Source organism: Euphorbia lathyris, chromosome 2 (assembly GCF_963576675.1).
Source record: "Euphorbia lathyris chromosome 2, ddEupLath1.1, whole genome shotgun sequence".
Taxonomy (NCBI): domain Eukaryota; kingdom Viridiplantae; phylum Streptophyta; class Magnoliopsida; order Malpighiales; family Euphorbiaceae; genus Euphorbia; species Euphorbia lathyris.
Window position 1 is genome coordinate 39,716,828 of NC_088911.1, and position 72,089 is coordinate 39,788,916.

Below are 72,089 nucleotides of genomic sequence, written 5' to 3' on the forward strand. Positions count from 1 at the left end.
TGCCACTTCTTTAATTCCAAAAATCTTGCATCCATAACGCGATTTTCATCTTTACAATCCAAATACTCAAATCGCGATCCAATCCTTTACTCTCATCTCCTTTCATACTGGAGCAGAAATGAAAATCACGTTTTCGGGTAATGGTTTTGGAATTAAAGAACTCACGTGCTTTACATGTGCTCCCTTTTAGGGTTGTGTTATGTCATGTGGATTGCGTAAAACTATAACATAGCGTCTAGGTGTGAAGGAGTTAATTTTTTGTAGAACTATAACAATGCGTCAATTTTTTTTAGACATTTAATTCTGTCATTTGATGAATGTTGGGATTGAAACTGTATTTTTTTTTTTTTTGTATGTAAGGCCTAAATTAGCTCTTCTCCAAAAACTTTAAAGCTATTTTGGTACTTTATCTCTAATTTTTTTAGACTTTAGTTGGATGAGGTGCTTGGAAAATTATTAAAGGAAGATAAAAGGGTTTTGATGAAGTTTTAAATTTCTCTTAACACTCCAATTTGAAATATTAAGCTTTAGAACAAAATTATCATCTAATCAAACCTTATTAATCTTTTCAAACATAAATTTATCAGCAAAACTTACTGATGTCTTTAATTACGAACAACACTCACAATCAATCTTGAAAAGACCTAAATCAATAACAAACAGTTAGTGAAGGACCGGAACCTGGCGTCCCCTCTCCGATGTTTAAGTCAGTAGTATACTTAAAGAAAAGTAATAACTTGAAAGCAATATGTAACTGAGAGAATGAATATGTATGTACCTTGTGACGTATGTTTGAGGCTATTTATAGAGATTTGTTTACATATCTGAAGTGTTTAGTACCTTTCCATGTGTAAGCTTTTGATTGGATTTGGTCCCCTTCCCTTTTCACCATTCCGTAATATATGGTGTGTTCGAGGGAATAGAAGCGTATCTTTGAAATTTGAACTGCCCATTGATCCACATGACCAATTGGTTAAGCTTTCTGCTAAAGCTTCCATTGCAACACATGTTAGAGCTTATTAGCTTGATTCGATGTAGGTCCATAATGCAGGCCCATTCATTTATTTCATACTATGCCATTTAATTTATTAACCTTCTCAAACTCTCCTCTGAAACAAAGTGTTAATGGTCTTTTACTAGAGAAATTTAGAGGTGGTTGGTTGTTGAAATCACCCATTCTTGGAGTTTTCAATTGGTTGAGAGATTAATAGTCTCTTGATGTGGAGAAATATTAAGAAGAATTCATGGGACAGGGTTTGTGATTGTAATCTCATGTAATAAAAAAGAAAATGAGTCAAAAGAGGGACTAAGAATCGAGGATCTCACTTTGATATCTAAGTTAGTAGAGTTCGAGAGGATGAAGATGAAGAATAAGAGAATTATAGGTTTTTGTGACGAAGTACCTTAATTGGGGAGTCATTTTTTTCTATTTATAAGATGTTGAGTGGCAATTTAGGGAGATACTGATTTTGTGCGCTAGTTGATTCCACGGACGGAAGTAAAGGATGTTGTTTTAGATAATTACAGTGAAAGTTTTTCCTTTAATACCACATTAACTAATATCGTATCAGTCGGTTAGCCAAAAAAAGGTTTACTAGGTAGTTTAAGTAAAGTTGAATACCATCTTATGAATCGTGTCTTACGGAGAAAATGTGTAGAAAACCAATTGAAAATGCTACAAAAGCATAATTCCCTTTACAATTAATTCATTCAAATGTCTATAGTCCTATGAACATAAGGGCAGTGCATACTATTTCATCACTTTTATAGATGACTATACATGTATAGTCATGTGTACTTAATGTCTCACAAGTCTAAAGCTTTAAGCTATTTTGAAAAATTTATGAACCTTGCTCAAAACCAGTTAGACAGAAAGATAAAAGCTTTGAGAAGCGACCGTGGTCGGGAGTATATCTCTCAGATGAGTTTAAAGCTTTATGTGATGAAAAGGGAATAGAACATCAATTGTCTGTTCCATAAACTCCATAATAGAACGATGTTCCCGATATGAGAAATCATACTCTTCTCGGTATGGTAAGGTTTATGATGGCTGAAGCAAATCTACCCATCTCTTATTGGGGAGATGTTTTGCTCACAACTACATATGTCATGTAACGAGTGCCCTCCAAATCTGTCACATCGACTCCATATAAGTTTTGAAGAGGTCGCAAACCCGATTTAAGCATGATTAAACTGTGGGGTTGCACCGCTTTCGCCAAACATACCTCGAGTAAGTTTGGAAAACTAGGCCTAAGAGATTAGAAATGTATCTTTATAAGATACCCTAATGTGTCAAAAGGATATGTTCTAGTGGGAGAAAATAAGGAAGACCATGTGACGTAAATTGATTCACAAAACGTTGTCTTTTTAGAGAACAAGTTTCCTAAAGTAGGGCAAGTAGACCATGGTCTAGCTTTATATAAGGAACTTGATCAAACAGACCTTTCCATTCGAGTATGAGGTATTTTGAGGAATGAGGACTTAGACCCAGTTATTCAAGACCTTGATCAAGTACAAGAACTTGATCTTGAACCTCAAAACATTTCAAATGAGATAGATCCTAATTTAAGTGGGAGCATGATTCCTGACTCAAATGAGAATACGGAACAAAGTCTAAGAGGAAGGATTCCAGGTTACCATGAATATATGAGATATGTTTATCATGACTCAGAGCTGCATCATACTAAATGGCAAAAAGTTGAATGCCTACGATTCAGTATCTGTATTCACTCTAAATGATGACGTAGAGCCAAAAAAGTCAAAGAGGCTCTCTCTTGCGTAGAAAAGACTAATGGATTAAAGCAATACAAGAAGATATGGAATCTATAAGATCTAACCAAGTTTTGGAATTGGTTGATCTGCGAGAGGGGACAAAAGCTATTGGGAGGAGGTGGATTCTCAAAGTGAAGCGAAAAGCTGACAACAATATTGAAAGGTACAAAGCTTGCCTTATCGCTAAAAGCTATACGCAATAGGAAGAGATAGAATTTGAGGAGGCCTTTTTTCATGTTGTAAGGTTTATATCTATCAGGTTAAAGTGGAACTCAACTATCTTCTTCAACCTTATATCTTCATTCTTATTTTTTTCTACCCTTCATTTTTTTAAGCATCTCATCTCTCTCTCATAAAAAAAATGAAGGAGAGAAAAAATAATGATGAAAATATAAGGTTGAAAAAGATGGATGAGTCTCACTTTTCTTAAAAAAAATGAGTTAAAAATTGATAATGTGATAGGTTGACTCGTGTTGACCTATTATAATTCTCGACTGTACACTTTAGTGACACCCACAAAATGAGGTAGTTTTTTTGTGTAAAAAAAGGTTGCACAATACAATGTGAAATTTATCCATTTTATTCTATTGAAATCTCAAATTTTTATTTCATTACATTAACTAGTCTTCAAATTGATATTAAAAGGAATATTGAATATGATGTACATTAAGCTCTCATATTTTTTTAAACATCTTTTGGAATTTAAAGAATCACTAGTAACAATTTTATTAGGGTAAAGTCTACAAAAACCATGTGCTTTCATTTTTTTTATTAAACAGGTACCTATAGATTTTTTTTCCCAAACAGGGTTTGAGGTTTTTCGTTTTACTAAAAATGAAAATCGTTTAATTTGACACTATAAAAATGACTGTTAACAACCTCAAAATGGAACATTCCCATAATTAAAGTTATTTAATATCACATTTACTATGGAACCATATTTTTTATATTTCAAAATAATAATTTTCAGAGTTTTCTCTCTCCTAACATTCACTTTATCTCCCATCACTCAACACCTAAATTAGACTTGGAAATTATCGTTCGAGTCATTTTCGTGTTGTGTCATTTTTCCGGTTCATGTTAAAAAGGGTAAACCGAACCCAACCTAAAAACTTTCATGTCACAATTGTGTTAACCTGTTCGGGTTAGTGTCGATTTCGGATTGCATGTAATTTTGTTATGCATATATATTAATGATAAATTTTTAAAACATAAAAAGATATGATACTATTTTTAAATATTTTATGTCATTTTTAGATTAGTATGTTACTCTAACCATCAAAAAGTCCTCTAATATCATGTTAGGAAGTCATGTAATGTGTTTACAACAATTTAGGAGGTTCTAATCATATTTGCAAGTAATAATTATAATTTTATTATCTTTATCAATAAAGTGACATATAAACACACGAGAGAATGTAACAATAATTTTAAATATTCGTATCATTTTCGGGTTAGCATCAACCCTAACCCAACCCAAAGATTACGTCTCAACCAAAAAATGACACATTACCTATCAACCTAAACACAAACACTAAAATTGTGTGTCGATTTCGTGGCGTGTAATCAGGTCGTGTGTACTTTTACCACCTCTAACCTAAATAACCTTAAAATTAAAAAGTTGAAGAATGTTGCTTAGAATATAATCAAGTCTTTGATCCTATTTGGTAAAAAGCTTTTTAGGGTAAAATTAGAGGTTTGAGCCACTTTGAAAGTTTTGACTAATCAAACATCTAATAGTGGCGTTTGGTGAATAGATGTTTGAAAGAGCTTATTGAGTCCAAAAAGCTGATTTTGAAAATGTTGGTTTTGAAGGATTTGAAGCGGAAGCATGTTGGTATTTAGGAAACGAATTTCAAAAAATTTTCCTAAACAAATAATCAATGTGATCCAATCACTCTGATAAACAGTCAAACATCTGATGTCTGACATCAAATCCTTAACCAAGATCATTAAGTTCTTCAATAATCAAATTGATATTTATACTACGAGATTGAAAAATACCTCTTGTAGATTCCAATCGGATATTAAAGCTTCTCTAGCGGTGAAGCCTCTAGTCAGTCCACTAAGTCGATTAGATCAAGCCTTGAAGAAATCGACTGTTCTTGCTCAAAATCGAAAACTGATTCCGAATATGATTTTTTTGAACCGAAAAAATCGTGTCGTTATATTTTTATATCACACTATATATATATATATATATGATATATATATGTATACTTTTGTTTCAATCCATTCCTGGATTGAAACAAAAGCATGCACTAGGACACATGTCCTAGTGCATGTTATATATATATATATATATATATATATAAATAATAATAAAAATAATAATATTAATTAATTATTATTATTTTTTTTGGTAAGAAGGGAAGAAAAAAAAACAAACAAACAAAAACCTAACCCGGGATCAGTCTAGGAAGACTGACCCCAATTCTATCCTCAAGAAGAGAAGGTAACAGAAAAGAAGGAAGAACGGAAAGGGTAGAAACACCTAACATCCCCCCATGCCCAGCAGCTGCCAAGCGATCCGCCACGCGGTTTTGCTCCCTATAAATATGGGAGAAGGTAAGAGAATCGAAGGCAGGACGAAGCCTCAAGATGGCTTTAATGAGATTCTGACTCTTAAGACAAACAGCATGTCTATCCGAAATCCTGTTAATATATAATAATTAATTATATTATTATTATTTTAATATAATAATAAGTAATTAACAACTTAATTAATTATTATTATATCTTTTATTCCAACAGTCAACACTTGACTATTGTATTTGGAAAAAGCCATCGATTTAAATTGAGCAAGAATAATAATTTATAATTTCTTCAATTGAATATCAAACAGTGTTAGAATGTTTTGTCAATCTCATTGACATATTCAATTGTGTCAATCAATTAATTAAAACACTTTTAATTAATCAATTTAACTAAAGCTTGATACAAACAACTTGTATATGTGTGACTTTCTAGGTTCATCTTTAACTAGCATTAGAGGCATAATAATAACACTTATTAATTATGTTAGGAATCTCATTCCTTGTACTACAAGTGTATCCTATATAAGCTTAGCTGATATATACTTATAATCCTCTAAAGGTCATGATCTCCAGCTAACACATTGCGCCATGACGTCCCAATTAAAGAATAAAGTTACATGAAGTAAACTTATAATTAAACTAATTATTAACCATCGATCATAATGTCCATGCACTAAAGTCCTTTCATTAAAAATCCCGATCTTGACTAGAGTCACAAAGTGTCAAGCTCTAATTGTCAAGATACTAAGAAATATTGATTAAGTCTTTGATAAAATAAGACTCTTATCAAAGAACCATTCTTTGATACTTATCTCATCAGATGAGTCTTATTGTCCTGGCCAGAAACTCATTCCATCAAAAAACCAATCAATAACTATATTAGGATTTATCTCTATTTACTTAGAGTAATGAATCCTCTATTAGCAAACTCTTGTTACACTACACAACTAACTATAGCGATTCACTGCCGGATTACCAGAATTAAGATCCCAGTACAAAGCAGGAACAAACTATAATTACCTGCGCAAGAACAACTAAATTTCCTCAAGTCAAAGGACTATATGCACTATTATGACCTAGATAATAATTATGTTGACTATGAGTAAACCTTTGTGCAATTATTATCTAACGTCACAGTTCGACCATTCACCTCTTTGAATGTCCACATATTTATTCTGATATCAACATATCAAACAGAATGAGATTTTCTGTTTCTGATTAATATCTCATACTAATCAAGAAAATAAACAGAGGTGATAGTCTAAGGATAGATGAGTGTCCAATTCATTATCCACCGACTATGAACATTTAAGATTATTATTTTACCAAAGAAATATATCTCATTATTATTAACTCTTAATAATATTATCTCTTTGTAAATAATCTTTGGACTAATATATATTCATTAAGTAATTAAACAATACAAATAATTACACATGAATACATATTTTATTAACTGCCATTTGGATACAAAATTCACACTGTATAATATACAAAAGGAATGGCCTAGGGCATACAACACTTACAATCTCCCACTAGCACTAGAGCCATTCAGTACAATATTTAAGACCTATCTTCTCAAGATGATGGTCTAACTGTGACTGAGTCATTAGCTTAGTAAATGGATCAGCTGGATTATCAACTGATGCTATTTTCTGCACCGAGATATCTCCTCGTCCAACAATCTCTCTGATTAAGTGATACCGCCTAAGCACGTGTTTGAAGTTCTTGTGAGACCTTGGTTCCTTGGATTGTGCAATCGCTCCATTGTTATCACAATACAAAGGGATTGGACTAACAATAGAAGGAACCACACTAAGTTCGGTGATAAAGTTCTTCAACCACACTGCTTCTTTAGCGGCACTTGAGGCGGCAATATATTCAGCCTCAGTAGTGGAATCAGCTACATTATCTTGTTTAGAACTTTTCCAAACAACTGCAGCTCCATTACATGTAAACACATATCCTGAAGTGGATATAAGTTTATCCTTATCTGATTGAAAGCTAGAATCTGTAAAGCCTTTAATTAACAGATCACCTCCTCCATATGTTAAGATCATATCTTTAGTTCTTCTCAAGTACTTAAAGATAGCCTTAACAGCAATCCAGTGAGCCATACCTGGATTTGATTGATATCTGCTTGTTAGACTGACAGCAAATGCAATGTCTGGCCTTGTACACAACATAGCATACATTAGACTTCCTATAGCAGAAGCATAAGGAATCTTAGCCATTTCTGCTCTCTCCGCTGGAGTCTTAGGTGATTGCTCCGTGGAGAGTTGCAAGCCATGTCTAACAGGTATCAATCCTCTTTTGGAATGGATTGAAACAAAAGTATACATATATATATCAAAGATATATATATGTATACGGTGTGATATAAAAATATAGTGACACGATTTTTTCGGTTCAAAGAAATCATATTCGGAATCAGTTTTCGATTTTGAGCAAGAACAATCGATTTCTTCGAGGCTTGATCTAATCGACTTAGTGGACTGACTAGAGGCTTCACCGCTAGAGAAGCTTTAATATCCGATTGGAATCTACAAGAGGTATTTTTCAATCTCGTAGTATAAATATCAATTTGATTATTGAAGAACTTAATGATCTTGGTTAAGGATTTGATGTCAGACATCAGATGTTTGACTGTTTATCAGAGTGATTGGATCACACTGATGCTTCCGCTTTAAATCCACCGACTATGAACATTTAAGATTATTATTTTACTAAAGAAATATATCTCATTATTATTAACTCTTAATAAGATTATCTCTTTGTAAATAATCTTTGGACTAATATATATTCATTAAGTAATTAAACAATACAAATAATTACACATGAATACATATTTTATTAACTGCCATTTGGATACAAAATTCACACTGTATAATATACAAAAGGAATGATCTAGGGCATACAACACTTACAGGTTTTAGAAGCCTTTTCAATTAACTTATTAATTCATCTCTTTCAAATGACATTTTACCTCCTAATTACTACCATTAACCCCCAAATAAAGACTTTATCATGTCCTTATTTATCATTTTATACAAATAACTATTAGTGCTAAGTTTTACCAAACAAGTTTATATAATCAGCTAACCAAAGAGGTAATCGGTTAACAGCTAATATAATCAACTAACAGCTAACAACTATGGCCTTTGAATTTTTCAATTTTGAACTCATTGCTTTTACAGGTGCTAATTTGATAAAAAAAAATGAAAGCACATTTGTTTTTTTTTTAACTTTATCTATATTATTATTTTAATAATAACGCTTAATTATTAGTATTATTATTATTATTATAACAAAAAGAACACATTGAACATAAATGGACTAAAATAATTATACAATAACTTATTATAGCAAAATAAAAATTAAAAGACAGCAAAAGTATAAAAACTATTAAAGGTTAATAATGTTTACGATTATATATATATTATTAGAAAGTCATCACAGATTTGTTAATAGAAGCTTCTAGCAAATAATTTTTTTTTTTGATTCTAGACTAATCTATAAAATACTTCTAAATATCTAGGATTTTCTTGACAATAATACGTGGTTGTTACTTAACTAGTGACCAGGCATATTTTTATATAAATAAGCCACCTAGCAATTGTTTCATGTAAGTGAGTGAAATAGAATGAGAGGTAAGAGAAAGGTATTGGTGAGTTAAAACAATAAAGTGTAAATGAGTGTATGGTGTGTGTCAAGTTATATTAAGGTGTGTGGTGTGTAAAATTATATTAATAAAATATATTTTTTCTATTAAGTCCTCAAATTTCTTAAGAAGTAGTATCAGAGCGGACGGTTAAGGACCGGTAAGTGGTCGAGTGCAAGCAGACGGTCACGGACTAGGAGTCAGGTGCTTGGAAAGTTCACGATCTGGGACCGTGAACTTTTGAGATATTATTAGTGTGCAGTATGGGAATCCGAAAATTATTGGTATGAAACCAAAAATACTTGGTTGATTAAAAGAGATAATCAAGTATCATGGTTGACATGTCTATCTTGGTAAGCACTCTGGAAAAACTCAATAATAATAATATAATTATAGTACTTGGAGTACTCGTATGCAAGTTTATCTGCTCGGCCAAGATTTATGAGAGACTGTTGGAGGTAATGAAACAACGTCTCCGACGAAACAAAATGACCTTAAATAGTGGAAGGCCAAGTGTGGTAAAGTAATGTATGCTTTATCAATTTTGGTGGAGGATGATTTGTTGCAACACATTAAGGATGCCAAACCCCATAAAGAAGCATGAGACACTTTTGTTGGATTATTTGAAAGAACGAACAATGCCAAGCTCCAACAACTCGAGAATGAGTTATTATTGATCTCGCAACAAGATATTACGATGAGTGAATATTTAACTAAAATTAAAACTTTATGTAAAGAAATTTCAAAATTGGATCCTAAAAAAATCACTGAAACAAGGATTAGAAGAGTATAGTCCATGGATTGCATCCCGAATTTAACGCGCTTGTCACAGTAACTCGTGGATGGGCTTAAGAGCCAAATTTAAATAAATTAGAAAATATTTTAGCTAATCAAGAGACTCTAGATAAGCAAATGTCTAAAGTCTCAGTCAAGGATGAATATAAAGCTTTTTTTAGTAGTAAAAAGAGCAATGATCCAAAAACCGCGAGATCGAGAAATGACGGAAGATCTAAACAAGGATGACAGAAAAAACAAGAAGGAGGGAGTAGCAATAAGGGGGAACTCACTGTTGAAACACCTTTCCAACATGATTTTGATTTGACAAAATTATTTAAGTTAATCCATGATTAAGACAATTAAATTTAAGTGCTTTGATTTAATTGTACTAATGCGTTTGTTCAATGTTGAGTATAAAAATACTTATAAGACAGAACATAGTCAGCATGACAACATAGCGCGGGCTGAGTAAAGAATAACTCAGTACGAAAGAAGGAAAGTCTTCTTCAGAACCAAAGCTTACAAATGAAGCTGATCACAGAAGCTGAGTGAAAAGCAACTCAGCATGAAAGAAGAGAAGTCTTCTTCAGAACTATATCTTGCAGAACGAAGCTGACCGTGGAAGCTGAGTGAAAGGCAACTCAGTATCGGAATTGGCAACAATCAAAGACAACGGCTATCGAAGTCATGCTGAATGATTTTAAGACAGCACGAATGATCTGTTTGCTAAAAGACAAGATCCGACAACTGTCTGCACCAATAATAGAGACCTCGGAATTACTCACAGAGTCAATTTCGAGATGCATGGGTCAACTGTCCGTTAGCTAAAAGACGAACTGGCACTACAAGACAAACCTGCGAGAAGAAGACAAGCCTGGCGCCTGAGAAATTCAGACGACAGGATTGGCCTGCAAATCTGAAGCTGACCAGAACATGTCGCAAGAAAAAAGCCGTTTGAATCCAACGGATAATTTCGGATTCAAATGATTGTGTCTTCAGACCTCAACTATAAAAGGACAAGTGCAGTTCTTGGATCCTTGGCCGATTGTAAAAACAAAAAGAGAACAAAAGTATACATACAAAAGCACACCAAAACAAGAAAAAGATCTTACACCAAATTTCCATTTCTGTGTAAAAGCTAGAGTGATTTTTGTAATTATCTAAAGTGTTCTTTGTCTGAAAAAGAACAATTATGTATCAATTGTAAAATTGAGAGAGCGGTGCTGAGTACTCGGTTTTAAGTACTCAACGGTAGAGAAATCTAGGTGTTCGGTTATAGCACTTAGTAGGAGTTGAGTAGACGAATAGAGGACGGTACTCTTGCATATTCAACTGCCTTGTAAACGGTTTGTGCTCTACCTTTAAAGAGCTCAGTATTGGATTGAAAAAGCCCGGAGGAATTCTAGGGACTGGACGTAGGCGGAGAGGCCGAACCAGGATAAGTCGTGCTGAGTAATTTCTATCTCTCTCTCAATATATATCTGTATGTGTTGCTTGCTATATTTACTCAGTATTTAAATTGTTCAAGCTGACACCGAGTAGATCAGAGTGTTGAGTTGGAAGCTGACTATAAAAGTGTCATTTCCCAACTCTCAAGTAAAACAGTTCTAGTCAGTATCTGACTAAAGCCGTCTTACGTATCACTCGGCCGTGGTGACCAAAACTGAGTTGTGAAACTCAAAGATTTATATTAAGTCAGCATAATTAAAACGAAAAAGTTATATTAGTTCCTAACCCCCCCCCCTTTGGAACTAATCACACGGGATCAACAAGTGGTATCAGAGCACTTAATAGCTCACTACTCAAAGATATAACTATCTTGAGCTGATCCCGATAAATGGCTGAGAACAGCACTCGTTTCCTTCCAAGGAACCAAACAACACAGATACTCCCTGAAGGATTATCAATTAGTCGGCCTCCCCTATTCTTTGGATCTAATTATACATTCTGGAAGAATAGGATGAAGAACTTTATTCAAGCCACAAACATGAGTGCATGGCTGGCAATAGTTCAAGGCCCATATGTACCTTATAAAACTGTTAACGATGAGAAAGTTATTAAGAGTGAAACTGAGTGGTCAGAAGATGACCTTAAGAAATTACAAAATAACGCTTCGGCTATCAATATGCTTCACTGTGCTCTAGATGCTACAGAGTACAATAAGATTTCAGGTTGCGAGTCAGCACATGAGATATGGAAGAAGCTGGAGGTGACCTATGAAGGCACGGGCAAAGTCAAGGAATTTAAGGTAAACCAGCACATGAGACTCTACGAGCTGTTCGAGATGAACGAAAACGAAGACATCTCGGAGATGAACTCAAGATTCACAAATATCATAAATGAGCTCAAGAGGCTCGGGAAGAATTTCACCGAAGAGGAACAGGTGAAGAAAATCTTGAGAAGTCTACCCAAGAGCTGGCAAGCTAAGAAAACGGCTGTGGAGGAAGCCCAAGACTTGACCATATATAAGTATGACGAGCTGATCGGATCTCTGCTGACTCATGAGATCTCTATGAAAAACTTCGAAGCAAAAGAAAAGTCAGAGGATAAGAAGCAGAAATCTCTTGTCATGAAAGCTGACTCAACCGAAGCTGACTCATCAGATGATGAGGAGATGGCCATGTTTACAAGAAAAATGAAGAAGTTGTTCAGAAAGAACGACATGAACAGCAAGAGGCCATACAAAAGAAGCGACAGGTACAAAGCTGAGTCCAGTGACAGCAGATATAAAAAGGACAGCTCTAAGCCTGTCACATGCTTCGAGTGCCATCAAACTGGGCACATTAAGTCAAGCTGTCCCAACTTAAAGAAAGAAAAGAAGGGAAGCAAAAAGGCAATGGTGGCCACATGGAGTGACAGCGATGAGTCAACATCATCTGAAGCTGATTCACCGAGTCAGCAAACATATGCTTCATGGCCGATGATGCTGCTGACCACACTCAATCTGAGCAAGCTGACCTCTCAGAAGAATCTGAATAAGAGGAACACTCAAATGAGGTAACTTCTTTACTCTTGCTTAGAAATGAAATGGTCAACGCCCTGAGTGATCTATATACACTAACTAAAAAGTGTAACAAGAAAATAAAAGCACTCAGCAGCAGGCGATGTGACGAGATTGAAGAGGTCAAACTGAGTGACCTTCGATATCTTCTCCAAGACAACTCAACTTTGCATAACAACATGGAAATTATGCACAAGTTTGTCTCGGAAGTCCAATCAGATTAAAGAAATTGAGAAAGGATGTCACAACCCTACAGAACCAAATAAAAGGTTCAACTAAAATTAAACCCCACGCTGAGTACTCAGGTACAGGTCAGCGCAGACAGTTCACTCAGTGTGACTGTTGTGGGAAAAGAGGACACACAATAGATGTGTGTTGGTACAATAAGCGGACTGTCCAATGTGACTTCTGCGGAAAGAAAGGTCATACCACTAAGGTATGTTGGCATGCTCAGCACAATGGTGCTGACCAAAGACAAAGTCACCCAAAAAGGGTAACTCATTGTGACTTCTGTGGTAAATAAGGCCACACCATAAATGTATGCCGTCACAAGTTAAAACGTGATATAGCACCTGTTTATGCTAACCAACGAGGACCCAAAAAGAATTGGGTACCTAAAGATGAATAGTTTAAAATGCAGGTGAGCCTGAGATGCGTGGAAAAATCAAAACTGTGGTACATTGACAGCGCATGCTCGAGGCATATGACTGGTGATGAAACTCAATTCATCACACTTGAACGTAAACGAGGTGGAAACGTAAGCTTTGGAGACAATAAAAAGGGTAAGATAGTAGGTTCATGTACTATCGGAGGTAACCCCACTATTGAGTCAGTCTCCTTAGTTAAGGGTCTCAAATATAACCTATTGAGCATAGCTCAGCTGGGTGACAGTGGTAGACAGGTTATATTTGATGCTACTCAGTGTCGGATACTCGAAGGAAAAACAAATGCTTTGATTTTAACTGCCCCTCGTGTTGACAATGTATATATGTTGAGTTTAGAAAAACAGTTTTCCAAAAATATATGCTTAGTATCTAAAGAGGATAACTCCTGGCTATGGCATAGGAGACTTGGTCATGTAAGCATGGACCTCCTTGCCAAATTAGCTAGAAAGCAACTGGTTGAGGGACTGCCCAAATTGAAATTTGAAAAAGATCAATTATGTAATGCTTGTCAGCAAGGTAAACAAACGAAAAAGTCCTTTCAAAGTAAAAACATTGTCTCAACCAAGAGACCATTGGAATTACTATATTTGGACCTTTTCGGACCTGTCTAGCCACTCAGTTTGGGCGGTAAGAAATTTTCCTTAGTCATTGTAGACGATTTCTCTCGGTATACTTGGATCATCTTGTTGAGTAGCAAGGATGAAACATTTAAGATGTTCACAACATTGATTAAAAAGCTTGAAAATGACAAAGACCTAAGAGTAGCTCATGTTAGAAGCGACAATGGCGGAGAATTCAAAAACCAACAGTTTGACAAATTCTGTGAAGTCAGTGGTATTGACCACAATTTCTCTTCTCCTAGAACACCTCAACAAAATGGGGTTGTTGAAAGGAAGAACAGAATAATTGTCGAAATTGCTAGGACAATGCTGAGCGAAAATAGGCTTCCAAAGTATTTTTGGGGTGAAGTTGTCCACACAGCATGCTATATACTCAATAGGGCTTTAGTTAGACCTATTCTTAAGAAAACCCCATATGAACTTTGGAAAGGACGGAAGCCCAATATTGGATACTTTCGTGCCTTTGGGTGTAAATGCTTTATACTCAACACAAAAGATAACCTTGCTAAATTTGATGCTAAAGCTGACGAAGCAATCTTTCTTGGGTACTCAACTAACAGTAAAGCATATAGGGTGTATAACAAATGAACTCAAGTTGTAGAAGAGTCTGTCCATATCGAGTTCGATGAAACTGACCCTGCAGGAAAGACAACTCAGTCCGCTGAAGATGAACCAAGCTCAGCTTCCGCTGATCAAAATAGAGCCTCTGAGACATCAGTACAAGGGCTGACCAAAGGTAAGCACGAAATCGAAATTACCTTTGCTGACCAGTCTACTCCTGCAGACATTGTAGAAACACCTATTCTAGACAACTCAACATTACCCAAAGAAATCAAAATTCCAAGAGGACATTCGGAGAAGTCCATTCTTGATGCTGCTGACAACAAGCTGATGACGAGAGATCAACTTAGAAAGTATCTCAGCAATGTTGCATTCGTCTCAGTTCATGAGCCAAAGAGTTTCGCTGATGCTGAGCACGACGAACACTGGATCAATGCTATGCAAGAGGAGCTTGATCAGTTCAAAAAAAATGAGGTATGGGATTTAGTACCAAAACCTAGGAACCAAAAGACCATAGGAACTAAGTGGGTCTTTAGGAATAAACTAGATGAGCAAGGCAACATAGTCAGAAACAAAGCCCGGCTTGTAGCCCAGGTCTATAGTCAGCAAGAGGGCATTGACTATGGTGAGACCTTTGCACCTGTAGCTAGGTTAGAGGCTATACGTATTTTATGTGCTTATGCTAGTTACATGAATTTCAAACTATATCAAATGGATGTCAAGAGTGCATTTCTTAATGGCTTTATAAATGTAGAGGTATATGTTAGTCAGCCTCCTGGGTTTGAAGATCCAAAGTTCCCAAACCACGTTTATAAACTCAAGAAGGCATTGTACGGCCTGAAACAAGCACCTCGTGCTTGGTATGAGAGGTTGACCAATTTCCTGCTGACCAGGAACTATGTCAGAGGCAAAGCTGACACAACCTTATTCATTAAGAAGAAGGGTAAAAATACCCTGCTGGCACAAATTTACGTAGATGATATAATATTTGGTGCTACTGACGAATCTATGTGCAAAGAATTTAGTAAACAGATGCAAACTGAGTTCGAAATGTCTATGATGGGCGAACTCAACTTCTTCCTTGGACTTCAAATCAAGCAAGGGAAGAATGGCATCTTCATTAGTCAGTCTAAGTACGCCAAAGAAAGGTTAAAGAAATTCGATATGGAAGACTGTAAGCCCATATCAACCCCAATGGGTACTGACACTGTCCTGTGCATGGATGAGAAAGGTAAGTCAGTAGACAGTAAGTTATATCGAGGTATGATACCTGATATTCAGTACTCAGTATGCTATTGCGCTAGATACCAAGCTGACCCTAGATAATCACACCTTATAGCTGTGAAAAGAATTCTTAGATATTTGCAGAGCTCAGTTAATGCAGGTTTGTGGTATCCAAACTCAAATGACTTCACACTCATTAGATACACTGATGCTGACTACAGACGGGACAAGCTAGAGTGTAAGAGTACCTCTGGAGGATGTCATTTCCTTGGAAGCTGTCTAGTGTCTTGGTTCAGCAAGAAGCAGTCATCAGTTGCCCTGTCTACAACTGAAGCTGAGTACATTACTGCTGGAAGCTGTGTGACCCAAGTCCTATGGATTAAGCAACAACTTGGGGATTACGGAGTCAAAACAGAAACAATTGAAGTCAAGTGCGATAACAAGAGCGCTATTGATCTATCCAAAAATCCAATCCAACACAGCAGGATGAAGCATGTCAACATAAGGCATCACTTCATCAGAGACCATGTACTCAAGGGTGAGATCAAGCTGACCTACGTACCAACAGATGAACAGCTTGCGGATATCTTCACTAAGCCTCTGGCTCGTGAGCAATTCAGCATACTCAGGGAAGCTATTGGTATGTGTAATCCCATTCAATAAATTCTTGATCAATATTGACTGATTATACTATATGCCGAGTAGCTATTGCATGCTAAGTAACTTACTTAAACTGAGCTAATATGAATATCATAAAATCATTTTATGCTGACTAGACATACATGCTAAGTGATTACTATAGGCGGAGTTACTTTGTATGAAAATTTCTTCTACGTAAAACTAAACACTTAGTATCTCAAACGTTTGGAATTCTAAATGCCGAGTAACATTTACTTGGACATTAAATAGCACACATGCATTAAATAGCCACTTAGGATGACGTAAGCGCAATAATTAGAAAACAACTGCGCCGAACGTGTCATAAATGCCAGATTATTGTCGTTTGATCATCTCGAGGTAAAACGGCTACTCCAACGTTCCAGATCAACTCGACCCTCTATAAATAGTGGATGAATTCCCACTCACATCTCTTTACACTTTGAAATCTCTGGCAAATTGATTTCTATCTAAACCCCTAATCTTCAAATACTCTCAAAAGAATCCTTAAAAATCATTTCGGATTCCCAAAACATCTCCGGAGCTGATTATGACGGCAATAACTCCGATGAAAACCCTCCATCTCTTGCTCAGCAGGAATACGTCGAAACTCCCACTAAGTTTCAAGGACAAGGTCAGCATGACCAAACTCCGAGCAAGAGCCCCCAAGCTGACCTCGCAACCTCTTCGAAAAGGAAGAAGAAGAAGGAAAAGAAAACATTGGAAAGAACCTACTCTCCAGTTTACAACAGCGTGAGGGGATACAAGATCGATCACTCCAGCTGGTTCTCAAAGGGGTTTGTTGAAGCTGAAAAACCCTTTTGTGAGTGGATCTCTAAAAATGGCTGGACCGGACTATTTTCCCTTCGCGAAGCCACCTATCCAGAACTGGTAAGGGAATTTTACTCAAATCTACGGGTTGCCAATGATGACCATGACTACATGGTCACCAAGGTCCAAGGGAAGGAAATCTTCGTCAATCCTCCCTATCTCGCTAAACTCCTCAAACTGACCACTGAAGGCACCAAACTCAGAACCACGAATGACCACACCAAAATTGACTATCCCGTGGAGTTCTGTAAACCGAAAGATCACAAATGAGAAATCGCTAGAACTTCTATGGGTCAGAATCAGAAGATGGCCCATTATATTCTGACGAACTTCATTTTCCCAAAGGTCAATTCCACATCCTCAGCGTCCAATTTCGAGCAGTGCTTCATTTGGCACATGCTGGCCTACTAGCCACTCAACATGCCTGTGTTCCTCATCGGTGCTTTCCAACGAAGTACGGGCACACTCAGGTTAGGTTCATTAATCACCAAGATACTCAAAGACTACAGAGTGAACTTGGTTGAGGAAATAAATGTTTGGGGTACAGAAATTACTGCAGCAGTACTGTTCGGTTTGGCGTATGACCAACCCATTAAACCCAAGAAAGGAAAGGGGGTGGTAACAGAGGAAGCAGATGATGTGGCTGAAGGGACAAAGGGCATGCTGACTAAAAAGGGAAAGAAAGTAAACCAAGCCCGCACTGACCGCGTTAAGGAGGATAAAAAGAGAAAAGCTGATCAGTCAGCAAAGGACGTCAACACAGCTCCGAAGAAGCTGAGAATAATCTCCAGTGCTAAGAAAGTTGATGCTGAGCAAGGACAGCAGGTACCTAAGTCGGCAGAGAAAAGGCCAGTTGAGCCTGAGGAAGTCGAAAGTGAGGAAATTCCAGAGACACCTCTGAGGAAGAAGAAGAAAGTGTCTGGTCTAACCCCGATCAATGCCCTGCCTCTTAATTGTGTAATCTCCGAAGATTCACACTTTGTGAGAAGTCAAGAGATTGATCTTGAGAAAACACCCTCTGAACAGGAAGAAGACTTGGGAAATTTCGGAAGTCAGCTTGGTGCTGAGAAAACAGTGAGTGTTGATGATGAGCAAGCTAAGGATGTTGCTGTCGGGGAGACCAAGTCAGTTGATGCTGAGCCAACTGAACTACAAGCTGACCAAACAGTAAGAGTTCAAACTGTGAGAAGCCTTAATGTTGCCCTAGAGCTCAATTCTTCATCTGAGTCTCTTGACTCAATTGCTGATGACCCCTCACCTCCAAGCAGAACGGTCAATTCTAAAAAGCGTTTTAAACGCAAAACTTACAAGTCCAACTCCCTAGACCTATTGGCTGATTCTCCACTTAGAGAACCAATTACTGACCTAACTGGGCTTCAATACGAATTCTTCTGCTCCATCATAGAACCAACTCCGGATCAATTCACACAAAAGCAAGCCTCTGTTACTCATACTGAGGAACAAGCCAAGCCTCCTAAAAATCCAATTTCCGCCGAGCAAGAGCTCGAAGTTCAAGCTGCTCAAGAAGGTGAGCGAGCAAAGAAAAATCATGTCCATGTAAGTTCTGAAGTAACTCCTCCTGCACCAACTCAACTTCAGAATGATACTGTGCAGGTCAATATCTCTGCCGATCCACCTTTTCCTAATCTTGAAACGCAGAATGTTGAACAGTCAGTCCCTGCTGCTGATCTGAACAAAAGTCCAGCTGTTGATCATGCTGGCCCATCTGGTACTGGAAAGCAACCTACTCAAATACCGGCCGCTGAGCGAACTCCTGAGGCAACTTATGCTTACCTAAATGCTACTAAGTCTGGGCATTGAATCATTGACTCAGGTCAATCCATTCTCCAGGATTTGAATCCCTCTCATGCCGATGACTCTGGGTTCGTTAATGTTGAGTCAACACAACTCTCTTCTGTCACTCAGCTCCTGAATGAGATCAAGGGTCTCAAAGATCTTGTGAGTATCATGACAACTGTTCAATCTCAACAACCCAAGCAAGACTCCATAGTGAAGCTGGATGAACTGCAGTTAATGATGGTGAATCACATGGATTCCCTCCAAGGCCAAATAAATGCTCTGTCTGCAGTAAACACGGGATATGCTACCTCTACTGAGGCTGACCACCACTTCACCAAGCTACACTCTGAGCTGACCAGTACTCATACGCTAATTTCCTCCTCTTACCAGTGTTCGATCGAGCAAATTAGCGAAGCTATCCGTCTACTCAACTTAAGTAAGGAAGAGATGGATACTAACTTGGTGAAAACAAATGAAATCCTGCAATACTCTCAAGCCACCTTCAAACATGTGCGCCACACGAATGCTCAACGTCAGTTCTACGATTCGGCCTTGCTCAAAATGTATCATCAAGCTTATACTAGGCTGACTGACACGCTGACCTGGATTGGGAAATCACAAGAATATATTCTCAGTATGCTTAGTGCATCCATTCGAGTCCCCGAATCCATTATAGACGATGGCGTTCCTATCTTCGACGGTCTCGGGGAGAGCACGAAACAGCTTAAGGCGTACTCAGTGAGATTGACTCGTGCTGTTCTGAATGACACCTTCATTCCTCCTCCGCACGATGCTGGCAAAACGGGGGGGAAAGAACAAGCTGATGGAACTCAGCACAAATCAGGGGAAGCAGGAGAAGCATCTGGTAGTCAGCAACAAAGAAACACCAAGGGAAAAGGCAAAGTTAATCTTGCCCACCAAGCCCAAGTCAACAGAAAGAAATAGACTAGTTATTAGAACTTGACTTGTAGTATTTGGTTTTGGCGTTTTCTATTTTTGTATGCTGACTAACCATCTATCTATTTTAAGCATCCTTTTTTATTTAAACTGACTTATCTACATATGATGCTTACTTAAAATATGCTATATGCTGAACTGTCTTAAATGAACAAACAATCGAAATTAAAAAAAAAGAGGGAACATGCATGTGAAAAATTCTCAACACACATTTACTCTGATACATGAATACACCTTGCTCTAATACATAAATTCATAGATATAATCTCTCTGATACCTAAAACTGACCGTGTATCAATCTGAGTAAACACATGTTCCAACATATTGACCTCTTCTGAAAGCTGACCTAGGCTCATCTGAATTAGATCTTAGAAGGTCCAGAATTGAACTTAGTCAGTACAAGCATGCTTTGATTTTTCTCAATTAAATCTTGGAAGGTTTAGAGTTAAATTGAGTCAAATAGATGCAACCCTTACGGGGGAGTAATTTCAGAAGAACGAAAGACAATTCAATCATGGGGAATTTCAAAACTGAGTTCCATAATTAAAAAATTTGCCAACATCAAAATGGGGGAATTTGTTGAAACACCTTTCCAACATGATTTTGATTTGACAAAATTATTTAAGTTAATCCATGATTAAGACAATTAAATTTAAGTGCTTTGATTTAATTGTACTAATGCGTTTGTTCAATGTTGAGTATAAAAATACTTATAAGACATAACATAGTCAGCATGGCAACATAGCGCGGGCTGAGTAAAGAATAACTCAGTACGAAAGAAGGAAAGTCTTCTTCAGAACCAAAGCTTACAAATGAAGCTGATCACAGAAGCTGAGTGAAAAGCAACTCAGCATGAAAGAAGAGAAGTCTTCTTCGGAACTATATCTTGCAGAACGAAGCTGACCGTGGAAGCTAAGTGAAAGGCAACTCAGTATCGGAATTGGCAACAATCAAAGACAACGACTATCAAAGTCATGCTGAATGATTTTAAGACAGCACGAATGATCCGTTTGCTAAAAGATAAGATCCGACAACTGTCTGCACCAATAATAGAGATCTCGGAATTACTCACAGAGTCAATTTCGAGATGCATGGGTCAACTGTCCGTTAGCTAAAAGACGAACTAGCACTATAAGACAAACCTGCGAGAAGAAGACAAGCCTGGCGCCTGAGAAATTCAGACGACAGGATTGGCCTGCAAATCTGAAGCTGACCAGAACATGTCGCAATGAAAAAGCCATTTGAATCCAACGGATAATTCCAGATTCAAATGATTGTGTCTTCAGACCTCAACTATAAAAGGACAAGTGCAGTTCTTGGATCCTTGGCCGATTGTAAAAACAAAAAGAGAACAAAAGTATACATACAAAAGCACACCAAAATAAGAAAAAGATCTTACACCAAATTTCCATTTCTGTGTAAAAGCTAGAGTGATTTTTGTAATCATCTAAAGTGTTCTTTGTCTGAAAAAGAACAATTATGTATCAATTTTAAAATTGAGAGAGCGGTGCTGAGTACTCGATTTTCAGTACTCAGCGGTAGAGAAATCTAGGTGTTCGGTTATAACACTTAGTAGGAGTTGAGTAGATGAATAGAGGACGGTACTCTTACATATTCAACTGCCTTGTAAACGGTTTGTGCTCTACCTTTAAAGAGCTCAGTATTGGATTGAAAAAGCCCGGAGGAATTCTGGGGACTGGACGTAGGCGGAGAGGCCGAACCAGGATAAGTCGTGCTGAGTAATTTCTATCTCTCTCTCAATATATATCTGTATGTGTTGCTTGCTATATTTACTCAGTATTTAAATTGTTCAAGCTGACACTGAGTAGATCAGAGTGTTGAGTTGGAAGCTGACCATAAAAGTGTCATTTCCCAACTCTCAAGTAAAACAGTTCTAGTCAGTATCTGACTAAAGCCGTCTTACGTATCACTCGGCCGTGCTGACCAAAACTGAGTTGTGAAACTCAAAGATTTATATTAAGTCAGCATAATTAAAACGAAAAAGTTATATTAGTTCCTAACCCCCCCCCTTGGAACTAATCACACAGGACCAACACTCACCACAACCATAATCAAGCGGATGAGAAATCACATCAGCACAAGAATAATCAATGTTATAATTGTGGAAAAAGAGGTCACTATGCCCGAGATTACCTATATAAGAAAGCAGAAGGGAACGCTACAACATCCACACATTCTCAAGATAAAAAGAGAGGAAGGTTGGGGCTTTGAGGCTTCGTGTGCAATTATAGATCTAATGACATGTGATACAGTCATGCCCTCCAGAGCAGATGCACAAGATGAGCTAGCACTTACCGCTATAAGTAATAAATTTATCAATTACAATGATGATTGGATAGTGGACTCTGGATGCTCTAACTGTATGACTGGAGATAAGAAAAAATTATCGAGCATGAAAAAGTATAAAGGGGAGCGAGTTGTTGTCACCGCGAACAACACAAAATTACCAATCACGCATGTTGGCAAGACGATGGTCGTGTCTCGATACAACTCTAAAGAAGTGCAACTAGAGAATGTATTCCATGTACCTGGGATGATAAAGAACTTGATATCAGTAATGAAACTTACATCCTCAAGCAACTATGTGGTATTTGGTCCGAACGAAGTGAAGGTGTATCAGAGTCTGAGGCCGACAAGCACACCTCTTATGGAAGAGAGAAAACTTGAGTCTGTCTACGTAATGTCAACAAAAATAGCCTATGTAGACAAGGCTAGAAAGAACGAGACAGTTGATCTATGATATGCATGCATGGGCATGTGAGCTATCATAAGTTAAAGGTGATGATGAAGAAGTCGATGCTCAATGGACTTCCATAACTTGATGTTTGAAAAGACATTATATGTGCTGGATGCCAGTTCGAGAAAGCACAATAGTTGTCGTATAAAGATTCTCAGTACCGAGCAAAGGAGCCGCTCGAGTTGGTGCATTATGATGTATTTGGTCGTGTCATAAGTTTTTGAAAAACAAATCAAAAGCATTTAGCAAGTTTCAAGAGTTCAAAGAGAAGGTCGAGAAGGAACTTGATCGAAAGATCCAATGCCTTTGCAATGACAATGGAGGAGAGTATACTTCACATGAGTTCTCAAGATACTTGCAAGACTGCAAGATTCAACAACAATTGACTTGTCCTAATACTCCACAACAAAACGGTGTAGCAGAAAGGAAGAACATACACATTGCATGTAAAAGTATGGTCTGGACTATGATGAGACATTTAGTCCAATTCTGAAGATCATCATAGTACATGTTCTACTAGCACTTGGAGCTAGTAAAGATTAGAAACTATGGTAGATGGATGTGAAAAATGCTTTCTTACATGGCGAATTGGATTAAGAGATATATGGACCAACCTCAAGGGTTCGAGAGCAAGGCTCAATCAAACTATGTATGCAAGCTGAAGAAGGCGTTGTATGGATTGAAGAAAGTACCAAGAGCATGGTACAGGAAGATAGCGAAGTTCCTCATTCAAAGAAGCTATATGATGGCACCTGCGATTTTAGTTTATTCGTGAAAGTCTAAGGTGAGAAGTTGGCAATGGTATTAGTTTATGTTGATGATCTTATCATCACATGTGATGATGTTGCCGAGATCAATCAAGTCAAAGTCAACTTATCAGTACATTTCCAAATGAAATCCTTGGCTTCAACATTTCTTTGGTCTTGAAGTTGAACGCGCAAAGGAAGGAATTTTCTTATGTTAGCATAAGTATGCTAAAGATCTTTTGGAGAAGTTTGGGATGGACGAATGCATGCCTATTACAACTTTAGTAGCGGCACACGTAAAGTTATGTTCCGCTGAAAGAAAAGACTTGGAAGATGCGACAATGTACAAACAACTAGTTGGAAGTCTGATCTATCTCACTCTGACGAGGCCAGACATATCATATGCAGTAAGTATAGTAAGTCAGTTTATGCAAAATCTGAAGAAGCCTCATTTAAAAGCTATCTGGAGAATTCTTGGATATGTCTGAGGTACCATGGACTATGGTATCTTATATAAGAAAGGAGGAAAGAGTGAGGTACGTGGATATTATGGTGCTGATTATGCTGGAGATCATGACACACAACGTTCAACTACAAGTTACATATTTAGTCTCGAATTGGGACCTATATCTTGGTGGAGCAAAAAACAACCTACGATGTCCTTATCAAGTATCGAAGCAGAGTACATGGCAACAATAACATCAGCTAAAGAATGTACTTGGCTAATACAGCTTGTGAAAGATCTTTATCAACCAGTCGATTACTCGGTACAGTTATATTATGATAATCAGTCAGTGATACAATTGACTGAAAATCCAACGTTCCACGCCAGAACCAAACATGTTAAAGTTCATTATCACTTTGTACGAGAAAATGTCTTATGTGGAGACATCAAGATGCAATACGTGACGACTAAAGACCAAGTTGGTGACATCTTTACGAAAGGATTTAATGGTATAAAATTTGAACAATTCAGAAGGCAGCTCGGAATGGCAACAAAGTACGAGAATTAAAAGTCATTGCGGAGGGAGGAGTATTAGAAAGTCATCATAGATCTTTTAATAGAAGTTTCTAGCAAACAAAGACTTTTTATTCTAGACTAATCTATAAAATTCTTCTAAATATCTAGGATTTTCTTATATGGTTGTTATTTACTTAGTGACGACATATTCTTGTATAAATAAGTCATCTAGTATCAGGTTCATGTAAGTGAGTGAAATAGAATGAGAATTAATATAAAAGTATTGGTGAATCAAAACAAAATAAAGTGTAAGTGAATGTGAATGCGTGGTGCGGTGCGGTGCCTGTCAAATTATATTAAGGTGTATGGTGTGTAAAATTAGATTAATAAAATAAATTTTTTTCTATTAACTCCAAATTCTTAACATATACATATACACATACACAAATACATGTATGTATTTTACACGGCATGAAAATAGTACAATTATAATTTGCAAACAACAAAGATAGATAAGCACAAGGTACTTTAAAAATAAAAATTGATTTACGAATGAGTCTTTTCCATTCTTTATTTATATCTATCAAAATGAAGAAGAAGATGAGACGAGTTTGTTCTTATTAAGCATTTTTATGATCACACACACAAGAATTAAGTCATTTCAGCAGTACCATTATAGTTTCTAGCACTCTCATTTGCACGTCCTTCCATATCCTTATCTTCACCGGAGATTTCCTCAAGCGACCTCCCTTTAGTTTCCGGAACCAAGAAAGAAAAGAAAAACCCCAGCAAATTCACCACAGCAAGTCCAATAATCGCCTTCTTGATATCATCTGAGTTTCCATCAAGCGTGTAGCTCTGCACCAGGAACGCACCTATAATAGCACCGGCTTTTCCTGCCGCAGCTGATATCCCATGGCAGGTCGACCTAAATCTCGCAGGGAACAGCTCTGCCGGAACTATAAATGTTGTACTGTTTGGCCCGAAATTGGCGAAAAAGAGTGTAAGACCGAAAAGAACAACGAACAATATAGGGTTTCCTCCGCAGTATTCTGTTTTAGCAGTCTTGCTGCAATTTGATTTCTCTCCTCGTAGATTACCGTATTGAATTCCGAGAATCGCCATACAGATTGACATAAGGAGGAAGCCACCGAGTTGGATTATGTATCTTCCGATCCGATCAATCAAGAAGACGGTGAACCAGTAGCCCGGAACAGTAGCAACGAGTGCAATAATGGCCATTGCTCTAGCTAGATAATACATTTCCTCCAAGGCATTATATGTGGATGCTTTGTGTAAAAGTCCACTTCCGGGATAGATATCTTTCTGCGCTAAATTCAGACTATAAAACGCAATATCTAGTAAGAACCAGGTAGTCGTCGTGCCGAGAAGATGCAATCCATGGCGGCTAAAGAATTCGGAGGAGAATAATTTGTATTGAGCTGTGGAAGGAGGAGCTTTTGAGATATTCCCTTCCTCGACGAAAAAGTCTCTGTCGAGAACCTTCCCCATATCCGCAGCAGCTTTCTTTTGATTCCCCTCAACCAAGGCAGTATACCTAGCAGTTTCAGGCATTTTCATCCTCCAATAGAAGGTTAAAGCTGCCGGGACAGCACCAAACATGAGGACAAATCGCCAAACGAAGTCACCTTCCGGCTGAGTTGACATCACCGGGTTAACACTAAACGCCGGAGCTGGAAAAGCGTGAAGGAAAGCCTTGGAGACAATTGTAGATACAGCTCCGGCAAACAATATCCCCATCCCTTGCATAGCAAACACCGCAGCAATAAAAGCTCCTCGGGTTTTCTGGTTAGCATACTCAGACATAATCACAGCAGAAAGGGGATAATCTCCTCCGATCCCAAACCCTAGCCAAAACCGGAAGAAACAAAGAGAAGCAACCATACTTTCCTTGGTGGAACCAAAGGAAAGTCCAGAAGCTAAAGCACATCCAACCATAGTGACTAAAGTTATTCCATAAACCTTTTTTCTCCCAAGTTTATCGCCTAACCAGCCGAAGAAGAGCTGGCCTACTAAAGTTCCACATAAGGCGACTCCTGTAATTGCGTTGTTGATGTTGTCCGGTAGCTTACCAGGCTTTCCCGTTGTGGGATCGTAGTAGTATAAGCGCCCTAAAAGCTTGGTCACTGCACTGATGCAGAACAAATCGTATGCGTCGGTGAAGAAACCCATGCCTGCGATTACAATTGCTTTGAAGTGGTAGAGTTGAGTCTTGGCATTGTCTAGGGCTGAGAAGATTGATTGAGTCCCGTCCGCCATTGTTGCTGTTTTGAAAATGAATAGGGTGGATGTTTATAATATAGTAGGGGAGTTTTGGAAGATTTAGTTTGACATACAAGAAATTCCCATTGCTATTATCGAGTTATATTGGTCTAATGTTGTTTCTTTCTGCTTATAACTGGCTGCAGATGTTCAATTTTGTTTTTGTTTTTTAGTAGAATGATACAAAACATTTTGTAGGTAGCCTTGTGTTTTGGGGATCATTAATCGCCTGCACATTTGGTATTTGATTGATTTTGTATTTCTATTGTCTGGGACTTCTCCAAAGTTGGTTTGGATATTCTTTTGTTTTTGAGAGCATATCCTAGTTTACGATGAAAATAAACCTCATAGTTTTGCTCATAGAGATATCTTGTCCTCTTCTCTTGTCTTTGTCAAGGTTGACATAATGAACCTGTAAGTAATTGCTACGAGTAGCAGGAGAATTGGGTGCGTATAAGTAAGTTGAATGGGTTAATAAGCCAACTTTAAGTAAATTTAAAAGTTTTTTAAGACCAAATTTAGAAAATTTGGTACATTTTAAGTGTTCATTTTATTGTAGAAAACCATCATAATCTATCCAAAATGTTAATTTTTAACTCTGAATTATTATTTGGCTACATTGGTTCTCTAACTAATTCAAAATATTAACTTTTGTTGCTTGACTTATTATTTAGTTACATTTGTGCCTGGTCTATCCAATATTTATGAAATCTCGAGCATCCACGTTGATTGAAATTATACCAATTTTAAATAGATTGGGTGACAAATGTTACTAAATAATAAATTCGGAAGGCAATACCTAACATTTCCAATAAATTAGAGATGCAATAGTGCTTTAAACATATCTTATCAAAGTCTGCAAATGAATGCTAAGAGGAAATGGAATGATCAAGGAACCTTGGAGTAGCTAAACTTGCATAAGCAATTGTACAAAAAAAATATACGGTGTTTGTTTATCCCATTTTCACATTTCACATCCATTTGCATTTTCATATTAAAAATATAAGTTTTAGATATTTGATTAAATAATTATTGTTTGACCAGTACTTTCATTTTTTGTTCGCTTTGGACTCCTACACTATATTTTTATTTTCTATTTTATCCTTTTTAAATGGTTCTGATTTATGATAATTTGCTGATACAGATTGAAAGCGATAAATTAAGGTTTTAATCGTAAACCAACAAAGAGGTTCTTCTCTAGCTAAACTAGAAGGAGTGAATCCCAATAAACAAGATATAAACCTTAGGTTCTCAAAGAGAATGATTTTGATTGATTAAAAGTTGTTTCATCCTTACGAAATGGGGGTTTAAATACATCCCCTTAATGATAACAAAAGACAAGGACTACCCCTACTAGGGTTACAATAAGGTTATCAACAAAAGGGTAAAATAGGTGATACGCCCCGACAATCAGTACAAACGTACAGGTACGGAGTGTCAGGGTTGTTGGTGAATTCCTTCGGGAGGAAGTAAACCTGGAGATCCGCCCAGGAGTAGCTTGAGGATCCTCCCCTGGTCAGATGTTGATACGCCTCCTTGTGTACTCCTAGATCCGCCCTGCTCGTATGTCCTTGGGATCCGCCCCCCTAGGTACACCCTCCATGGATGTGATGTCTGAGGATCCGCCAAGACGCACGTGATCAGTGATCCCAGTTGGGATGTCCGCATCATTCTCTCCTTCTTTAAAAGATCTCGGCACTGATTCGTCCTTGTTGAACTCCAAAGGACCATCCGGCTTCCACGGGCTAAGGTCACGGATGTTGAACGCTGGTGAGATTTTACCAAGCCAATTCGGCAATGCTATATGATAGGCATTGGCATTGACCTTCTTGGTGACCTTATATGGCCCGTATTTCCTAGGCCGAAGCTTGCTGCTTGGGGCGTTGGCGAGTCTTTCTTTGCCCAAATATACCATAACCTCATCCCCAACTTCAAACTGTAGGTCCCTGCGGTGCTCATCCGCCTTAGCCTTTAATTTCTGATTTCTCTCCTCAAGAGTCTCTCTCACTTCTTGGTGCATCTGTACATAATCTTTGGCCAGATGGTTGGTAGTCACGTTTCCTTTAGGAAGATGGGCTATATCGAGGACGTGATTCGGGATCTTCGTGTATACTAGCTCAAATGGGGATCTCCTGGTTCCCGAATGTACAGAGCCGTTGTAGGCGAACTCAGCTTGGGCTAAGACCACATCCCACATCCTGGGCTTATCCTTACATTTGCTGCGCAGTAAGTTTCCCAAAGTTCTATTGACAACCTCTGTCTGTCCGTCTGTTTGAGGGTGGGCGGTGGTGCTAAACTTCAGAGACGTATCAAACAGAGCCCACAACGTGCGCCAGAAGTGACTGAGGAATTTCGTATCACGATCCGAGACAATGCTCTTAGGTACGCCATGTAGCCTGACAATCTCTTTGAAAAATAGCTTAGCAGTCGCTGAGGCATCATTTGTCTTGCGACATGGTATGAAATGGGCCATCTTTGAAAACCGATCAACCACGACAAAAATGGAATCCATGCCTCTCTGAGTTCTGGGTAACCCTAGGACAAAATCCATGGACAGATCCTCCCATATGGTTTCTGGTATAGGCAAGGGTAGCTGCAAGCCAGCATTTGTAGTGCGTCCCTTGGCGGTCTAGCAAATATAGCATCGTTCTACTAAGTAGGCAACATCTCTCCTCATCTTAGGCCAGAAATAACGGGAACTCACTGCTTCATATGTCTTGTCTCGCCCAAAATGCCCTCCCAAGGATCCGCCATGTAGATCACGAATGACCTTTTCGCGGATGGAAGTGCAGGGTAAGCAAAGTTGGTTACCCCTCATGAGATACTCATCCATCAGGCGATACGCCCCATCCCCATGCTGATGCTGACACTTTTCCCAGATACTGCCAAAATCAGGATCCGCCAAGTATTCTCCTCGGATGTGTTCAAAACAATCGGTCTCCAGTTTTACTGTCTTGATTAGTGACACTCTTCGACTTAAGGCGTCCGCCACCTTGTTCTGTTTTCCAGCCTTATGGATAAGCTTATAGGGGAACTTATCTATGAAGGCGGCCACCGGGCATGCATGGAGCTTCGAAGTTGCTTTTGACTTCCCAGGTACTTGAGAGCTTGATGGTCAGTGTAGAGGATGAATTCTTTCCCCACCAAGTAATGTTCCCACACTTTCAACGCCCTTACTACAGCATAAAATTCTTGATCATATGTGGCCCACTTTTGCCTTGCCTCACAGAGCTTCTCACTGAAATACGCAATCGGCCTCTTTTCTTGCATCAGGACACGACCAATCCCAACTCCACTGGCGTCACACTCAACCTCGAACAGTTTATCAAAATTGGGATACGCCAGCACTGGCGATGTACTCAGCTTTTCCTTGATCAGGGCGAAGCTCTTCTCTTGAGCACCCGCCCATGCGAATCCCTTTCCTTTCTTCAAGCACTCCGTCAACGGGGCCACTATGGAACTGAAGTTCTTGATGAATCGTCGATAAAATGTTGCTAGCCCATGAAAGCTCCTGATGTCCCCCACGTTCCTCGGAGTAGGCCATTCTCGGATGGCTCTTACCTTCTCTCCATCAACTTGGACCCCATCGCCATTAACCACGAACCCAAGGAAAACCAGGCTCTCCATGACAAAATCACATTTCTTAGTGTTGGCGTATAGCTGGTGTTTCCTTAATAGGTCAAATACTGTCCGCAAGTGCTCCACATGTTCCGCCAAGGTCTGGCTATGAATCAGAATATCATCAAAATACACAACTACAAATTTGCCAATTACCGGGCGGAGCACCTGATTCATCAGCCTCATAAATGTACTGGGGGCATTAGTCATCCCGAATGGCATTACTAACCACTCATACAATCCATCTTTGGTCTTGAAAGCCGTCTTCCACTCATCCCCAGATCGAATTCGTATCTGATGATAACCACTCCTGAGATCAATCTTGGAGAAAAATCGGGATCCGCCAAGTTGGTCTAGCATATCATCCAGCCTTGGAATAGGGAACTTATACTTGATAATGATCTTGTTAATAGCCCTGTTGTCCACACACATCCGCCAAGATCCATCCTTCTTGGGTGTAAGTAGGGCTGGGACGGCGCATGGACTCATACTTTCTCTAACGTATCCCATCTCAATGAGCTCTTCAACTTTCTGCCTCATGATGTCATTTTCCTTTGGGCTCATTCGATAATGGGGAAGACTTGGTAAACTAGCCCTAGGCACAAGGTCGATGTGATGTTGGATGTCCCTCAAAGGTGGTAACCCACTTGGCAATTCCTCAGGGAAAAGATCCGGATACTCGCCAAGTAGGCGGGTCACTTCATTCGGCATCTCCCGTTCATCCACTGGGGGGGCTTCGTGATTCGCCTTAACCATTACCACATACACCATCTGGCTCTCTTCACATTCGCTGACAAATGATTTGTGTGTGGGATAGACTACCAAGGTAGACTTCTCGTCGGCCTTTGGCTCTCTCATCATTGGAGTAAGTACGAACTTCACCCCATTCTTCACAAATCTGTAAGTGTTCTCTCTTCCTGCGTGGATGGCGTCGTTATCAAACTGCCAGGGTCTACCCAACAATAGGTGGCAGGCGTCCATATCGACCACATCACAACAGACTTCATCACTATAATCACCAATCTCAATAGGTACCCTGCATTTCTGGTTTACTCTAAGTTCACCCACGTTCTTGATCCATCCCACCTTATAGGGGTCGGGATGCGCCTCCGTCAACAACCCGAATTTCCGAACGGCGCTGCTGCTCACAATGTTCTCTTGGCTCCCACTATCTATTATCACATTGCATCGCCCACCTTTCACAAGACAGCGGGTCCTGAATAGTCGGTGCCTCTGATCTCCCTCTATCCGGTTGGAGACTAACAAACGCCGTACCACATGAATGGCGTATCTTTCTTCATTTGCCTCATCATCATCTTCTCCTAAGGGTTCACAAAATACTTCATCCCCTTCGTCATAGTCATCTTCATACCTCTCCACCATGTTGGCGCTCTTCCTCCTAGGACATTCGTTGGACCTATGGTCTGGCTCATTGCACCGAAAACATTTAAAAGGCGCTAGCCTCGTGTACGGATTGTTGCTCTTGGGTGGTATAAGTGCTTCCTTATATGGCCTAGTATCTCCGACAGATCCCCTTCCCACACTGTTGACCTTGGCCCCACTGGCACTCGCCACCTGCTTGCCTTTGTCATAAGGCTTCATGTTATCTCTTCCTCCATGCGTATACTCAGTAGTGGCGGATCTCCTGGATCTCCTGGTTAGTTGGGATTCAGCCTTGAGGGCTAAATTCCTGGCATCTTGTACCCGAACCACCATCTGTGTGCCAATACGATCCTGGATGTTGTATCTTAACCCTTCTAGATACCTAGAGATCTTTTGGCTTTCAGTTTCTGACAAGTTGGACCTTGCCGAAAGCCTCAAGAACTCTGAGGTATATTCATGGACACTTCGGGTCCCTTGAGAGCATCCCCTGTAGGAGCTGTAAATATACTGCTCATAATCCGGCGGTAAGAACCGCTCCCTCAACATCGCCTTCATCCGTAGCCAAGATCTAATCGGGTCTCTGCCCCCTCTTCTTCTTTCTTCCCTCATCTGATCCCACCAAACTGATGCGCCACCCTTCAAGCGATACGCCACCAGCCTCACTTTCCTCTCATCAGGAATCCCAGAATACTCAAAGAAACGTTCAACTTCCGATAACCAGTCTAAGAATCCCTCTATATCCAGTTCGCCTCCAAAAGATGGTAAGTCTATTTTTAGCTTAAAGGCATCATCTCTATCAAAGTTTCCTAGACCTGGGTACACTCTAGCAACATCCACACGTCGGTTGTCAACATGCCCAACATCCCTCGTAGTTCTAACGGCATCATCATCCCCAATACCCTCAAAGTCATCACTATCACTATCAGCATTATGCACAAGGACATAGTTGGGTCTTCTTACCTCAGGATCCCTAGGACCCATTTGTGGAAGCTGCGGTTCAGGGACTCCTTCCTTTCTCTGGGTTGATCCTCCCGCGGTTGGTCGGATTAGAGCCAGAACCTCCAGTTTGAAGTTTTCTAGGGAGGTGGCTAGCTCCAGGAACCATTGGTCGGTTTGCCTCTGCCGCTCATGGCTGGCTTGGATCTGCTCCGCGAGGTGCTCCCTCAGCTCCTCATACCTTCGGTCACTGGTCTCCATGGAATCTTGCGGTTGTCGGGGTTGAACCATTGCCAAAAGAAGTTTCGGGCCAGGAAACGATCGGCTCTGATACCAACTGATACAGATTGAAAGCGATAAATGAAGGTTTTAATCGTAAACCAACAAAGAGGTTCTTCTCTAGCTAAACTAGAAGGAGTGAATCCCAATAAACAAGGTATAAACCTTAGGTTCTCAAAGAGAATGATTTTGATTGATTAAAAGTTGTTTCATCCTTACGAAATGGGGGTTTAAATACATCCCCCTAATGATAACAAAATACAAGGACTACCCCTACTAGGGTTACAATAAGGTTATCAACAAAAGGGTAAAATAGGTGATACGCCCCGACAATCAGTACAAAGGTACAGGTACGGAGTGTCAGGGTTGTTGGTGAATTCCTTCGAGAGGAAGTAAACCTGGAGATCCGCCCAGGAGTAGCTTGAGGATCCTCCCCTGGTCAAATGTTGATACGCCTCCTTGTGTACTCCTAGATCCGCCCAGCTCGTATGTCCTTGGGATCCGCTCCCCTAGGTACACCCTCCGTGGATGTGATGTATGAGGATCCGCCAAGACGCGCGTGATCAGTGATCCCAGTTGGGATGTCCGCATCATTTGCTAAAACAACAGACAAATAAAAAATATATTTATATAAACCTAACATGTAACTATTATATGTTATTATAAATTATACTAATTTGAAAAGTTCAATTTGTAGTATTTATTTAGAATTATAAGTTTAAAATTGAATTTAATGTGAATATACAATAATCCTTTGACTTTGATGAGGATGTAATTCTTGCTCATATAGTCCATGCTACCCCATCGTATCACTTTACTATCAAATCAATAGTTTTTTTTTGGTAGAAACATGAAAGGAAAAAAAACAACCAAACAAAAAAGAAAACCTATCCTGGGATCAGCCTAGGGAAGCTAACCCCAATCCTATCTTCTAAAAGAAGAGAAGAGAGAAAAATAGGAGGATCAGAAAGGGTAGTGACGCCCAACGTCCCCTCATGACCAGCCGCCGCCAAGCGATCCGCAGCCCGGTTCTGCTCTCTGAAAATGTGGCTGAACTTTATGAACTCAAAGGAAGAGCAGAGCCTTTTAATAGCTTTGATAAGGTTTCGACTATTAAGACAAATAGCATGGTTCTCAGAAATCATTTTAATGGCCTCCATGTTATCAGACTCAACAGATAACATCTTTAAACCCAGACTCTTGGCAAGCTTGATACCAGAGAGAATTCCCTAAAGCTCCGCTGAAAAGGAAGAGCCCAACCCCATATTCTGGGTGAACCCAGACAGCCAGGCGCCCCCCGTATCTCTAAGAACACCTCCGGCATCAATCTTCCCATCATTGAGGCAGGAGCCATCCGTATTCAATTTCACCACCCCTTCTCTCGGCCTGCTCCAACCAAGGAGGTGGACATCTCTCTTCTGGGTAGACCTGGCAAGGGAATCCCCTTTGAAACTCTCAGTAATATTAGAGAGTTTTTTCGAGAAGAATTCAGCTAAGTTAGGAATAAAAACAGTTTTATCACCAAAAATCTCCTCGTTCCTCCACTTCCAAATTTGGTGACAGATGATAGCAAAGAAAATATCACCATGCTCCATGTTAGCCAGTAACTTCCCACTAACACCATTAGAGAACCGGTCACGCTTAGAGTGGGCAAGGAAGGAAGAAAGAATGTGGTGTGGGAGAATTTTCTTCCACACCTCTTTACTCTTAGAGCAGTCCCTAAGAGCATGGCACAAAGTTTCATCATGGCCTCTGCATCTACTGCAAGCTCCTGAATCCACCAGATGCCGTCTATGCCTATCCGAATTAGTAAGCAACATGTCCTTAACCCCCAGCCACAGGAAACTCCTAATACGGTAAGGGACTTTTAGGGCCCAAATGAATTTCCAAGTATCAGAGATAGGACCAGACCTGTTGAGGGTAAATGCTTCAAAGGCCGATTTGCAGGAATAAGCACCATTGTTAGTCAGGGCCCAACAATGCCTATCCTTATCTTCCTCTTGATTACTTATCTTCACTCCTCTAATTCTAAGGAGAGTATCCAGGCTAAAGAAGGTATCAAACTTAGACCAAATCCAGTCCCCCTCAGAATCAACCACATCGGCGATCCTCCAATTACGGATATTACTAGGCGGAGGGGAGCTACACACTTCTAATAACGGGTTATCTCCAAACCAGATATCATTCCAGAAACTGATGGATATGCCATTACCCACCTCCAAGCCAACCCCCGAGTAGAACTCTGCAAACACAGCGCTAAGCCCTTTCCAGAGGAAAGAACAATTGGCAACCCTCTCCTTAGGGCCCCCAAAATTTTTGTCTTTTCGATACTTTCCACAGAGAAGATGAACCCAAAGAGAGGAGGGGCATTGCCACATTCTCCAGAGGAGCTTCATTAATAAGACTTTGTTATTATCTTTAGCTTGTATTATCCCAAGACCTCCCATACTTTTCGGCTGGCAGACCTCCTTCCAAGGGACAAGGTGAATCTTTTTCCCCTCTCCAGACTCTCCCCAAAGGAAACGCCTGTTAATTTTGTCAAACTCATTAAGAACAGGCTGAGGCAGTCTACAAGCTTGCATGATATGATTAGGAGCCGCGCAATTGACAGACTGAATTAACGTTAGACGGCCTGCCAGGGAAAGAGAATTAGCTTTCCAACTAGCACACAACCCATTAGTTTTATCCAGAGTTTCTTTAAAAGAGGCTTTGGAAACTCTGTCGCTATAGAGGGGGACCCCTAGATACTTACCCAAAGAGTGAGTAAGAGGAATACCAGATAAATCACTTAGCCTTTTATAAACGAATTTATCCATGTTTTTAGAGCAAAGCATCCGAGATTTTTGGATATTGATCTTCTGGCCAGAAGCAGCGCAGAAACAATTAAGGATATCCATAACCACACCAACTTGCTCCTCATTCCCTTCCACAAAGATCATCACATCGTCAATGAAGAACAAATGGGTAATAGGAGGGCAGAACTTGTTGATGGACACAGGATGGAAATTCCCATTGCTCACAGCCTCTTGGATCAGGTGCGACAACCTCTCCATAGCAATAACAAAAAGGAAAGGGCTCATAGGATCCCCTTGACGGATCCCCCTAGAGGGAGAGAACTCATCAGACATATCTCCATTGATCAAAACCTGAAAAACAGGAGAAGAAATGCAATCCTCAATCAATCTCCTCCAGCTCTCCGGGATACCAGCTCTCTTTAAACTATCCAGAAGAAACACTACAAGAAAATTGCTTTTTGGCAACAAGATTTGGCAACAACAGAAAAAGTTGTTGCTAAAAATGAACTTTAGCAACGATAGTTTTGTGTCGTTACTAATGGTTGTTGCTGTAAATTACTTACATTTGTGGAAAAAAGGTAACAACTTTGGCAACAATAGCTTCGTTGCTGTAAATAAAAGTCTTTATAGCAACAACTATATGTTGTAGTGGTAAATCAAAATATTTACAGCAACGATTGCATGTCGTTGCTGTAAATGCTTTCATTTACAACAACGACTGTGTGTCGGTGCTGTAAATGAAATCATTTACAGCAACGACTGTATGTGGTTGCTAGAAATGGAAGATTTATAGCAACTACTATATGTTGTTGCGTAAAAATTAAATATTTTAGCAACCCGAAAGGTCGTTGCGAAAGAAAATTATTAAACTAACTAATTAAAAATAAATAAATACATATTATTTTTATAATATAAAATAAATTAAATATTTAACATAATTTAATTTGAAATGGAATTATAAAATATATAATACTATTTTATTTATATGTTATATATTTATAATTTATTTTATATTAATTTTTTTATTACTATTTTAAGTTTAACTGTCACGTAATAAATTATAAAAATATAATTACTTTATATAATTTAACTCGAACTATAAAATACGATATAATTATAAATACTTAGTTAAAAATTTATATTTTACATTATGTATAATTAGTTTTTGCAACAATAATTTAATGGTGGAAAAGTGTTATCATTTAAAACATCAATTTTGTTACAGAAAATATCACTTTTTACAATAATAACCTTAAATTATTATTGCATAATTTTTTATATTTATCTATAATTGATATTAAGGGATAAGGTGTAAAAATATTTAATATATATATATATATATATATATATATATATAAATGAGAAAAAAATAACGAGAATAATAAAATATTTTTCTTAAAAACCAATTGATTATTCGGGTTATTGAAGAATTTTCAGTTCTTCGATGAATATTGAATAATTAATCACATACTTTTGATTTACTCTTATAATGAAAATAAAGATTAAAATGGGGTGAATAAATTAACGAAGAGTGATTCGAATTAGAAGTTTGGAGGTTAAATTGAAATGTCATAATAAATTAAAGAAGAAATTATAACATTAAAGGATATAACTGTATATTTTAGTAATTAAGAGGGTAATTTGGGAACTTTTCCCTATTCTTGAAGACAGCTGTACATCACGATTATTTTTGGGGGAATTGATACATCATAGATAGTTGAGTTATGCTTCTCCCTGCGGTCGACTTTCAACTCCATGGATACTGATCTCCTTTTCTCTCAATATTGACTCTCGATTACTCTCTATTGGGCTTTCCTGACCGTCTTCTATGGTTCTCGCTCAGTTCAGACTTTTATGAGGCCTCATTGAACCAGTTCCAATGACAGCGGCGGTGGTTTCCGTCTCTGATGTAGAAGTTGTTCTTGAGGAGTTTCCATCGGACTATAACTTACATGCAAAGGTAAGTTTGAGGTTTGTGACCCTCTACTCTCTCGATTCCCCTCTCTGACTTTGATTCTTCTTCTTGTTTCGGATTCCTGCGGGTTCTAAGAACTCCTAGAGGCAGAAAAGGTATTTTGAGTCTTTTGATTTGAAATGGGTGTTTGGTTATGTTGTTTGATGTTGCTTGTTCATGAGGTGAGACCTATTTGTGTTGGCTCTAGCTTTGGTTTGTGTATTCGTTATTGTTCTCTTTGCCTTTTACCTCTTTGATTCCGTAAGGAAAAGCCTTCATTCTACTTATTCCTGGTTCCTGTTGTTGCCTGAGATCAGTTTGTCATGGAAAACCTATTCAAACCCAGGAAAATGAATCAAACAGACATAATCTGTCAATTGAAACTGAAGCAACACCTGCAAATTCGAGGACAAGCAGGGCTTCTAATTACTTCAAGAAGTCACCTTTTTACAGTCCAAGTCCATTCAGGAACTCGCCTATATCAACCCCTTTGCGTATATTCAAGACGCCGTAGGTGGTGTTTCTTATGTAGTGTGTAGCCGTTATTTCAGCGCATAGTTCTGAACCATTTTTGTCCTAAATTCTTTTTTCTTGTATAATGGACATGGATGTTCCTGTTTTTCTAACCATCGGTTGTTGTGTTTTGCTTCAGAATTTTCTGTTTAGTACTACGGAGGATAATTCCCAATTGAAGGCCATTGATTTTGGACTCTCTGACTATGTAAAGCCTGGTAAGTGCATTACACTACCTTTTTTTCTTATCTTTGGGCACAAATGGATTTGATTTTGACTATAAGTTTCTGTTGCAGACGAAAGGTTGAATGACATCGTAGGAAGTGCATACTATGTAGCTCCTGAAGTTCTACATCATATGGAACTGAAGCAGACATGTGGAATATTGGTGTAATTGCTTATATTTTTCTATGTGGAAGCCGACCATTTTGGGCCCGAACAGAGTCTGGCATCTTTAGAGCTGTTCTCAAAGCAGATCCAATCTTTAATGAAGCTCCTTGGCCTTCTTTATCCTCTGATGCAACAGATTTCGTAAAGCGCTTGTTGAACAAGGACTACCGAAAGAGACTGACTGCTGCTCAGGCCCTGAGTAAGTAGCTCAAACCATTTATATTAATGTGCCGGTTTCATCATTGGTTGAGTGGATTTTTGTGTGCCAGGTCATCCATGGTTAGCCACACATCAAGATGTAAAGATCCCACTGGATATGATAGTATATAAGCTTGTGAAAGCTTATATCTCCTCAACTTCTCTTAGGAAATCTGCACTGGCGGTATGTTATATAGAGTATACAGTTTATGGTTGAAATTTCGTTGTTTAATTAGCTTAGGAAGTGTTGAAAGGATTTCTCCGTAATGAACATATTAGCTACATAGTGTTGATGCATATCTTTTGACCTTTTTTTCGACGAAACGATTGTAACGAGTATTTTTACCATGGCAGGCTTTAGTAAAGACATTAACCGTGCCTCAGCTACCTTATCTCCGGGAACAATTTACACTATTAGGACCAAGCAAAAATGGGTTCATTTCCATGTCAAACTTCAAGACCGTGAGCTCTTTTTTCTTACCATCTATTCCATTTTTTTCCTTCAAAATGTATTTTCTACATTTTCTCATGTTATTCTGAATGGTTTCAAATTGACAGGCATTAGTGAAGAACTCCACGGATGCTATGAAGGATTCAAGGGTCCTTGATTATGTGAACTTGTTAATGCTTTAAATATATTAAGTTCATCATTGGAAGCTCCCTATCGAATCTAATTACAAGGAAGATATTATGGATGTCTTTTTCAGGTGAGCAGTCTTCAGTACAGAAAACTAGATTTTGCAGAATTTTGTGCAGCTGTTGTTAGTGTGCATCAGCTAGAAGCAATGGATTGTTGGGAGCAACAGGCAAAGAGTGCCTATGATTTCTTCGATAAGGATGGGAACAGAGCTATTATGATAGAGGAACTTGTCTCGGTATGATCTCTCTCTGAAATGCGAGTCATATGCTTACAGCCCTTCCTTTTCCTACATGAACTGAACATCATAAAAATATCTTATTTTCCATTTGTATATTCAGGAGCTGGGACTTAGCCCATCGATACCAGTTCACGCAGTTATCCAATACTGGATTCGACATTCAGATGGGAAGCGGCGCTCTCTTCTTTCCTTCTCGGTAAGACTTCTCAGTGATGCTTGTTTGTTAGCTTTCCTTTTCATGCTTTTGGATTTTGAGGTTCTATTGCTTTGCTGCTATTGTCAGTCCCTTCTTCGCTGCTTCTATGGATCTCACAGATTTGAATCCAGTTGATATCTTGGAGATTAATTACAGCCCATACTGTTGTAACTTCATCCTCTTATCTGATTGTTCATTGATTTTACAATTCTATGATTTTCTTTTCTCCATGTTCTTGGGTGTTTCTATCTTGCTTTTAAGCTTGAATTCTTTTGCCTCATATTCAAAAATTGAATTATTGTCTCTCAATTAGGGCTTCATTTGTTAAACAATCAATGTAGAATCCATTGTAAGACCAGAGAATAAATAATGTGCTTCATATTATGTCTTGCTTTTTCTTAGTCTTTAATTAAATTGGCTCTCCTGGACTAACTGCAACATCTTCACAGAGTGTTGGGTGAGACTTGTTGTACTATTATTATTAAGTACTTTTTAAGATTGTTAGTCAATTTTTCTAATTTTGTTGACATATTTGTGATAACATCGTCATTTATTTTCTTTTATAGGAAACTTTGTTGTACTATTATTAAGTACTTTTTACCAATGATGAAAGCACGGTGGTCAAGTTATAGTTGAGGTTGTCCGGTTGATAGTCGATCATGTTAAAGCTCACAAGAAATTTGAATGAAACTGAAGTATAAAGAGATCTATGCTTGAGAACAGACCACTTTTTTGTATAGCTTACTAGCTTGTGGTTATAATTTTTTTGTGAACTTCACACTCAAGCTTTTTGCCATCTTTGATAATTTTTGGACTATGTGATGGTGATTCATTAGATTAGTTTTGAATGTAATTAGATATAAGGATTTTCTGTATGTAAAATTACAAGAATATATGTTGAATTGGTATTTAATTATGGTTATTAATGATTAAGCTTCCTATGATGAATTATTATGAATTATATATATATTTGTATATTTACAAATAAAAAGAAATTATGTATATATTCAGGTGTTTTGTTTATTTTGCAACAAGTTAATTGCCAAAAATGAGGCTCAATGGCAACGACAGGATATTGTAGTGAAACAATTGTATATATGGCAACGGCAATGTTGTTGCTAAACGTATGCAATATGGCAACGACGGCTCTTGTTGTGAAAAAGGAAATATATGACAACGCTTCATATTGTTGGTAAACATACAACTATTTACTGCAACGATAACCCTTGTTGCTAAATATAAATATATGTAGCAACATCATATGTTGTTGCTAAAGGAATACTCTAGTTCTTCGCATCTATTTTCCATATTTGGCAACGTCAAATCTTTCGCAACAATGATGTTGTTGCGAAATACATAATTTTGGCAACAACAATGAGATTGTTGCGAAAATCTTTAGCAACGGAATCTGTCATTACGACCGAATGTCGTTGCAGAACATGAAATGTCGTTGCAAAATACAGTTTTGGCAACGACAATTTGCGTTGCCAAAAAATGATTTTCTTGTAGTGAAAACTCCAGTTTAAACGGTCATAAGCTTTCTCCAGATCCAGCTTGAGAGCCACAATACCTTTCTTACCCTTCTTCATCTTCATGGAGTGAACCATCTCCTGGGCAATAACCACATTATCCATCATTTGTCTGTCAGGAATAAAACTGCCTTGATTCTGGCTGATAATCTCAGGAAGAATACGCCGGAGTCTATTTGCCACAATTTTAGTGATAGCTTTGTACAACACATTGCAAAGACTAATCGGCCTCATTTGTAAAAAGGAGGAAGGTTTTTCAACTTTTGGGATCAGAACCAGGAGGGTTTTATTCACCAGCCTAATATCGTTGGATCCGCCGAAAACACATTTAACAAAACTGTAAATGCCTTCCTTCACAGTTTCCCAGTGTTTGTGGTAAAAACTAGCAGGAATACCATCGATCCCCGGAGCCTTAGTAGCTCCAATACTAGAGAAAGCCAGATCAATCTCTTTCTGGTCAATAGGATGGAAAGCTTCCTTAATAGCATCCTCCTCCAGCCTAGGAAAGAAAATCCCAGAAAGGGCTTTATCCAGATCCACATCATCCTCTTTAAATAAGTCTTTATAGAAGTCAAGGGCCAGGCGGCGAATATCTTCATCCTCATAGACTCAATCACCATTGGAGTCTTTAATAGCATCGATCTGATTCCTCTGCCTCCTAATAATAGTAGAAAGGTGGAAAAACCTGGTATTCCAGTCTCCGTCCTTAATCCAAGCCTTTCTAGATTTCTGAAACCAAAGAAGCTCTTCCTGTCTAAGCACAGCTTCCAACTCGTTCTGGAGAGATCTAAGATGACAATTCAGACTGTGATCAAAACGGATCTCCAAACAGCGTTGAATGCCTTCAATTCTTCTTAAAGTTTATTCTTTCTTCTGATAATGTGGCCAAAGATGTTTCTATTCCATTCCACCATATTCCTTCTAAACCCCTCAGCGGCAAGGAGAACATTGGAATGAGGCTGCCAATTGTCCTTGACAAAATTTTTAAACTCAGGATGGGACTCCCAGGCTACCTGGTACCTAAAAGGTCTATCCCCTTTAAGCCGATGACATTTTACCAGCTTAACGAGGATAGGACAATGGTCTGAGTGGCGGAAAGGCAGATTCAGCACATTCACTTCGGGAAATCTATAAATCGCAGCAACATTCGCATAAACTTTGTCCAACCGAACAAACACGCTATTCCGTTTCCAAGTAAACTTGTGACCAGCGGCTCCCAGGTCAGACAGCCCGCATAAATCCATATTCTGCTTGTGATTGAGACACCGGTTCACATAATGATTACCCCCCCCCCCCCCCCCCCACTTTCTGATCACTCATAAGGGCAATATCATTAAAGTCCCCAGTCACCATCTAAGCATCCACCATGCTTGTACTTATAGAATACAGGATCTCCCACAGCCTTTTGCGGTTAGCCAAAACAGGATCGGCATAAACAAAGGTGAAAAAGAAGGGTTTATTACCAGGGTAACAAACCTTACTATGAATAAATTGTTTATCCATACTGATAATATCAATATTAACACGACCTGGCTTCCAGAAAAGCCAAATCCCCCCTGCCCGACCAGTAGCCTTAGATCTGACACAACTCCAATTCTTAAACTTTCTAACCACCTCATCTGCTTCGCAACCACTAATCTTGGTCTCAATCAAAGCAAAACAAGAAGGATTAAATTGTTTAATTAAATCTTTAACATGGATGCGGATAGCCTTACTAGCCGCACCTCTAACAATCCAAACAAAAAGGTCCATCAGATAGGAAGACTACTGACCACAGGCCCAAACCTTAGACCAGGTATTTATTCGGGGCTCCTGAGAGCCTTGAAGAGGTGCCAGCAGGCCCCCTTTTATCCCAGGATTCCAAAGAACTATGGTTCTTTTTAGGATTAGCCTTAGGTTTCTTCATATTCAACTTATTGACTCCCATAGCCTTTCCATTTGAGGCGTCAACATAAGTTTTCAAATTACTAACCTCATTGGTCTTCAATTTTCCAGTTGAGCCAGTAATCTGGGAGCTCCCTATGCTAACAACTTTGGAGTCGAATAGGGGATTAATAGAGTCACCTAGGATAGTAGTTGGTTCAGCAGACTCAAGGCCTGGCATACTTAACTCCAAATGCTCATTAGATAAGTCCGAATCCTGGCCATCCTCAATAGCCAGGACCCCGAATCTTGATCCTGAACCGGAGGCTGAATCAACACCAGCACCAATCTTGATGTCAGGGGGCCTGACTTTGATCTCAGGAGCAATTTGGAGAGAATTCATTTCCTTGCTGATATCAGGGGGTTGATGTCGAACAACATTTGCTCGTGGCTTTCTTCTAACTGACCTTTTAGCCAGCATCCAGGGTCCAAAATTCCTCCCTTCTCCTTGACTCTCCTCAACTCTAGCCTTATTAGTCACCATCACCTCCTCAACCACCTTCCTTCTCTTAGGACAGCCATCAAAAGTATGGCCAAACATGGCACACTCATAGCAAATATTGTGGATACCTTCGTATTCAATATGATAAACCGAATTCTGAACACAGAATTTAGACAGAAGAGGCTTAGCAAGATCAATGTCGATACAAACCCTGGCAAATTTGCCTCTCACTGCCCCAACGGTAGTTTTGTCCATATGGTGGACTTTCCCAACCAGGCCTCCAATTTTATTAAGGAATCTTTCGTTATAGTATTCAATGGGTAAGCCTGGGAATCTAACCCAAGTAAGGATCCTGTTCACAGAGCAGTCATGAGGATTAAAATTTGGGACCCATGGCCTCAACGCCAATACATGATTGGATATGATATAAGGGTCACCATTAACTACTGCATTAAAATCCTCTGCCCTTGTAAATTTAATGACATAATAGTCATTCTCCAGGTCCGTAATGGTAACCTTCCCTTTCTTCGCCCATTGTGCCTGGATCCTCTGAGCAAAGTAATTAAAGCTTATCCTTTTCCCAAGCACAGTGACAATTAAGGCAAGTTTCCATTTGGATCTGAGGACGCGCTTATCTTCAGATGAAAGTCGGATCACAGGACACAGCGAGTCCTCTTGTTCACCATCCTCAACATCAGAGTCGGAAAAGACTTCCTCAGACTCCTCCTCGATAATGTCATCCTCCATCATGGGTTCCTCCTCGACCACCCCCATCACCTTATCTCTCCAGGAAGATTTCCCCAGGCCTTTTTCAGAATTGAAATTATCTACCGGATTAGCAATAGAAAATGAAACATTATGACCCGCATCCCCCTGGGCCAACGCCCCGCCCAACGGGGCTGCCTCAACTTCCCTAACTGCCCTAGAATCCATGGACACCGCCGGTGCCCTCGCCTGGGCAGCCTCCATCACTGTCGGCACACCCGCGACATTGCTGCCCACTTCCGCATTAGCGCCAGGCCACTTCCTACCACACTCCCTAGCCGGAGCGATACCCATCGCAGCGCAGGGCACCTCCGCTCCAGGTCCAGGAGGCCGCGCTTCCATCTTCCCAGAACCGGAGCCCCTCTCCTGCCCTCTCGCAGCAGATGCCGGCTCCCCAAAAATACCCGCAACAACCTTCCCGCCTCCAACGATCCCGTGCACCATAGCCCACTCACTCCGCTCCCGGGCCTGCTCCGTCCCTAAATCCCCTGCGCCAACCAAACTTGCTGCCGGATTCGGCCCCTCACCCCCATAACGAGCCGACCGATCCCGCTCCCTCGATCTATCCCTAACACGTTCACTACTCCCACGCCTATCACGCGGAGATACCGCCGATCTCCCTTCACCCTTCGCCATCATCCCATCCGGCATTGGATCCGCGTCCAGCTCCCTCCCCGCCGCCCGATCCACCAACCCCTGCACAGATCGGCCGCCCGCGCCACCCATCGCCGTAGTCGCCCTTGGTTTCGCTTTCTCACACTCCTTCGCCATCGTTTATACAAAATATTTTTAGTTTTTTTATTGTATTCTATTAATTTGGGGATATATGACTTTTAAGTTTATGTTTTAGTCCATCAATTCAATAGTTAATTATTTGCTGTCTTGATATATATGAACTCAATTATTATTTTCAGCACATAATAATAAAAATCTATTATCCAATGACATTTATGCACAAATAAACCTTTATCCTTTTGTATTATATAATAATATAATTTAATTGTTGATTTTATGTGACTAAATATTTCTAAAAATGGTGAAAATATGGCGTTTTTGGAAATCTTTTTACCCAAAAATAGGATATCCATCTAAATTGACCGTTATATCTTCTCAGTCAATTCAGGTAAAATCAACATTTTCTACAAATTTAATATGAGAAATCCATCATGAGCAATATTAAAAAGTAATGTACTAATATTTTCAAAACCAAAGTTCCTGTAATTACTCATTCTCATTCAGAACAACATACGGCCAAGTTCACGTCACAAGGAACCAAAGTACTTACATTTTAATTGAAAAAAAAAAACAGATATGTATATGCTTATTTTCAGGCTACAATATTTTTACTGCTCTTTTACATTCAAAAGACAGCATAAGGCCGAGCTCAATACAACAGGAGATCTTCTCTACATATAATATCTAAACTGCCCAAATGTTTGCAGGCCAAGCAGGGTTGAAGACATACCAATGGTCTATTAAGTGGAGACCAAAATAACTATGCAACAACATATGAAGAAGCTCACATTTTCTTTAAATCAGCCAGAAATTCTTGGAGATCTTCCAACTTTGCATCAGAAAGCCCTGGAGCCAGAAATAACATCATCAAACAGAACTAGGATATTTCACCACAAACTAACTATATTTGACATCTTGCAGTAGCCAGTACTCTTTAGTTTTACCATGATTCAATGTTGACAATGACATATCTCTGTTTGGATCACAAATCTTCTTTGTTCTAATGGACTCTGCATCTTCAATCCTTTTGGTCCTTAGACTCTCCATTTTTGTGCGTAGTTGAGATGCAGCATTCACCATCTCTATTACAACGAATTTTTGAGTAAATTGCAGTACGATAACAAGTTATTTGATACTTAGCCTTCAACAACATTCGGGAATATAACTACTAGAGAATTAATGATATATCTCAAGATTGAGAATTTTCTTTTTTTAAAAAAAGAAGAATAATTTAAAAACATACATTTAGGAAAAGAAATACAGCAGTAGAGACTCCAAAGGCAATAAATGCTGATATTAGCATAATAGCATGTAATCGTTCTCTAAATCATCAATGGTTGGGAATCTCTCTCTCTATCTATCTCCAGTAAAGTGTGATATTCGGTCTGTTAAGTCGCTTGACTTAGACAGGCAAAAGCAATAACAGATTATTCCAGCAGGTTTATTACATGTTGGCAGGACTTTTATGGTGCATTCAATGAGGTAAAACTATCTTCATAAATATCTCATCTCCTTATCTCTTTGCAATTCATATAACAATATCTTATTTTTAATACAACTTTGTTTTCTGCATATGCTACGAAGTAATAGTAAACTCTACAATTAAAACTAATTGATTGCTTTTTACACTAACCTTGGAACGCTTTTTGAGCACCATTTTGCTCATATAGCTGTAATGCTTCATTGACAATTGCAGCACAACTATCATTTGAAGTAGATTGTCTTTCTAATGCTTGAAGCTCACGATTCAATTCAGCTGAATCCTTCCCAGCCTACAGAAATATATAATTTAGAAAAATAAAATGCATAACTACATGCACATGGAAGTTCTTTCAACATATTCTATTCTATTCATACAGATATAAGTTCTTACAATATAAGACATCAACTTCTTACCAAAGTAAGCCTCCCCCTCAATGAATCTAACTGTGTATCCAGATCTGGTTCAGAAAGCATATCTTGGCATGTCAAGCTTTCACTAGGTGACTCCTAGAAAATGCATGACAATAAATACGTGAGAGTCAATTTTATAAAAACAGCCAGTGTTTTGTGACAGAAATTAATTATTCTGTTAAATAACAAAAACTTGATTGTCTATGAACAGAAAATGCTATCGGAAAAATCTGAAAAAAGAAATATATGCAATGTATAAGAGGTTAAACAAATAGAGGTCATGTAAAAATTGAAGGATAACACCATCCATTTCCTAGATATATCCTATTGCACACAGGTCCTCTATGAAACTACACCTAGCATTTGTTATTCTCTTTTCATTGTGCATAGATGTCCAGAATTCTAATCTATGCCCTCAATAATATCACAAGTCAATTCTGAAAGTGCAGAGAGAGCTAGCATTTAGCAATATCCTTTAGGATAAGCTCGTAAATCAAACTTCTCGAGAAAAAGTCCTAACACTAAAAATCTGTGAAAGCCCCATCATATTTCATCATGCTTGCTTCAGAATGTTCAGATTTTTCCCAAAAACTTGTGAAACTTTTACTTCAGCTTCTCCCTTACGACAGCATGAATATTCACCAATGTTCTCCCTGCCCCCCACTTACTAGTTCCATTCCATGTGCTGCATATTTACGCACAATTCAGTGTGATAGCTGCAACAGCCATTTCACTAATTCTTCTGATTATTCCAAGTGTACCAATGTAAACAGTTCATAAAGCTATAAGTGTGATAGCCTGCAACAGCCACTTCGTCAACTCTTCTGATTATTCCAATTGTCCAATGTAAACAGTTCACAAAGTTAGCCATTCACCCATACAGTGGTGAAAGACACGAAGATTTATTTAAAGTTGAGAGTCTTTCTGCAAGCCAAGTTCTTGCTAAAGTAACAACAATCATGTGATACCTATAAATTGTAATCAACATGAGTTCCACATAGCTACTTGAGAGCATCACCACGTCATGGGTGGAGCCTAAGGAGTTCTAATTGAGCTGTTAGTTGTGCTAAGAGGAAGTTGAGAATGCATTGCACAGGTTATGCTGCTGTTTGTACTTAATTAGTTAATTAGCTGTCAAAAATCAAACAGAAGCTACAACTGTGATTGAATATCTAGTTCCTTTCTTCAAGAGAAAAAATGTAAAGTTTGGCCACTGTGATTGGCTTGATGTATACATTCAGTCCATGAACTTCAAATTGATTTTCATTAGTTCCATGTATTTTTTATTTGGCCAGTAATGGCACCTACAATACCATAAAATAAGATGTGAAATACGCGACATTAAAAATTGAATTATCAGCTTACATTATCTCGGTTTCACCCCAACAGAAAGTTAAATTTGCTACATTAGATACACATTTGCAATAAGGAGAGTCAGGAGACAATGTAATCCATGACTAGTTGATTGATATCAAGTTATCAACATGTGCTTCTTTGTGCTCCTCTCAATGCGGGATGATCTTCACCTCTAAGAAAAAATCACTTTATGATTTTGAAAACCTAATTTATGGTATCCCCTTTCTAACTCACCTTGGTCTGTTTCTGTGATCTTTTTAAACCTTAATCATTGTATTTGTTGTTCGCAATGTCATCTTAACAGTTGACACTGAATTTCCTTTCGCCAGTAATCTATAACAATGGATCGTAGTCCAATAAGTTTATCATGGACCATTTTTTACCAAATAAAAAGTAAAGATTAACTATAATCAAATTAAAGTTTAGATAATAAATGTACACATTAAATAATGTGTTTTGCCTTTCTTGTACTCGGGCTTATATTTATAAACTTGGATTGGCAAATGAGTGAAAATTTGATGAACTGGCGTGCAAGAAATGATCAAGTTGTTTGAATGCATATTCATACTGAGCTTGATCGGAAGAAAGAAGCACAAAGGTGAAATAAGAGAACTAAGAGTAGCAAACTAGAAGAGCAGTAGAGGAGCAAGATCTGGAATGAGAGAAATTCTGTATTACGTGTCAATTACTGTCAAAAATTGGTATTTCCAACTTAATAGCTATCTATCTACATATTCAATTACATTTGTAACTTCTATTTGACTATTTGACAGCTAACTTACTACTCAAGGAGAAGTTTCATCAGCATAATATGCGAAATGCATTCTACATTTTCCACTAATACAACCAACAGCTCCACTATAACTCCTTAAGTCCCATTCTGACACATGAAAACTTGACATTATACCTACAAGTTGTCTACAATAAAACGCCAATGCTGTATGATCCATCCTTCACTTAAGCTCAAACGACAAACAGCATACCATTAGCACTAATCAATTCAAAATGGCCAACATTCCTAGAATACCATTTCATCCCTCATTCTCTTCTCCCTTTAATGCAAAAGGCATAGCTAAGTTAAGTTGAAAAATACAATATTTTCCTAGTCAAAAGACAATGGAAATTATTTACTATCTAAGCTATCTATCTCAAGTTCTACACTAAAGATTGCAAGCAGTAGTCTATACATAGAAAGAACAATCATATACACTAATTCTTTCCAATCTTCTCTTTAGTCCAAATCAGCATGGCAGGTCCCAATTCTTTAACCAAAAAAAAAAAAAAAACATGCACCTTTATTTTCAATTTTTCAATCTACCGTCAACAATCTCATGCATCACTCAAAAGTAAGCTTGCACGACTGCACATGCTGTCTCTTATGCCCAAGACGCTTAAATGACTATCAACTTCTAATGTTCATGAGTAAAAGATATTCAATGTAACCAAATCATCGAATTTTCTATCTTCTAAAATACATAGCATACTCTCAATTTCAAAGGACATTATCTGTAGAATCCAAGTATCCAAAGCATTTATTCCCACATTGAGGCCATTTCGCAAGTATACCAGTCAAAATTAAACGCCTCACCTGTATTTTATCTAGGTGGTGAATTTAAATGATCATTTAGTTTAGGACGTCATATATAGAAGTGAAATGTGAAAAATAATTTTGCATGTCACTATCAGTGTTAAATGTTTTCATGACAAAGATAACGAAAGATGTCTTTTCCATCTAAATTTGTTTAAGAATATTAGTCCCAATACGCAGAACACAATAAAAGCCAAGAGCTCTGATTAAAGTCTGCTCTAATACTTGCATACTATGAACAACCAAATCTCGCTTCAATAGACAATTTGATGGACAGGCCGCAATAAATTCATGTTACAACATCTGAAATATTGATTTGGCTAAACACTCTTGCAATTAACTACTAATAATAAGGAAATTGATATTACTTTGATGTTAGAATATCTGAACATACTGGTACCACAGACACTCTAAAAAAAAAATATGATATGATTGATTGGCCATGGCAAAGTACACAAGGGAGGCAACCAGACATTAAGAGGAACTACACAAGATGATGATGATGGATATAATGAGCAAATTCATGTGCAAAATAAACACATCCGTATGAACAGGAAACAAACAATTAATTGGGGAACCTACACTTTTTTGTAAAGAGAAGCCTTGAGGAACTGCAAAACAATGGTGTAAACAGTATTCCTGCCACGCACCCAGTCTCTTTCCCAAATTTGATTCTATCACACTGCGAAGATGACCAACGCCCTGAGAGCAAGAAAGAGTCGTGAGCACGGCGTTAATAAGCATACCAGTAGTAATAATGGCAACCTGCAATACTCTAGGACTTATTAACAAGAATAGCAATTTAAGCAATGCCAGATGTATTTATTTTTAAAAATAAAATAAAAAGCAAAGCAATTCAATCTGGTCCAAGAATTACAACTGAACTCGACTGAGAATAACTATGCAGCTAATTAGCTCAATTCTAGCTTTACTTTGATAAAAACAGAGTAACTGCGGAATTAAAACATTTCGTTATTTTAATTGTCAATTGAAAAATGATACAGTTGAAACTAAAATCAATAGACAAAACACCAAATGGGGAAAAGAAACTTAATGGGTAACCATAATCTTTTTCATGAAAAGAGAAAAGTCCGGTCTACCTGGCTTAGATGTTGAGATCTATCAGTGCCATCAGCATTCAAAAGCGAAGAAGCTTCTCTGCATCCCCAAAAAATCAAATAAATAAACCAATGCAACTCTGTTCATTAGGATAAAGGGGGAAAAGAAGCGTAAATGTAGATTGGTATGTGTGTAGAGGGAAAAAGTGAACTCACTGATGAAAGTAATCGAAAGACTCGTCTAACAAATTCTCAACTATGTTAAGAATTTCATTGAGGATAATCCGTGGGTTTAGATTAAGCGATTCGAAAACTGCCTCGCTTTCACTGCCTTCCATCGAACGAAAAATCAATGGAGGAATTAACCCTAATTCGTCAATAGTGAGCAAAACAGTGGAAGAGAAAAGACTGGGCCGCTCAAATGATGTGAGCTTCAAATTTTGAGAAAATGTAACCATAAAAGATCATTCCCGCCAGAAAGCAAAGATTTTTTTTTTAAGAAATTCGAATTTTCTCGAATGGGCACTTTGTTATTAAATTTAAATTTTTTTTATGAAATTTTTAAACTTTATATGGGTGGAAATTACATATAAAATCAGATTTTAATTTATATTTTAAATATTCGATTTAGAATTCTGAAAAGTTTAGAGTGTAGGTGAGTATTACTGGACAAGTAAACAGTATGAATAAATAGTATACTGCAACCAACGCGAGTAGAAAAAGACTCGAAATCACTAGCATTGGATAAGGCATGTCGTGCAATGATATGAGTATCTCTATTTGCTAGCTTTGACCAAAAAGACACTTTAAAATTGTGTTGAGAGTTAAATAAAACTTGACAATCCTGAATAATGCTACCAAAATCTGAGAGATCCGATATAGTAGAGTCTACGCTACTGAAAATAGACAAAGAATCACAATCAAACATTGACGCTATTAATACTTTTAGTTTATAAATAAATATAAATTCACCATTAAACTTAGAGCCACTCTAATGATGGATATAAAAAAAATCATTGTAAATTTTTACAAGTGTAAAAACGGTTAAAAATGGAGATTAAACAAAAACTTATTTTATCCAAAGCAAATAAAAAATTTGTACAAACAAAATTAATTTTTTAGGATCCACATGGCACACAACAAACTTATACTCATTTAGAACATTTGCAATGCAATGTGATATAATGAATTATATTTCTTTATTAAATTCAGGATGAGTTTAATATATAAAATGGGTTAATACATATATTTGCCCTTGCGTTTTCTCGAAAAAACAGATTTGCCCTTAAATCAAATAAACCTATAAAATTATTCTTGGATTTTTCACAAACCTACAATTACACCCTAATCTAACAGAACTGTTACACGACGTTCACATTAAATCTGCTTGTCTCCAGAAAAACTTCAGAAAAAAACAACCAATCACAAACAGAAAAAAATATGCATATTCAATTTCGATTAAAAGCAAGTTAGAAGAACAGATTGGTCAAAATTCATTTTCATAAAAGCTCAATCAACCTAATAAAACGGCGTCTAAACCTCCTAATTAATCCAAAAGCAATAGCAATAGAAAACAATAAGAAACCAAATGAATTTTGATTGTCGTCATCCAATTTTTTTTTGAGACAAGAAGGTTTGATGTCATCGCCGTTTAGCAGCTCTGTTAGATTAGGGTATAATTGCAGGTTTATGGAAAATTTAGGGATAGTTTTGTGGGTTTATTTGATTTAAGGGCAAATCTGTTTTTCCGCGAAAACACAGAGGCAAATATGTGTATTAACCCTATATAAAATACTATCAACCACTCGGTTGTTGATTAAGCATTTTAATTATTTTATGTATATATTTTTAATTTTTTTTATAGAGTTTAATTAATTGGTATGTCTCTTACAATTGAGTGGTGATAGAATTTAACCACTAAAGTTCATAGTTTATTAAAATGAAATTTGTTAAATGGATCTTACAATGATGTTAGCGGCATATATATTGAATGGTTTGAATGTGAAACATTGGAAGTGCTCTTAGCTCTCTTGTTCACGTGACACATATATATATCACACATACTCACCCTTATTTGATTCTCACTTCTTTTTATTATTATTTTGTTGCACACGCCAATTATAATACCACATTTTATTTATATTGTTTGTAAACTCACAAGAGCCACTTGTTTACGTTGGTGATGACCAACAGGGGCGGAACTAGGAAGAGTCGCCGAAAAACCCCAAAAGAGTTGACCAGTAGAGCTCCACCCCTAGTTTGCCATAGTTGGAAGTCCCTTCAGCCATGACAGAAGCCTCCAACCATGGTAGAAGCAAAGAAACAAGGAAGAAGATGAGGTTGAGCCTCATCCTGTTTAATTTTTTCAACTTCGGCCTATATAAAACTACATCGTTTTGTGAAACAAAAACAACATTGTTTTACTTTGGGTAAAATTGAAAAACAATATCTTCAAAAGGTTAAATTTACAGTTTTATTTCTCATGTCATTAAGAGTATCTCCAATAGAGGGTACTTAAAAGAATGTCAACAGATGTGACATTGAGTTTGATAACTTTTAAATGATGCCTATTATTGGCGTGACGGTGGGTGCCAATAAAGGTTGCCAATTTTTGGCAACCTTGCTTCAAGGTTGCCAACCTTTTTTTAATATAAAAACATGATTTACTGAGTACTATTGGTGCACCTTTTTGATGAGTCTATCTCTCATTTCACTATTAGTTGACAATATTTATAATTAAAATAAATTATAGGGATAAGTACAAAAAAATGCATGTGGTTTACACGTTTTACAAACGCGAACCTATGGGTTTTTTTTCACAAAAAGAGGTCTGTGCTAAACGCTGTTAGCAAACAGAGGGAAAATTGACTAACGGTGTTAAAATTCAAAGAGAAAAGAGTTAATTTGGTCCTTATATTTGCTTATTTTATAAATTAACCCCCCTAATTATCTAATTATTATAAATAAACCCCAAAATCAAAAATAAAAATAAAAAATATCATCTTCTCCATCTCCTCCTCCTCCTCTCTTCTCCTTTCTTCTTCTTTTTTAATTTTTTTTGAAATTCCAATGAAGAACGTCTGGAATTTCCAGACGTGATGATGAATCACGTCTGGAAATTCCAGACGTTCCTGACTTTGCCATCAAATGGGTAAAATGTTTTGAAGGTTTTAGAAAGTGAAGTTTTGAGCAGGTGAGATATGTCCTGGTGTTTGGTTCCATTGATGAAAAAGAAAAGGACCCTGGAAATATAGGCTTTTGCAGGTGAAAATTGATCCATAAGGGAAAGTTTGACATTGGTAAGGTGAATTGGTGTTGGAGAAGATGGTTTTATGGCTTCTTTTTTCATAATCTCCATTTTTTTTTGCTAATGGATCAGTATTTCATCAATTTATTGGGAAATTCTACTTATCTGAAAAATTCAGAACAATTTTGATCTTAGACTGACAACATATGAAGAATCATAGATGAAAAGAATATGAAAGGAGAATTCATTAATGGAGAATGAGAAAGAATTGTACGATTACAGAATCGAAGGAAGGAGAAGACGGCTTGCTTAATCCAGTGAATCAGTTGCGTTTATATAGTCATAATTGCAACTGATTTGTAACTAACTGAATTGAAGTAGTTTACATAAAAAACCCCCGCCTATTCTATGATTTACAATATTATACTTTACATCCCCCCTCAAGCTGAGAATTGTGAATGTCTAAGATTCCCAGGCGCTGTAAGAAAGAATGAAACACATGTCTGTGGAGTGGCTTGGTGAAGCAATTTGCTAATTGGTCTGCTGATGCAACTGGGAGCAAGTGAACAATTCCAGCTTGGACTTTGTGTTTAACCAGGTGACAATCTATTTCTATGTGTTTTGTCCTTTTATGAAACACATTATTTTTGGCTATATGCATTGCAGAGATGTTGTCACAAAAAAAAGAGAGTTGATTGAGGATGTGGGATATGTAAAGCTTGAAGAAGAAATAGTAACCATTGCAGCTCACATGTGGTAGATGCCATGGCCCTGTACTCACTTTCATTAGAAGATCTGCTTATGGTGTTTTGCTTCTTGGATTTCCAAGATATGAGGGAATCACCCAAGAAGATGTTGCATCCAGTGATAGATCTTCTTGTCTCTTTGCAGTTGGCCCAATCGCTGTCAGTAAAGCCTTTGAGTTGGATGGAAGATGTTGCAGAGAAAAAGATGCCTTGAGCCGGATGCAGTTTAAGATATCTTAAGATTCTATGGGCTGCATTCAAGTGCTTATCTGTTGGTTGATGAAGATGTTGGGACAATTGTTGGACTGCAAATGCAATGTCAGGCCTTGTATTAGTCAAGTAGAGAAGTTTGCCTATAAGTTTCCTATAAGATGTGATGTCTTCTAATGGAGTGCCTGAAGTAGATAGATCTTCCTGCATGTTGTATGGAGTGTTACAAGGTTTGGATTCAAGGAAACCATAAGCAGCTAGAAGATCAAGGGTGTATTTTCTTTGATACAACAAGATGCCTGATGCATTTCTGGAGATTTCAAGACCTAGGATAAACTTCAAGGTGCCAAGATCTTTGATTGTGAAGGTAGCATGAAGGTAATCTTTAACTTGCTGAATTGAAGCGGTGTTGTTACTGGCTAAGATGATGCCATCAACGTAAACTGCAAGAGCTATAAAGCTGTCTGGTGTTGATTTTGTGAACAAAGAAGGATCTGAAGTTGCTTGAGTAAAGCCAAATTTGATGAGAGAGGTGGTGAGTTTGTTGTTCCACTGTCTGCTGGCTTGTTTAAGCCCATACAGGGATTTCTTCAGTTTACAAGCCGGGTTAGGAATGTTGGTCTTCATTCCTAGTGGTAAGTCCATGTATATTTCTTCCTATAGATCTCCATGTAGGAAGGCATTGTTGATATCAAGCTGTTCCAGCTTCCAATTATAGATGGCTGCTAGAGCTAAAATCACTCTTATGGTTGTAATTTTTGCGACTGGAGAAAAAGTTTCCAGATAGTCAACGCTGTTAGTTTGAGTGTAGCCCTTGGCTACAAGCCTTGCTTTGTGTCTCTCTATGGTGCCGTCACTATGCAACTTGGTTTTGAATGTGTATCTGCACCCTATCTTTGTTTTTCCAGGAGGAAGAGAGCATATCTCCCATGTCTCATTCTTATTCAAGGCTTCAAGTTCTGTTTGAATGGCTTGTTCCCATTCAGGATGACCACATGCCTCCTTATAGTTCTTTGGTTCCTGTGTGGAATGTAAAGAAAAGGAAAAATTCTGTTGCTTGGCAGACAAGTTAGAGTATGATAAAACATTATTAATAGGATGAACAACTCCTGTAGTACATGGTAAGGACTTATGTGAATTTAATAATGCACAGTGATATTGTTGCAAGTAAGCATGCTGTTTGATGATCCTTTGAGATCTCCTAACAGAATGATCATTATCATCAACTTGGTCCAAATTTTGATGTGAGGACTCATTGGATTGTTGTGAAACATGAGAAGTATTAGATATGGTAATGTCTTCAATATCAGCAGGATTAGAGTATGGAAACACAGTTTCATAAAAAACAACATTCCTGGAAACAATGATTTCAAAATTGTGAAGTAAAAGAACCCTGTAACCCTTCTAACCACTATGAAACCCCAAAAAGATACCTTCCATAGCTCTTGTGTCAAACTTGGTCCTATCTCTTAATAAACTATTAGCAAAACATAAAGAACCAAAGGGTTTTAAGACAGAATAGTCTGATTCATGATCAAAGAGGATCTGATATGGGGTTTTAGAATCCAGAACAGGAGTAGGAAGTCTATTGATGAGGTAAATAACATGGCCTACAAAGAATGTCCAATATTGACTAGGTAAACTACTCTAGTATTTCAGGGACCTGGCCACATTAAGGATATGCTGGTGTTTTCTCTCCACCAGACCATTTTGTTGAGGTGTCTCAACACAAGATGTCTGATGAAGAATACCCTTTTCCTGATAAAAAGTAGTGAGTTTAAACTCAGGACCATTATCAGTCCTAATGACCTTAATGTGTTTATCAAACTGCGTAGAAACCATAATAACAAAACTCTTAACCATATCAGAAATGTTAGATTTATGTTTGAGCATTATACCCCATGTGAATCTGCTAAAATCATCAACAATGGTAAGAAAGTATCTTTCTCCATTCACAGAAGTAGAAGTGGGACCCCAAATGTCCATGCGAACAAGGTCAAAACATGCTTTAGACTTAGTAACTGAAATAGGAAATGACAACCTTTTCTGTTTTGCAAAATGGCATATGTCACAAAATCTGTAGGTGCAGCTATATCAGGAAAATGTTTATTCAAGATTTGCATACAAGTATTAGAAAGATGTCCTAAACGAAAGTGCCACAATTCTTCTTTATTACAATGAGTTATTGAATTGATTGAAAGATTAAAGGCTGGTTCAACTAGTTGATACAATCCTTGTTGCACTCTAGCTAAACCAATCCTCTTCTTGTTCTTCATGTCCTGAATAACACATTCATGAGCAGAAAATAACAAATCATAATGCATATTTGATGTTAATTTTGTCACAGAAATAAGATTATAAGTGAATTCAGGGACATATAGGACATCAGTAAGAATAAACTCAGGACTAAAAATGGATATCCCCAATATGAGTAGCCTTAATTTGGCATTTGTTAGGCAATGTCACAACCCAATTAGACACAGGTTTGTAAGTGCTGAAATAATCTAAACTACATGTCACATGTGTGCTTGCACCAGTGTCAAGCAACCAAACATTATGTAAAGATAGAGAATTGAATTGTGTACCTATCTGAGATGGCATAGCTGCACAAGTAACAGACTGTATAGTGCAAGAATTTACAAAGTTATTATTGAAAAACTTGGTATTGTTAAACATTTGAGCAAGTTGCTGCAACTGTTCTGATGTGAAGGCAGAATTGCTAGAGGACCCTTGAGGCTCACTTTGAGTTGAATGATTAACACCAACCTCAGTCATATCAATGTCTTCACCAGAATCAACGAAATTTACATTAGCCCTTCGAAAATTGCCAGAATTATGACCTTTCTTCTTAAAACCAGGCGGATAACCATGCTTCTTATAGCATGTGTCCACAGTATGGCCACCAATGTATCCACAATGGGTACACACAGTATTCTTGTCGGAGCCCCCTGTAAATTTCTTGGTAATTGCATTAGATTGAGAATTATGAGATAATGCAACCAAATCTTGTTGAACTAAAGGTGGTCCTGCAACCAAGAACTGGCGTTCATGTTGTAACACCATGGAAAATACCTTGTTAGAAGCAGGAATGGGATCCATGATCATTACTTGGCCTTTTACAGTAGAAAAAGCCTCATTAAGTCCTTTCAAGAAACAAATCACAAGATCTGCTTCAATTTTCCTTTTAATAATAGCCAATGCGTTACACTCACACCCTTCACATGTGCATTCAGGCCAATCTTTCAAATCAGTGTATTCTTCCCATAAATTGTGAAGAAAAGTAAAATAATCAGTGACTGACCTGGCTCCTTGATGCGCATTGTAAATCTCACCTTGAAGATCTGCTAAACGAAAAGCATCACCCTGTGAAAACCTTTCTCGAAGATTATCCCAAACTAACTTGGCTGATTCTTGACCTATGATCCCATGCGCAATATTGGGCGAAACCGAGTGCACGAACCAAGATAAGATGAGGTTATTGCATCTTTTTCAGAAAGGATACAAAGATTTTGTAGAATTAGGCTTATCTATGGTTCCATCAACGAAATCCAGCTTGTTCTTGGATAAAAGTGCCATTTTCATGCTCCTCGACCATGTATGATAATTCGCTGCAGTGAGCACTAGAGACACCAGAACAAGTGAAGGATTCTCATTTGGATGTATATAATACGGACTAGCCTCTGTAATTCGTTGCGCCATTAATGAATTTTCACAAGAAAATTGGGATCGAGAGAAATAGAAAGAAGAACTAACAATTAAAATTTCAACAATGAAATCGAATCTCACAAGAGATAAAAAAAAATCTAGATGCGGAAAAACTAAATGCTCCGATACCATGACAACATATGAAGAATCATAGATGAAAAGAACATGAAAGGAGAATTCATTAATGGAGAATGAGAAAGAATTGTACGATTACAGAATCGAAGGAAGGAGAAGACGGTTTGCTTAATCCAGCGAATCAGTTGCGTTTATATAGTCACAATTGCAACTGATTTGTAACTAACTGAATTGAAGTAGTTTACATAAAAGCTCCTGCCTATTCTATGATTTAAAATATTATACTTCACATATACAATTTTAGAAATTTTATTATTGTCACAATCTGACAGGAATTTTTAATTCTAACACTGTTTTATGAAGACTATATAACTATCATTAAGACCAACAAAACAATAAACGAAACAGATCAAAGAAAACCCCAGCAACAAAAGGAAACCAACAAACAAAACACCTTATAAATCCACATATTAATGGAAGAAGAAGAAGAAGAAGAAGAAGAAGAAGAAGAAGAAGAAGAAGAAGAAGAAGAAGAAGGAGGAAAATAAAAAATAAAAAAGAGATGGAGAAGATGGTATTTTTATTTTTATTTTTTATTTTGGGGTTTATTTGTGATAATTAGATAATTAGGGGGGTTAATTTATAAAATAAATAAATATAAGGACCAAATTAACTCTTTTTTCTTTGAATTTTAACACCGTTAGTCAATTTTGCCTCTGTTTGCTAACGACGTTTAGCACAGACCTCTTTTTGTAAAAAAAAAAACTTTCACGTTTGTAAAACGTGTAAACCACATGCATTTTTTTTTGTACTTATCCCTAAATTATATATAAAGTAATGATTTGTGGGGTTATTGTGACAACTTTTAAAGTTGCTTACTGTTGGAGCATTTTTAAATAAAGTTGTTAAGAGTGATGTGGATTGTTAAATTAATAAAATATTATATTTTAGTATTATGCGTTAAGTTTTGGCACTCTTTGAATCAACCTCTATTGGAGATGCTCTAAGAAACGTCGTTCTTGCTTCTACACCTTTGTCTAGCATTTACCTCTCTTAGAGCATCTCCAAAGATGGTGCTTAAAAGAGTGTCAGTTGATGTGGCATTGAATTTGTCAACTTTCAAATGATGCCTACTATTGGAGTGGTGGTGAGTGCTAAAGAAGGTTGTCAATTTTGGGCAACTTTGCTTTAAGGTTACAAAGCTTTTTTTAATATAAAAAAAATGATTTACTTGATTACCATTGGTGCATATTTTGTATGAGTCTCTCTCCTTTCACTATTGGTTGACTATATTTATAAGAGTTAATTACAAAAAAAACTACCATATGGTTTGCCGATTTGCGAATCAGTACTTGTGGTATTATTTTTTTGCAAACACAACCTCGAGGTTGTCATCGTTAACAAAATTGCGGCAACTAATTTAACGCTGTTAAATCACATGGGCAATTTCAGGATTTTTTTTGATTTTTTTTTTGTTGACTTTAACGTTTCTTCTTCTTCTTCTCTTTCACTTTGCTTTCCTTTTTCTTCCTTTCTTTTCTTCTTCTTCTTCTTCCATTTTCTCTCTATCTTCCTTTCTTTTCTTCTTCCTTTTTTCTTCTCTTCTCTTATTTTTTTTTAATTATGGAATTCCAGATGTTGAATATCTGGATTTTTCAGACATTCATCACATCTGGAATTTCCAGAAGTGAAGTTCACATATGGAAATTCCAGAATTCTAGAAATTTTAAAAATTAAAAAAAATAGAAGAAGAAGAAGAAGAGAGGGGGGGAGGAGGAGGAGGAGGAGGAATAGGGATGCAACTGGGGCGGGGAATACCCCCGCACCGATGGGGCGGGGATTCCCCATCACGTTTTTTGGCAGGGATGGGGACCAATATGGTCCCCGTAGGCGGATACGGGCGGGGCCGGGAAATGGTATCCCCGTCCCGTGGGGATCCCTGTAAAGCCCCAACGGGTAATCCCCGTTTATATATAAATGAAATAAAAAATATTTACTTAAATGTAGACATGGAGGATCAAACCTCTAACCAATTAAAACACCATCAAACGCCTTAACCATTTAGACCCATCCTATTTCTTGTCAGGAGCGGGGAGGGTCGACCGACCCTCCAGCCCTCTAGAACACCCTTGAGGAATAATGGTTCAGTCCCGAGCAGCCTCAAAATAGTTAAAATTAATACTTATAATATAGGACGTGATTATATGACATAAAATTAAGTTTGAATAGTTGGTCTTAGTAATAACTAAATGAACCTTCATATCCAATTGGTCTCATGTTTGAATCTCTCTCTCTCTCTCTCCAATTTTTATCTCATTTTATTTTTTTTCCTTAAACCTCATTCTCCTTTAAAAATATCAATATTACTACCTAAGTATCATTTTTAATCATTATTAACCTCATTCTCCTTCATTATTTTTAATTGTATTTTTTTAGTGTAAATTGACTATTTGTATCTTAGCTCTTAATTAGTAATATTAATTTACAAGGATAAAGTATAGAAATACCTCGAACATGTACTGATATGAGTAATTTTACCTCATAACGAATGATAAAATACAATATATTTTTTAAATTTTTTCACGTTTAATCATATATTTGTAATTTGTTACTGATGGATGATAAAATGAACACATATGTGAAGTGTAGATGACAAGATTCATGACTGAGAAGACAATTTGATAGATAATTTCTCCAATTGACCAAACTTGTCAACGTTATGGGTAAAATTGCTCTTGGCTGCCAATGTTAAGGGTAAAATTGTACCATTTTAGACGTTGGATAAAGTTGTTCTTAGGTGTAAATGTTAGGGTATTTTTGCACCTTATCCTTACTTTATGTTGAAGCTCAGTTGTTTGTTTTGCACCTTAATGTTTCCAATTAACATCAAATTGACCCTTACATTATCAAAAATTTGAAAATTTTGATTTGACTACTATAAATCAAAGCCTTAAATTGTTATTGAGAAAAAAAAATTCATGCAGTGGAGCCCCTCCAAATTTTGAGCTCTGGCTCCGCCACTGTTTCTTGTTAACCATTCAGTAATTAAGTAACGAATATTAGAATTTTTAAACGATTGATAAAAATAGAATCTTATCTCTTTATTCGTTGGTATCTCCACTCCACTCCACTCCATTCTCTGCTTCCTTATTTTCTTTTCATTATTGGATGTATATATAATTCCAATAGTATAGTATAGATACTTTTCATTTTTAATTTTATTAGTTAAGTTTTATTTGAAATTAGGAAAGGAGTTAGAATGAATCCATGATTCTGATTTCTAAAGTTTCCTTTAGAAGCCTTTTTCATTTCATCTATTGAAGATTAAATTCTTGAACTCGATACTTCAAAAGCTAGAAAGAAGTAAACATTAATTGATTATTACAATAAACTGTTTCATTTGATAATTTTGTACTAAATGGGTAAACAGGGATTCGCCGTACCCGCGGTTTTCCCGTGGGGCGGGGACGGGACAGTTTTTGTCCCCGTTTAACTGACAGGGATGGGGATGGGGAATCCCCGTTTAGGCGAGGATGGGGATGGGAAACTAAATCCCCGCCCCGCCCCGTTTACATCCATAAGGAGGAAGAAGAAGAATGAGGGAGAAAAAAAAGAAAGAAGAGAGAAAGAAAGAAAATTTAAAAAAAATAAAAAAAGTCAAAAATTCATTATTTTGAAAATACCCTTGTGCCACGTCACCTAGTTAACTTTTGCCATTGAGTTGCCTTGATTTTGTTAACGGTGATAACCATAAGATTGTGTTTGCACAAAAAATACCACAGGTACCGGTTCACAAATCGGTTAAACCACATGGTAATTTTTATAATTAAAATAATATATATAAAAAGTAATGATTTGTGGGGCTATTGTGACAACTTTTAACGTTGCTTACTATTAGAGTATTTTTTAACAAAAGTTGCCAAAAATGATGTGAATGATTAAATTAATAAAATATTATATTTTACTATAATGTATTAAGGTTTGACACTTTTTAAAATATTATACCCCATCAACACCGGCTTTTAATACCTTGTATTTTCTAGTCATTTCAAGTTATTTTTTGAACTCTTCAAACTATATGTCAGCTTTGGTCTTCAATCTTCACGTACTATATCTTGATGTCTCCGTATAACACATTCTCTTATATGATGTGATAATATACCTCCACATGTTTGGTTCTTGCATGGACATCTGATTTTCAGTCAAATATATAACTGTATTGAGTAATCAACTAGCTGATGAAGATCCTTCATAAGTTGTATTAGCCAAGTATATTCATGAGTTGTGGTGGCTGTTGCTCTGTACTCTACCTTGTTGCTTGGTAAGGACACCATATGTTGTCTTTTGCTGCACCAAGATATAAGTCTTGATCCGAGACTAAACATATAGCCTGTTGAAACATCTTTCCACATGATTTTGATTTGACAAAATTATTTAAGTAGAATTAAAATCACCATGATAAAAATATTCTAACACATTAAATTTAATTGCTTTGATTTATTTATACTAATGTGTTTGTTCAATGTTGAGTTAATTAATTTATAAGATTCAAGACATTAAAAGTGTAAGGCCCAAAAGCCCACAAGAGAAAGTCAAGCCCAAGTCAACTATTGAAAGCCACACGGCCCAAGCAGATCAAAACGCGGCTCAAGCTGAATGAAATGCAAGCCCAACGAAGAGAAGGATCGAGAAGACTTCTCTAAAAGCTTCAAGACGAAGCTGCTGAGTTGTGCGACAAGGAAGTCAGGTCAGCGGCTGACCTGAACAAACTTGGAGACAAAGTATTTCTACTTTGGGTAAAGTTCAGAAGACGCAGGAAGCTGTCTGGAAGACTTTGCCAAAAATGTAGAGACACTCTGACCAGCTTGACGAAAAGCGTCTGAGCACTGCCGAAGACAGAAGATACAAGAATCTCATTGGCCGAAGATGCTGAGCACTGACTGAGTGAAAGCGATAGGAAGCCATTTCCCTCTAACGGTTATTTTGAAATTCGAAATGACCGGTGCGTTAAGTGTCACTATAAATAGGCCTTAAGGACATGAGTTTTCGGAGGCACAGATCATAACTTAAGCATAGTGGTTTAGAATCAAAGCCCTTGTTAGTTGAACAATTACAGCCACATGTATTCTATACATGGTCTATTACCCTATGTTAAGAAAAACTATACATGTTCATATTTACTTGTTTGTGGTCATTTTGGTATTTTTTGTATTTACAAATAACTATACCCTTAACTATAGTACCATGTTGTTTGGAATTTAGTAGTCTTTGCAGATATAATTAGCTCCCTTCAATCCAATTGTTTGTATTTAATAAATAATATTTTTTTTTAATTTAAGTTTTATAATTATAAAACCAATGCTAATATATTATTATTTATTTTTTTTTAAAATGATTTTAAATTTACTGACGGAAATTTCCGTCAAAACATAAGTATCCGACGAAAATATTACCGTTGAAAATAAACGGCAACAATTTTGACGGTTTTAATGTCAATGGAAACGTCAGGAGATTTTGACGGTTCAAACGTCAGAATTTTGTTGACGGAAAATTTCCGTCAAATGTTCCGTCAGCACATATTCCGTCAAAATATATTACCCATGCATGTATTGCTGACGGATTTCATTCCGTCAATGTTCCGTCAGGAAAGCACTTTACTGATAGAAATTAGATGTTTACTGACGGAAATGTACGTCAGTAAATCATTATTTTCTTGTAGTGCTTTCAAACGCTTCATTCGATGCAGATCTTCATCAAGTCGAAACGCTGACCAAATTATTATTCGAAGTTCTGTATTAGAAAAGCAAAGCAAATCTTACACCAATTCATATTCTTGTGTAAAAGTCTAGAGTGATTCAATTTTATCTGAAGTGTTCTTAGCTTATTGTTTAGAACAAAACACTTATCATTTCTAGATGAATAGAAAAGAGATGTTGAGTTGCTCGGTTATAGCACTCAGCGGTTGAAATAAGATTGAGTAGAGGAATAGAGGAAGGTACTCTTGTATACTCAGTTGCTATTGTAAAAGGTTTGTGCTCTACCTTTAAAGAGCTCAGTAGAGGATTCTGAAAAGCTCGGAAAGAATTCCGGGGACTGGACGTAGGCGGAGAGGCCGAACCAGGATACATCTGTTGAGTAATATCCTTCTAACCCTTATCTCCTTTATATATTGCTTGCTAAAATACTGCCTAGTAAAACACTAAAAAGAACATAAGCTGAGTTGAGTGAACTGAGAAGCTGAGTTCAGGCATAGACTTAAGTGCTATCGCCTGACTCAAGAATAGAAGTAGTCCTAGTCACCCGTTGACTAAGATTGTATCTAAAACTTACTCAGTACCACTGTGCTAAAAAGACTAAGTTAAAGTCTTACCAGAAAAACAAGTTAGCCTTTGACATAATTTTTTTAAATAGTTCCTAACCCCCCCCCCCTTGGAACTATTATTGTCACGTTACACGGGACCAACATAGCCCATATTCGAATGCCTTGTGTTATGATCTCTTGCGTAATCAGCATCATAGTATCCATAGTCCATGATACCTCGAACATATTAGAGAATTCTTTGTATATCTTCTAAAATGAGGCTTCTTCAGGTGTTGCATAAATAGACTCACTATGCTTACTGCATATGATATACATGGCCTCGAGTGAGATGGACCAAGCTGCCAATTAGTTGTCTACACATTATAGCTAGCATCTTCCAAGTCTTTGCCTTTAGCGGAACGTAAATTTGTGTATACCACTACTAGAGTTGTAATTGGCTTGCACTTTAAGCATCCCAAACTTCTCCAATAAATCCTTAACATATTTGTGTTGAGACAAGAAAAGTCCTTCCTTCGCACGTTCAACTTCAAGACCAAGAGAATGATTTAACTCTTCCAATAATTTCATCTATAAGCGTACCGATAAGTTAGATCTGACTTAATAAATCTTAGCAACATCATCACATGTGATGATAAAATCATTTACATAAACTAATACTATATCCAACTTCTCACATTGGACCTTCACGAACAAACTGAGATTAGTAAAAGCAGACTGGCGTGGCAATTTTTGGTCAAAAAGTCGAGATATTTTTGTCTTTTACTTTTTTTTTCTAAACTTACTTAACATCTAAGTGACACATCAACACCATATCTCTCTTCTCTCTCATCATTATCTCTATCCTTATTTTTCTTTCCAACACAAACAATCAAAACAATAACGAGATAATCAGATATGATCTTCTCTCCTTATTTGCCACATAAAAAAGATTAACGGAATGTATCACATGGTACCTCTTTATAAACTTTTAAACCACATAGTTTATGTTTGAAAATGCCCCAAATCACAGAGTTTATTTTTGTACTTTTCCTTTATAATCATATAGATATAATAATGGAATAAAGCTCATTTGAGCCCTAAACTATAAGTCCAAAGTTAATTAGCTCTCCATTCTACACAAATGAGCAATTATGCCCCCAACATTTGCAAAACTCTCCAATTAAACATAACCTAACAGAAAAGGGTTTAAAGTAACTTCCAACTCAGTTTCCTGTTATTTCTTTACCTGATGCAGTTATAAGTGTTTCTTCATCTAATCCAAATACTTATTCCTTATTAGTTTCTCTAACTAGTTTTCTCTCATTATCTTCATTGCATCCTCATATTATAATTCTTACGACTGATCATTTTATTCCATCTTTTGGTTGTCCCTCACATGTTGAGCCTTCTCTTCCTTCACCTAATCTTACTTTCATCCCAATAAAAACAACAACAGATTTTGTTCATTCTGTTAAGTTGAAGATCATTGCATTATTGAAGATGATTTCTACCAATTGAATTTGGCTCATGATTTTGTCCAGTCTTGTGTGGGAGAAGACTTTTCGCTTGAGTTCATCGACCTGCATTTCTACAAGGATTTTGAATGCCATACTAATCTCGTAATCCCTATCGAATTGCTTGATTCCTTATTTTTGCTTGGAGATCATGAACCTTCGGTTAAAGGAAGATGATGTTGAAACACCTTTCCACATGATTTTGTCAAATCAAAATCATGTGGAAAGGTGTTTCAACAAACTCCCCCATTTTGATGTTGGCAAAATATTTAATTGATGGAACTCAGCATTGAGATTCCCCATGATTGAAATTCTCTTTATGCTTCTGAAATTAGTCCCCCGTAAGGGTTGCATCTATTGACTTAACTTAAATCTAAACTTTCTAAGATTTAATTGAGTAAAATTAAGGCATGTTTATACTGACTTAATTCAGTTCGAGACCTTCCAAGATCTAATTAAGAGTAGTGAGCTATTCTTGCTCTAAATTAGATCTTGGAAGGTCTAGAACTGAACTAAGTCAGTATAAACATGCCTTAATTTTACTCAATTAAATCTTAGAAGGTTTAGAGTTAAGTTAAGTCAATAGATGCAACCCTTACGGGGGAGTAATTTTAGAAGCATACACGTGATTCCTAGTCAAGGCGTGTCTAATGCGGGGGAATTAGAAACTAGGGCCCGTAAGTTCCGTGGCTTGTCAATTCCTACGGTTTCCGGTTTGTCACTTCCGGTAAGGCAACACCTATATAACTCCCTAAGGATAGCCCGAATGGTGGCGGAAATCGCGTTCTCCTACACAATAATCAATTACAAATATCAAAACAAGTAATAAACATTAAGACGTAAAGGGAAATAGAGATTATGAATCATAAATTATAAATATGGAAAGTGAATAGATGAAATACAACTAAGCCTAGTACATAGGAAGAGTACAAGCTAATTAGCGGGTAAAAAGGGAGAATCCGCCCTTGGAACTAGCTAACCGGACTCAAAGCCGTCTCCTAGGTCGTGGAGGTGGAACTCTCGAGCTTGGTGACGAATGGTAGAGCGGAACTTCGATGGAATGCCGGAACAACCGAACAAGCTCTCGAGGTGGAGAGTTTAGCTACAAAAACTGAATCTATACTACAACAATAATCAAAACAAGTATAGTTTTCTCTCTAGTGTGTAATCAGGTCCGTCCCTAATGAAGTTCAAGAGCTTCCTATTTATAAACATCAAGCAAGGGCAATGTTGTAACTTCACAAAGCACAAGTATGGAGCAAAATTATTTGGTGCAGAAATCCCATGATACGCCCCGCATGAGGTGGTCTACGCCCCGCGTAAGTGATGATACGCCCCGCGTATTTGAGTAGATTTTTGCTCCTTGCTTGTACCTGAAATACAAATCTTGCGAGCCGAGTTAGCTTGACGTTTTTATTTCCTAAACTAATAAAAAACATGGAAAATTAATTGAAAGTACGAATTTTATTTTTATTTCTTTATTTTATCAAAACACTTTATTTTTGTAATTAAACTTGTTTATTTTATCCAAAATCAACCCGTAAATCACGCTAAAAGATAGGGGTAAAATACCCCTATCAAACCTCCTCGGACTTTAAAGTTTTACTTGTCCTCAAGTAAAAGAAATCGAAAGATAAGGGATTGAGAAAATTAAGAAACAAACCGAAGGTTGGTTTTGCCAAGTGCGTGATTTCAAAGTTATGGTTTTATGCAAAGGTTTCGGTAAGTACCTACGCAAACAATTGAGTGCACAACTTGTTTGAAACCTCCATGATCAAGATTAATAGGCAATATTAACGGGGGTTGATTATCTTTTGAGAACCCGATAGTACCTCACCAATGGATTTCGCTCTTACGCTCAATTTTAGGTGGGTCGGTGTTTTAGCACTCTTCTTTGCACTTACTCGAGATCATGTCGAATTTGCATTTTCATCCGGGTTTTTCCTCCTAAAATATGGTTAGGCAACATTAAAAATGAACCCGGAGGGGGGTTGTAATGTGGGTGGCTTCTTTAGTGGTTAGTTTAAAGAAACTCGAGTTCAAAAATACCGTTTTGTGATTGCATCGTGTTTTTGTTTATTTCGGCCTTGGCAAATTTTACAAAATATACTTCAAAATTGCTTGGGTGGAGCTTGAGAATGCCTTTTTATTTTTATCGTACCCTTTGTTTTGATAGAGGCACAAAAACAATATTTTGAAGGCTTATGGTGCTCGTTTTTTTAAGGCCGTGACTTTTTCCGAGTGATTTGGGTGCAAATTGATTTTGTCAGTATTCGAACGAGAGGAAAAAAAGGGTTAAATGTTAAAAGGGTATTAACAAAAAGGTTGGTTAATAGGCTCGAAGGGGTTTCCTAATGTTTAATGAAAATGAGAAAAATAAATTAAGAAAAATTAGCCTAAGTGGGTTCGGTTTATCATCTATTGCCTTTTTACCAAAAATAAGTGTACTTAACCCGGTATTGGATGCAAATTCTATGAGTCGAGTGAAGTCAAAGCTCTCGAAAAATTGTGAAGAAATTGGAGTTCTCGTACGAACTCCTTTAGGCTCAAAAATACCTCACAAAGATTTGGGTTTAAATTGTGTACTATCAAGTCTTCGCTAAATTCTCAACTATCCCGTTTTTATTATCTTTTCAAAGTTCATTATGGAGATAACATTTGGGTTAAGACTCAATGCCTTAGTTTAGTACTAACCTAAGCTTTGCATAAATTCCCTAATTTCAAAACCAAGACTAAAATTCCTTAATTAGATCATCCCCTTGTGTCGACGTCTTTTATTTTTGATGACAAATAACAGAACTTTAATTAATTTCCGAAGGAGGGATAGCGTGTCGGGATAAATTTAAAAGAGTCAATAAAGTAGTTTAATTATTTTGTTGGTTATTTATTATTATTATTGTTTTTGTTTTTGTTAGTGCAAAACAAACTGAAAGTGCGGGGTTGCACAGCCCTCCGCGTTATTTAAAATGACGCCTGTTCCAAGGGCGTCGTAAACAAAAACAAAAATAAAGGTAAGGAAGGAAAAGAAGACCCTTAGTGGTCAGGGGCCCTACGCGAGGCGTGCCCAGGGGGGCGTTTTTATCTCTTTTTTGAGTCAAAGACTCAAATACGCGGGGCGCAGGAACGGGGCGCCCCGCGTGTTTGAGTTTCTGAACGTTTTTAAGTAGGAGAATGCAGGGTACGCGGGGCGTACCATGGGGTACACCCTGCGTGGTGTTATTTTAAACAACAAAAACAACCACAATGAAAGCACAAAACACAACCGGAATTTAACGACATATATTAGAAAGAAAGCAAAAAACATAAAACAACACAGAAAATACAAAAACAACATTAAAAGGAAATACATAAAGAAAACATAAAAAGAAAAATGGAAACTAATGTTGTGGTGGAGGAGGGTTGCCATGGATGTTGAAGTGGGTGTAGAAGGCGTTGGTGAGTGCATCAAAGTTAGCCCTATCCGCTTGCCTTTGGGCCTCGGAGGCATCGAAGCGAGCATCTAGGGCGTCAAAACGGGAGTCGAAATGGGCCCGATCACGACGTTGGTTTTCCTCCAAGATATCCAACCGAGCATAAAGAGCGTTGAAGTCGTGGAGGGGTGGAGGACTGAAATTGAGACCCATGCTTGAATCCGAGTCCCCTTCCGCATTGGAGTGAGCCACCCCCAAAGTCTCGCCCGGGCCAGAAGTTGGACGCTTTAAGGATTTAAAGGCGTTTTTGTCCAACGGCCGAGGCACAAGGCGCGGGAGGCGCTCAATGGCGTCGGAGCCGAGAGTGGAGAGGGCGAAGATGGTGACGAGGAGGCCGAACCCGAGCTTGGCCCGTTTCAGGATGGGTGTGGCGTGGAGGTGAGCAGCCACGTGATAGGTAAGGTCATAGGTGAGCCCATTGGCACAACAGTAGAGGGCCAACAGTTCATGCTTGTTGAGCTTAGTGGACTCGGACTTCCCCGAGAAGTAAAATGAGATGAAGCGGTGGAGAAGTTGGAGGATAGGGTCACGGATGAGAGATGGGCGGAGGTTGGAGATATCATAGTCCTCGGACCCGGTGATGGAGGTCCAATACTCATGAGCGGCCACACCGTCGGTCCAACGAGATATGCCCCCCTCCGCTTGGTAAGTGAAATGGTGTTGGAGCCATTGAGTGTCAATGGAGAAGGGGCGGTTGTGGAGGCGAAAGTTGAAGAGGGCGGCTCTAGGGACGTTGTTGGAGGTGAGGGTGGTGTAGAACTCAATGACCAAGGAGGGGTACACGTGGTATTCTTTACTGTAGATGTCCTACCACCCGAGGGCACAGAGATGAGCTTCGAAAGGCGTGCCGAGATCGTGTTGATCGAGCACGCTACGTTAGATATAAGGAAGCTCCATGACGGTGGCGGCACAAAGGTCTTCATACCGGGTAGCCTCCTCCTCGGTGAGAAGGTGAAAAGGAGCCCGGTATAGGCGGGTGAGGGGGGTGTGCTTTCCCGCTCGGGTGGTGGTTGTGATTGGTTTTGGATGCAGCCGGTACGGGCACGAGTGGCTCGTGGGGGACGCATATCGGCGTTGTTCTTTCTCCTAACCATGGTGGAATGTGAGAGATTTGAGAGAGGGTGGAAGAAGGTTGTGAGAAAGTTGAGATAGTTGTGAGGAAGAAGAAAAAGAGAAGGGTGATTATATATAGGAAGTGAGGGAAGTGGGGATCCAAGCAAAACTTGGATCCCTAGGAGGGATACGCGCGGCGTGAAGCGGCCACGCCACGCGTATCCCACCTTTTTTAGCGTCAATTACGCAATAGGGGCGCGATACGCGGGGCGCACCTCCTGCCCTTTTTGATGGAAGAAAAAGGCAGGAACGCGGGGCGTACATGGGAGTACGCCGCGCGTAAAAACGAACTTGGAACAGTTTTTTTCGGTTTTTAGATGCATTTTGAATTTTTTTGGAGTTTTTGATTTATGATGTTATTAATGAGGTGTTAATGTTTTTATGGTTTTTATGTTGAGTTAATGTTTTTGTGTGTTTTAATTTTGAAATTAAGAAGGTAGTTAATGCAAAAATTTATTATGGAGGGAG

The 72,089-nt window shown here is 37.9% G+C and overlaps 2 protein-coding genes and 1 pseudogene across 2 annotated transcripts; 1 reads left to right on the forward strand and 2 right to left on the reverse strand.

The window, feature by feature from the left end:
• Positions 1 to 25,179: 25,179 nt before the first annotated feature.
• LOC136220414 (low affinity inorganic phosphate transporter 8-like) lies at positions 25,180 to 26,808 on the reverse strand. The gene has a single exon (XM_066008236.1). The coding sequence runs from the start codon at positions 26,806 to 26,808 to the stop codon at positions 25,180 to 25,182; it is 1,629 nt and encodes a 542-aa protein (XP_065864308.1).
• A 10,721-nt stretch (positions 26,809 to 37,529) lies between these two features.
• On the forward strand, positions 37,530 to 40,877 carry LOC136217888 (CDPK-related kinase 1-like; annotated as a pseudogene).
• Positions 40,878 to 45,822: 4,945 nt separating this feature from the next.
• Positions 45,823 to 51,727, reverse strand: LOC136217889 (protein MIS12 homolog). The gene is made up of 7 exons (XM_066004582.1): positions 51,457 to 51,727; positions 51,283 to 51,340; positions 50,765 to 50,884; positions 47,242 to 47,334; positions 46,979 to 47,117; positions 46,290 to 46,427; positions 45,823 to 46,191 (listed from the first exon to the last, which is right to left on the reverse strand). Exons 1-7 carry the CDS (start codon positions 51,696 to 51,698, stop codon positions 46,130 to 46,132), a joined length of 852 nt encoding a protein of 283 aa, XP_065860654.1. The 5' UTR covers positions 51,699 to 51,727; the 3' UTR covers positions 45,823 to 46,129.
• Between the last annotated feature and the right edge of the window lie 20,362 nt (positions 51,728 to 72,089).

What these genes read in the sequence shown, in the direction of transcription:
- LOC136220414 (XM_066008236.1), bottom strand. Translation starts at nt 26,808, where the DNA reads ATGGCGGACGGGACTCAATCAATCTTCTCAGCCCTAGACAATGCCAAG.
- LOC136217889 (XM_066004582.1), bottom strand. Translation starts at nt 51,698, where the DNA reads ATGGTTACATTTTCTCAAAATTTGAAGCTCACATCATTTGAGCGGCCC. An exon ending in TGAGGGGGAGGCTTACTTTG is followed by an intron (nt 47,118 to 47,241) that starts GTAAGAAGTTGA and finishes ATATTTCTGTAG; the next exon opens with GCTGGGAAGGATTCAGCTGA. An exon ending in ATTGTCAACATTGAATCATG is followed by an intron (nt 46,192 to 46,289) that starts GTAAAACTAAAG and finishes TTCTGGCTCCAG; the next exon opens with GGCTTTCTGATGCAAAGTTG.